This window comes from Ranitomeya variabilis, chromosome 5 (assembly GCF_051348905.1).
Source record: "Ranitomeya variabilis isolate aRanVar5 chromosome 5, aRanVar5.hap1, whole genome shotgun sequence".
Classification (NCBI taxonomy): domain Eukaryota; kingdom Metazoa; phylum Chordata; class Amphibia; order Anura; family Dendrobatidae; genus Ranitomeya; species Ranitomeya variabilis.
In genome coordinates, this window is record NC_135236.1 from 7,335,635 (window position 1) to 7,407,723 (window position 72,089).

Genomic DNA, 72,089 nt, shown 5'->3' on the forward strand with positions numbered 1-72,089 from the left:
TCAGGCAGAAAAGGCCTTGCTGGCTATGTCTCAGGGCCAGGACGAGGCTGAAGTGTATTGCCAAAAATTTCGGAAATGGTCCGTGCTGACCCAGTGGAACGAGTGTGCATTGGCTGCTAATTTTAGAAATGGCCTTTCTGAAACCATTAAGAATGTGATGGTGGGTTTTCCCATTCCCACAGGTCTGAATGATTCTATGGCCCTGGCTATTCAAATCGACCGGCGGTTGCGGGAGCGCAAAACCGCTAATTCCCTCATGGTGTTGTCTGAACAGACACCTGATTTAATGCAATGTGATAGAATCCTGACTAGAAATGAGCGGAAAATTCATAGACGCCAGAATGGCTTGTGTTACTACTGTGGTGATTCTACACATGTTATCTCAGCATGCTCTAAACGTCTTACTAAGGTTGTTAGTCCGGTCGCCATTGGTAATTTGCAACCCAAATTTATTCTATCTGTAACTTTGATTTGCTCACTGTCATCGTATCCTGTCATGGCGTTTGTGGACTCGGGTGCTGCCCTGAGCCTTATGGATCTGTCATTTGCCAAGCGCTGCGGATTTGTTCTTGAGCCATTGGAAAATCCTATCCCTCTTAGGGGTATTGATTCTACGCCATTGGCAAAAAATAAACCGCAGTTTTGGACACAGGTTACCATGTGCATGACTCCCGAACATCGGGAGGTAATACGTTTTCTTGTTCTGCATAAAATGCATGATTTGGTTGTTTTGGGTTTGCCATGGTTACAGACCCATAATCCAGTCTTGGACTGGAAGGCTATGTCAGTGTCAAGTTGGGGCTGCCATGGAATTCATGGAGATTCCCTGCCCTTGTCTATTGCTTCTTCTACGCCTTCGGAAGTTCCGGCGTATTTGTCTGATTATCAGGATGTCTTCAGCGAGTCTAAGTCCAGTGCACTGCCTCCTCATAGGGAATGTGACTGTGCAATAGATTTGATTCCTGGCAGTAAGTTTCCTAAGGGGAGACTGTTTAATCTGTCGGTACCTGAACATACCGCGATGCGTTCATATATCAAGGAGTCTCTTGAGAAGGGGCATATCCGTCCTTCTTCTTCCCCTCTTGGTGCGGGATTCTTTTTTGTGGCCAAAAAGGACGGATCTTTGAGGCCTTGTATTGACTATCGGCTTTTAAATAAGATCACTGTCAAATTTCAGTATCCTTTGCCGCTGTTGTCAGATTTGTTTGCCCGGATTAAAGGTGCCAAGTGGTTCACCAAGATAGACCTTCATGGTGCGTACAACCTTGTGCGCATTAGGCAGGGCGATGAATGGAAAACCGCATTCAATACGCCCGAAGGTCATTTTGAGTACTTGGTGATGCCATTTGGGCTCTCTAATGCACCTTCAGTTTTTCAGTCCTTCATGCATGACATTTTCCGGAAGTATCTGGATAAATTTTTGATTGTTTATCTGGATGATATTCTGTTTTTTTCTGATGATTGGGACTCGCATGTGGAGCAGGTCAGGATGGTTTTTGAGATTCTGCGTGAAAATTCTTTGTTTGTAAAAGGCTCAAAGTGTCTCTTTGGTGTACAGAAGGTTCCCTTTTTGGGGTTCATTTTTTCCCCTTCTGCTGTGGAGATGGATGCAGTCAAGGTCCGAGCTATTCATGATTGGACTCAACCCTCGTCAGTTAAGAGTCTTCAGAAGTTCTTGGGTTTTACTAACTTCTACCGTCGTTTTATCGCAAATTTCTCTAGCGTTGTTAAACCGCTGACGGATATGTCCAAGAAAGGCTCTGATGTGGCTAACTGGGCTCCTGCTGCCGTGGAGGCTTTCCAGGAGTTGAAGCGCCGGTTTACTTCGGCGCCTGTTTTGTGCCAGCCTGACGTCTCACTTCCCTTTCAGGTTGAGGTGGATGCTTCGGAGATTGGGGCAGGGGCCGTTTTGTCGCAGAGAGGCCCTGGTTGCTCTACTATGAGACCTTGTGCCTTTTTCTCTAGGCAGTTTTCGCCGGCAGAGCGAAATTATGATGTGGGCAATCGGGAGTTGTTGGCCATGAAGTGGGCATTTGAGGAGTGGCGTCATTGGCTCGAGGGTGCTAAGCATCGTGTGGTGGTCTTGACTGATCACAAAAATCTGATGTATCTCGAGTCTGCTAAACGCCTGAATCCTAGACAGGCCCGCTGGTCATTGTTTTTCTCCCGTTTTGACTTTGTGGTCTCGTATTTACCAGGTTCTAAGAATGTGAAGGCCGATGCTCTGTCTAGGAGCTTTGTGCCTGATGCTCCTGGAGTCGCTGAACCTGTGGGTATTCTTAAGGAAGGAGTTATCGTGTCTGCTATTTCTCCAGATCTGCGACGGGTGTTGCAGAGATTTCAGGCTGGTAGGCCTGACTCTTGTCCACCTGACAGATTGTTTGTGCCTGCTAGATGGACCAGCAGAGTCATTTCCGAGGTTCATTCCTCGGTGTTGGCAGGGCACCCGGGAATTTTTGGCACCAGAGATCAGGTGGCCAGGTCCTTTTGGTGGCCTTCCTTGTCAAGGGATGTGCGGTCATTTGTGCAGTCCTGTGGTACTTGTGCTCGAGCTAAGCCTTGCTGCTCTCGTGCCAGCGGGTTGCTCTTGCCCTTGCCTGTCCCGAAGAGACCTTGGACACACATCTCTATGGATTTCATTTCTGATCTTCCGGTGTCTCAGGGCATGTCTGTCATCTGGGTGATATGTGATCGTTTCTCCAAGATGGTCCATTTGGTTGCTTTGCCTAAGCTGCCCTCCTCTTCTGATCTGGTTCCTGTGTTCTTCCAGAACGTGGTTCGTTTGCACGGCATTCCTGAGAATATTGTGTCGGACAGAGGATCCCAGTTTGTTTCCAGGTTCTGGCGATCCTTTTGTGGTAGGATGGGCATTGAGTTGTCGTTTTCATCCGCTTTCCATCCCCAGACTAACGGACAAACGGAGCGAACTAATCAGACTCTGGAGGCTTATTTGAGGTGTTTTGTCTCTTCTGATCAGGATGATTGGGTGACCTTCTTGCCGTTGGCTGAATTTGCCCTTAATAATCGGGCTAGTTCCGCCACCTTGGTTTCGCCATTTTTCTGCAACTCTGGTTTCCATCCTTGTTTTTCCTCGGGACATGTGGAGCCTTCTGACTGTCCTGGGGTGGATTCCGTGGTGGATAGGTTGCAGCGGATCTGGGGTCATGTGGTGGACAACTTGAAGTTGTCACAGGAGAAGGCTCAGCGTTTTGCCAACCGCCGCCGCGGTGTGGGTCCCCGACTTCGCGTTGGGGATTTGGTATGGCTGTCTTCTCGATTTGTTCCTATGAAGGTCTCCTCTCCCAAATTTAAGCCTCGCTTCATTGGTCCTTACAAGATATTGGAAATCATTAATCCTGTATCCTTTCGCCTGGATCTTCCGGTGTCTTTTGCCATCCACAACGTATTTCATAGGTCCTTGTTGCGGCGGTACGTTGTGCCTGTGGTTCCTTCTGCTGAGCCTCCTGCTCCGGTGTTGGTTGAGGGCGAGTTGGAGTACGTGGTGGAGAAGATCTTAGATTCTCGTCTCTCCAGGCGGAGGCTTCAGTACCTGGTCAAGTGGAAGGGCTATGGTCAGGAGGATAATTCCTGGGTGGTCGCCTCTGATGTGCATGCGGCCGATTTAGTTCGTGCCTTTCACGCCGCTCATCCTGATCGCCCTGGTGGTCTTGGTGAGGGTTCGGTGACCCCTCACTAAGGGGGGGGGGTACTGTTGTGAATTTACCTTTTGGCTCCCTCTAGTGGCTACTAGTGATTTGACTCTGGGTATGTCATTCATCCCTTGTATGCTCACCTGGGTCGTTAGGTCAGGGGTGTTGCTATATAAGCTCCCTGGACCTTCAGTTCAATGCCTGGCAACGTTTATATCAGAGCTAATCTGTAGTGCTCTTGTCTACTGATCCTGGTTCCTGCTTGATTAAGCTAAGTCTGCTTTCTTGCTTTTTGCTATTTGTTTTGGTTTGCATTTTTGTCCAGCTTGTATATAATCTGTTTCCTGACCTTGCTGGAAGCTCTAGGGTGGCTGGTGTTCTCCCCCCGGGCTGTTAGACGGTTCGGGGGTTCTTGAATCTCCAGCGTGGATTTTGATAGGGTTTTTGTTGACCATATAAGTTATCTTACTACATTCTGCTATTAGTAAGTGGGCCTCTCTTTGCTAAAATCTAGTTAATCTCTGTGTTTGTCATTTCCTCTTACCTCACCGTTATTATTTGTGGGGGGCTACTATCCTACTTTTGGGGTCTATTCTCTGGAGGCAAGAGAGGTCTTTGTTTTCCTCTTCTAGGGGTAGTTAGTCCTCCGGCTGGCGCGAGACATCTAGCGACCAACGTAGGCATGTTCCCCGGCTACTTCTAGTGTTGGCGTTAGGAGTAGATATATGGTCAACCCAGTTACCACTGCCCTATGAGCTGGATTTTTTGTACGTCGCAGACTTACTTGTTTCTCTGAGACCCTCGCCATTGGGGTCATAACACTCCTCTATCTCGGGGCCTCGTGACAGCATTGAAGTCCCCTCCAAAGACAACCTGCCGACTTGTAAAAAGGTAGGGCTTGATCCTCATAAAGAGACACTTCCGGTCCCACCTAGATTGGGGACCATAGATGTTGATGAGCCGGAGCTCTTGTCCCTTCATGAGGACATCTAAGTTCAGGCACCTCCCCATTTCTAACTCAATAACCCGTCGGCATTCCACCGGTGCGGTAAAAAGGACCGCCACTCCGCTATACGGCTCGGCCGCAAGAGACCAATAGGAGGGCCCGAGTCTCCACTCCCTCTTAGCTTTAAACACATCTGCCATGTTTGGCAGCCTGGTCTCTTGCAAAAAGAAAATGTCAGCTTCAACCCGGCTGAGAAAATCAAAGGCCGCAAATCTAGCTGTATTTGACTTTATGCTGGCGACATTAATGGACGCCAGCGTCAACGGAGTGGGTTCCGCCATCATTGGTGATTGAGTTACATGGCTTTCTTTTCCCCACTACCCTTATCCTCTGCCTCAGAGGAGGAATCCTTCCCCCTCTTTAATGACAATGAGGTATCCATTCCCATGTGTTTTTTATTTTTATCGTCCTCGTCTCCGGACTCTGGGCCAGTCCCTCCCTCCAAGGATCTTACATTCCCCGAAGAAGGAGACTCGGCGTCCCCTGTGAGCCCCGCCGAAGCCAGAACCTCACCCTCAGCTTCCTCCTCAGAGGAAGAGATGTTTTCAAGGGCTTGGAACCGGTTAGAAAGACCAACCAGAGGGGAGTCGGTTTTTCCTTCCTTAGGTACCTTGGTCAGAGCGGGAGAAGATTTTTTATCTCCCTTCTTTCTCTTCTTTTTGGTGCCGAGCTTACGCTTGTTCTCTAGCCACTGCCTATTATCCTCATCCATACTTTCATAATGGGAGGACTCTGAGGCAGTGGCACTTTCCTCCCTGTGGATCCTCCTGACCTCTTCATCCAACTCATCATCCCTCGGGGCTTCAGCAGCAAGACTGGCGTCCAGGACAGGAGCCGCCCCAGTAGCCCGAGGCTCGCCCAGCTCCCTATCCTGTCTGCGCTTGTCTAGATGCCTTAGCTGGGCAGGCGTCTTTTTATTGCTTTTTTTCCTTGGCCCCTCAGCTCCCTCACCCCTGCTAGTCCCTTCCCCAGCAGAATCAGCCTCACGGCTTTCTCCCACCGGGGTCACGACTGCGTTAGCGAAGGAGCGAGGACAACGGCTGAATGGGTGACCTAACTCACCACACAGGTGGCACCTAATCTCCACACAAGATGCAGCAAGATGGCCAATATCCCCAATGCACACTTCTGCACAGTGCAGTTTGCGCTGAAGTGTGTGGGGTCGCCGCATCTGTGGCAGAGCTTCGGTTGCCCCTGGTAGAAGACCAGGATACGATCCCTACCCAGGAAGGCAGATGATGGTATGTGGGCAACCGTACCCCCTGAACGCTTAAGTTTTACCATAAACGTCCAGGCCCCTGACCAGATACCAAACTCGTCACGGTTTTTCTTTGGCATTTCTACCACCTCTCCATACCGGCCAAGCCACGTCATGATGTCATAACAAGAAAGCGACTCGTTACAAGTCATCACGGTCACTTTCTTGACTTGGTTTTGGCGAGACACCGCCTGATCGGTAAAGTCTCGCCAGCCAGGCTCATTTTTTGCCAACTCATAGTTCGACCAGAAGAGCTCAAGCCCCTCCGGCCGAACAAAGCTGACATCAAACTCAGGTGTGGAATAGGGATGTATCAAGGCATAGATGTCAATCGCCTTGAAGCCCATCCTCAGCAGGAGCTCCACAACTTTAGACCTTGGAGGACACGCATCACTGCCCCTCCACCGAAGACGGACCACATTCCTACGCACACTACCTGGCCCAGCTGTTGGGAGGGACCACACTGTATCCCCCCCTCTTTGCTCTCGGAAGGCCCCAAGGCCATGCCTCTCTATCCAGAAGGATAGATCAACCTCTCGACCCTCTATCATTAGTGATCTCTCTCCCTTCTTTAGAGCCTCCAGGAGACGCCGTTGCAACATGCCGTCCCCAGAGCCCAGAGACGAGGAGGATGCCCTATTTCCCCCGGAGGTGACAGCGGCAAAACTCCTGACAGGTGCTGCCACCACCGGGGGGGCAACCGGACCAGTGACCACATCCACACCAACAGCATCACCATTACCCACCTCCATAACCCCCTCACCCTCTACCAAACCAGCAACCACACCACTAGACAAAGAGTTTTCCTCATCCATACCCACCACCACATTCACTCCTGCTGGACCAGTGACAACAGGGGGTGACATTTTGACCTCCGCATCATCAGGCACAAGGGGCTGAGTCTCCTCCACAGAACTGGAGGCGATCTCACCCCTGGTCTTACGTGTGCCCTCCGCATCATCAGATGATATTTTTTGCTGCTTTACTGCTGACACCAGGCGCCGCTGATCTTTCGCCGCTGTGGTGCGCCGCTGATCCTTCATATCAGCATCTTGCTGACCAGCGACTCCAACACAGAACAGGACTTTAGTGGGAGGACCAGAACGCCCAGCCCCGGTAACCCCCTCACACTGCCGCCGCTTCTCAACTAAGTGATCAGCGGCAACAGCATTCAGGGGCACCGAGGCTACCGGAGCTGCCCCTGACATCGGGCTGCTCCCCCCTCCCACTGGGGAGCGCACCACAGTGTCGTGGCCTGATTTTTCGCCTGCCGCCGGGCCGCCCTCACTGTCCAGCCTCTCGGCTGATGCACCTGCTGCTACATCCCCGCTACTACAAGCAGAGACGGAGCTCTGCGCCTCACTACATTGCTTTGTAATCTCCCCGTGCCTTTGCACCGGATCCACAGCAGAACCCGGGCTGGGCTGGGCAACGGGGCTTATACAGCGAGCTGACCCTGCAGCCGACTCAGGGGGTACAGGGAGGGGGGCATACACATAGCTTACCGCTTCCTGCAGCTTTGGCTTGGTGGTTTTCTTTGCCTTTTTTTTTTCTGGCCCCCAGGTGCCTCCTCTGGTAAATCATCACCAAGATGGAAGTTCTGAAGGCACACTGGGGACTCCAGGAGCTTGATCTCTGCCATTAGTGCCCCTCCCTGGCTGATGTCACTGTCCTCCCCAGAGCCAGCAGAACTGCGACGAGATGTCATTGTCGCCTGTCCAGCAGGGAGCTCGCTGCACGTGGCCTGTGAGTGACTAAGCAGGCTGCCAGGTGGGGCTTTCTGCTGGTCATCCTCCTTCTCATCATCATCATCATCATCCACCTGGCTCTCAGGCTGCAGCCCCATCTGCCTTTGCTCTCTGTTATCAGCCATTTCTCTGAATCGGTCTTCATTTATACGTTTTTCTTTAAATGGTCCACTTTTTTCACGAATAAATGCTTTTCTTACCTCCAGGTCATTAATTTCAAGCTTCAGGATCTTTACCTCCGCCTGGAATTGCGTCTTCCTGGGTCTGGAGGCGCCTGCAGCTTTTGCGCTTGTGCAGCGCAGCTCCTCCCGCAGCCTTCTCAGGGTCTTACTCGCATCTTCGTACTCACGAAGGTGGCTCATGACCCGGGAGGCATAGGTGGACACAGACTCCCGGGGTTTCTGCAGCGCCCAACCCTCCTCAGTGAGGTCGGCCTCACCTCCGTGAGCACTCAGCTTTCCTCCGGAAGGACCGCTATCTTGCACACTAGCAGGCTTCTCCTCCATGGAAGCCTTGCGGCTTCTCTGGGTCTCTGCAGACCTGGGGGGAGTAGGAGCCACATTGCTGCGACTCCTGGTGGAGCGTCTCACCCCCGAATCTTCTGATGTGCAGGCTGGTTGCTGGTTCCTTCTGCCCCCCGCCAGCCTGGTCCGGGAAGCAGAAGCCTGGGACTTGGCTCCTTCACTCATCCCAGGAAACCCACTCACTCCCTGGGTAAGAGAGAGAGCAGGTCCCCGGGCGGAGAGGTGGTGGTTCCCAGGAGCTCAGGAGCACACTGCAGGTTCAGCAGCGACCGCACCCACAATCAACACAGTGAGTAGCAGCTGAGCAGAGCTGCACCCACTATTCTGCTGGTGCAGTCACTGTGTACATACAATGCATTACTGATATTGAGTTACCTCCTGTATTATACCCCAGAGCTGCACTCACTATTCTGCTGGTGCAGTCACTGTGTGCATACATTACATTACTGATCCTGAGTTACATCCTGTATTATACCCCAGAGCTGCACTCGCTATTCTGCTGGTGCAGTCACTGTGTACATACATTACATTACTGATCCTGAGTTACATCCTGTATTATACTCCAGAGCTGCACTCACTATTCTGCTGGTGCAGTCACTGTGTACATACATTATATTACTGATCCTGAGTTACCTCCTGTATTATACCCCAGAGCTGCACTCACTATTTTGCTGGTGCAGTCGCTGTGTACATACATTACATTACTGATCCTGAGTTACATCCTGTATTATACCCCAGAGCTGCACTCACTATTCTGCTGGTGCAGTCACTGTGTACATACATTACATTACTGATCCTGAGTTACCTCCTGTATTATACCCCAGAGCTGCACTCACTATTCTGCTGGTGCAGTCACTGTGTACACACATTACATTACTGATCCTGAGTTACATCCTGTATGATACTCCAGAGCTGCACTCACTATTCTGCTGGTGCAGTCACTGTGTACATACAATGCATTACTGATATTGAGTTACATCCTGTATTATACTCCAGAGCTGCACTCACTATTCTGCTGGTGCAGTCACTGTGTACATACATTACATTGCTGATCCTGAGTTACATCCTGTATTATACGCCGGAGCTGCACTCACTATTCTGCTGGTGCAGTCACTGTGTACAAGCGCAGCGCCCCACAGTCCTGGTCATTGCAGTATTGTCGCTCTTCCACCAGGGGGAGTGATGGTACGTCTGATGGCACTAAAGGAGTTCACCTGACCAGGTATCACAGTCACACACTACACTTCACACTCCGGCCACCAGGGGGAGCAAAAGGTTCTATGTATTAGGCCACTCCTCACACTCGGGTAAAACTGGGGGTTGGATAGGAAGTTAGAGGAGAAGCTACCTGGGTTCGACCCAGAGAAGACCTGTCAGGCAGACAGAGAGAGAAGGAGGAACATCTGAGCTGCAGACAGAGGTCCCTGTCAGGGGTGGGATCCTGGCAGAGACTGAACGAGAGATAGAACGTTACGGAGCTGCGCCTGCACCCATTGTGGCAGTATCCTGAGAAAGGACAAGAAGCGGAGTATATTGTGGAGAAGTGAGAAACGAGATCACAGCACAAGGAGATAACACCGGGAGGAGTTCTGCCTTAAGATCGGCAACATCCTTCTGAGGCGCGTAGCCGGTGGCTGGAACACCGAGGGAGTAATAGGCTCTACGCATTACTTCAAACTACGACAGGACAGGACAGTTAATTCCAAGTTGGCTGCCCGACCTTTAACCTAATGAAGACAATGGAGGCAAATTGTGGGAGAGGGGCGTCTCTAGGGTCCCTATAAAATAACTCCAGGCCTACCCCGTCATACGGGTCGTCCTATCCATACCATCTGGGGGACGGAGAGAAAGAACAGAAACATACACGACAGTTGTGAGGACTATCCCGTGGTGCTCAGCAGGGAGGTACTACAACACACAGGCGCAAGTAGGAAGGCTACTGATTTCCACCTGCAAAGGGAACTCTGGATGTGCCTTCGGACCAGCCGGATTCAGCCAGCCCTCTTAGCAGTGCTCTGGATTGTGGTCGCTGAAGTCTACAGTAAAAGGTAAAGAGACTGCAACCCTGTGTCCTCGTTATTTACTGCGACCTACACCATCATCATCTACCTTACCGGGAAGCCCTGGGGACATACTTCACCTGTGGGAAGGTATTCCATCTAACTGCCATTCCATCACCCCAGTGGACCCCTGGCAGCGTCGGTCATCCTGACCGAATACCACAGGTGGTGTCACGAACACCGTACAAACTAAATACACCTTTAATTGGGCGCCCCTTAGCAGGGCCACGGACCGGGTCAGGCCACCGTGACATCCCCAGAACCGAGACAGAAGGACCCGGTACCGAGTACCCCACTGCCCTGCGCCGGGGGGTGATCCACATACATTACATTACTGATCCTAAGTTACATCCTGTATTATATCCCAGAGCTGCACTCACTATTCTGCTGTATTGGATAATGCGCCCTAGTTTCATACAGTGTTGTACTGATGATGGGGTGAGGGGAGATCTCGAGGACTGGCAGTGATTAGTGGGGGTGCAGCTGTGTTATCGGACACTGTTCACATCTATTGCACGTTACTTCCTTTATTATCAGTTTTACAGAATAGATTTTATTATAAAAAATATTAAATATGTTTTAGTTTCTGGTGATGACTTGTCTGCCCCGCATCCGTTGCTGAGAGGTGATGACTTTTCTGCCCCGTGGCCGTTGCTGTGAGGTGTTGACTTGTTGCCCTGCGGCCGTTGCTGTGAGGTGTTGACTTGTTGCCCTGCAGCCGTTGCTTTGAGGTGATGACTTGTTGCCCTGTGGCCATTGCTGTGAGGTGATGACTTTTCGGACCCGCGGCCGTTGCTTTGAGGTGATGACTTGTTGGCCCCACGACTGTTTCTGTGAGATGTTGTCTTGTTGCCCCGCGGCTGTTGCTGTGAGGTGTTGACTTGTTGCCCCACAGCCACTGCTGCGAGGTGATGAGTTGTCAGACCCACGGCCGTTGCTGTGAGGTGATGACTTGTCGGACCCACGTCCATTGCTGACAGTCGGTCCATGTTCGCAGCCTCGGGGCCATCACTGTTTATAGCAGGAGTCTGTAACTTGTAGAGACACTACAACTCCCAGCATGGCGGTAGCCGGAGCCCCACGCAGTCCACACTGATAGCTGGGGTTACGACTGTGTCCTAGAAGTTCCTTGTATCTCGGGCAGGTTTTGTAGCTGGTTTTGTCCGGTCCTCCGTTTGCAGCTCACTGATAATAATATTCCCCCGTTATTGGTGCTGTCCAGAGTGGCAGCATTCATGAGTCAGTCTCCGCTGACAGTGTAATCAGCTTGAGGTTTTGGTGGACGGTTCCTCTAAATCTCGAGCTTGACAGTCGGGGTGGGGATTGATCAGCGGCTGGAGGGTGTAGCTCTCTTGGATGTTCTCCTCGGCTTTGGGGGCTATTCTGGATGTGAACGTGCCCTTCACGGTGCCGTGGACGGCATCCTTCAGCTGTGGAGATGTAGAGGCCAGGGTTACTGTATGTGGGTGGTCAGAGATCATCATGGTGAAGACCCAACACCAAGGCTTCTCGAAAACACATGGCACCAACCATAAATCCCCACCAGGGCAGATGGATGTCTACCAGTTATCACGGCAGAGAAGGAGCCGATTACTGGACAGAGGTTGTGAGAGGAGCCATGGTAGAATGAGTTTCACCACGTGACAATGCTGATGCTGGTCAACGTCCAGCTCCGGACTGGCGCACCTGACCAATATCAGACTCACGCATTGTAGCTGTCATGGCAATAATTACCTCACTCAGAGACACCACCCCGACCAGCTGGCCAGTCCTGGTAACGTATCCCAGGCGCAGGCCCAAAAGATTGAAGAGGTCGTAGCACTGAGGAGAAACGAGAAGGAAAGAGAATGATACAAGCGAGTAGAGCTGATGCTGTCAGGCCCGCGGGACAACAGCTTCTCCTGTGACCTCACCTGGTACAGCGTCTGTTTCTCCATCAGTCTGTATGGTGTGGGGTCAATTATAAGGTCGTCGATGGGCACAACCTCATTGAGCTGGCGGCACTCCCACTCCTCCACCTGTGAAATACAAGGTGCCGCTAAGAGCTGGAGACATTGCAGGAAACACTGACAACATGAAGACAACCATACATCTGTGGGTCATGAATATCAGGGTGTTGGCAAATATAGACAGTCAATGGTTCTCCACCTGCAATATCCCCCACCTGTGATGTCCTCCAACTGTAATGTTCTCCACATGTGATGTCATCCACCTGGGATGTCCTCCACCTGGAATGTCCTACACCTGTAATATCCTCCACCTAGGATTTCCCCACCTGTGATGCCCTTACCTGTAATATCCTCCACCAGTGATATCTTCCACCTAGGATGTCCCCACCTGTGATGCCCTTACCTGTAATATCCTCCACCTGTGATGTCCTCCACCTGTAATGTCCCCCCCACCGGTGATGTCCTTCTCCTGTAATATGCTCCACCTGTGATATCTCCCACCTTTAATGTCCTCCACCTGAATTATCCCTACTTGCTCTCATCTAACTCGCTATTTGACAATCTACAATCTGGTTTCCGTCATCATCATTCCACTGAAACTGTCCTGACCAAAATTACTAACGACTTACTTATAGCCAAAGCTAACAGACAATACTCTATACTCCTCCTTCTAGACCTGTCCTCTGCTTTCAACACAGTTGACCACTGTCTCCTACTACAGATCCTCTCTTACTTTGGCATCAAAGACCTCGCCCTATCCTGGATCTCCTCATACCTTTCCAACTGCACATTCAGCGTCTCCCACTCCCAAACTACCTGCTCATCCCGCCCTCTCTGTTGGAGTCCCTCAAGGCTCTGTTCTACGACCCCTACTCTTCTCAATACATAAACTTGGCTGGGACAACTCATAAAGTGCCATGGATTCCAGTACGAGCTTTATGCTGATGACACTCAGATCTACCTCTCTGGCCCAGACGTCACCTCCCCGCTGTCCAGAATGCCTATCAGCCATATCATCCTTCTTCTCTCACTTCCTCAAACTCAATGTGGACAACTCTGAACTCATCATCTTTCCTCAATCTCGCAGATCTTCACTACCTGATCTATCTCTCACGATAAATGACATCTCTCCTCGCTACTCCTCCGCTTCTCCCCTCTGCAAATCTCTTCACTGGTTCCCATTCCTTCAGCTTATCCAGTTCACATTACTAATACTGACGTACAAAGCCATCCATAACCTGTCTCCTCCATATATCTCTGAACTAATCTCCCAATATCTTCCCTCACGTAATCTCCGGTCCTCCCAAGACCTGCTTTTCTCCTCCACACTTATCCGCTCCTCAACCAATCGCCTCCAAGACTTCTCCCGAATATCTCCCATCCTCGGGAATTCTTTGCCCCAACAAATCCGACTATCAACCACATTCGGATCCTTCAGATGGAACCGGAAAACTGACCTCTTCAGGAAATTCTAGAGCCTGCACTGACCCCGCTACCTCCTCACTACTACCGGAGCTACCACCTCACCAACACTGGAGCTCCTGCAACCCCCAACCTACTGCCCTTCCCCACCATCCTGTAGAATGTAAGCCCACAAGGGCAAGGTCCTCGCCCCTCTGTATCAGTCTGTCATTTTTAGTTTGTTTACTGTAAGTGATATCTGTAATTTGTATGTAAACCGTTCTCATGTACAGCACCATGGAACCAATGGTGCTAGAGAAAAAATAATAATACTTGTAATTTCCTTCACCTGTATTATCCCTACGTGTAATATTCCCCACCTGTGATGTCCTCCACCTGTGATGCCCCCCACCAGTGATGCCCTTACCTGTAATATCCTCCACCTGGTATGCCCTCCACCTGGGATGGCCCCCCTACCTGGGATGACCCCCCTACCTGGGATGTCTCCCACCTGTGATGTCCTCCCACCTGTGATGTCCTCCCAATATAATATCTTCTACCTGTGATGTCTCCCACCTGTGATGTCCCCCCACCTGGGATGTCCCCACCACCTGGGATGTCCACCAACTGGGATGTCCTCCCCCTGTGATACGTCTCCATATTCTACAGTATATTCTGCATGTTTCCCACCCATCACATACACCATGATCCTGACTAACCTGTCAGGACTACTATACCCACCATTTTCAGGTACTGGTTTCGGAATTTGCTTGAGTGCCTCTTGCGGCCCACTGGCCTTTGTGTCTGTGAATGAGAGTTACTGAGTGTGAGCGCTCGTTTAACGCATCATCTCTCCAAACAGGGGATACATGTCCCGTATTCAATACACAATCACTCCTGACAACCTTGACACACGACTCTTCACTCCTTGTGTTTGAGGGAGTGTCTGACTCTACAAGGCTGAGCATGCATGTGTATGGGGGAGTGTCAGACTGTACCAGGCCGGTCGTGCATGTGTATGGGGGAGTGTCAGACTGTACCAGGCCGGTCGTGCATTTGTATGGGGGAGTGTCTGACTCTACAAGGCTGAATGTGCATGGAGGAGTGTCTGACTGTACCAGGCCGAGCGTACTTGTGTATGGGGGAGTATCTGACTAACAAGCCGAATGTGCTTGTCTATGGGGGAGTGTCCGACTACCAGGCCGAGCGTACATGTGTATGCGGGAGTGTTTGAATATACCAGGCCGAGCGTGCATGTGTATGGAGGAGCGTCTGACTGTACCAGGCCTAGTGTGCATGTGTATGGGGGAGTGTCTGACTAACCTAACAAGCCGAATGTGCTCGTCTATGGGGGAGTGTCCAACTACCAGGCCGAGTGTGTATGGGGGAGTCAGAAGGGACACATTAGGGCACCCGTTCACCACAGCCGGGGGCTGGTGGATGCATGCTCACCTCCTCGCTTTCATAGGTGATGGTTTCCTGGGTGCTGTAGGTGGCTGTGTCTCCGTTCTCCGGCTCCTCTGCTGAGATGAGAGAAAATAGATGTCTGCCAGACCTATTGCTTTATCTCAGCAGTGTGGGACATCTAGTGGCTTCCCACAGATGTAGTCCCCATGGCTGAGACCCTCATATATGATGGACACCCACCACATGCTGCTGGGAAAGAAGAAATGGCCGCACAATCTGACTAGGGCGTCTGCTTCACAATTTTTGTAAACCTCATAATGGAGAGAGCCATTGATGGTTGGCACCGCTCTCTTCCTGGAGGCATCCAGCAGGGCCGCCCTTCAGACAGATGGGACCAAGTCTATCAGACATGGATGGGGAATCATGCTGGGAAAAGGCTCTGAAGCATGACGAGATAACGGGACAAAGATCAGTGAACAGGACGTTCGGGCCGCACTCACCAGTTCTGGGCAGTTTCTGTATGGAGCAATCACCCAGGGACTGAAATACAGAAAAAGTGACAACACGACGGTCAGCTGCCACCTCCTTCTATTATTACATTGCCAAGTGCTTTGCTTTCTTTTCTTACAACTTCCTCTCCTCCCCAGTGGTCATTTTTCATTCCCGCTGTCTTCTATGGATTATGTCCTCCTATATCACCCCCACCCCACTCCCATGGTCCCAGGCTGTACTTTTACCGTCCCGTTATGGTTCATGTTACTCCCGGGCTGGTTTATCATATACTGCATCCTCCGCTCAGTGCTCAGCTGGTCAGACAGGAGTTTGCTGAGAGTTTTACGACTGACAGAGCCAAGAAGGATCCTAGAATCTGAAGAAAGCAAAAGACTTGTGTTACAAAGTGTCCTGATGGCACTGAGACAAGGTCAGAGGATGGGAACAAGTCATTGATTGGCAGAGATAAGAGATGGGTAGATATGAGATCGGGAGAGGCCGGGCAAAGGTGGCACCACTACATGTGAGGAGGCTTAGCTTTACAGCCTTCACATCATATAATGACCTACAGAAGCCTTTACCTAAGGAGATGGGAAGATGCCCCCTTATCCCGTGAAACCACTGCCTATCGCTAAAGGATCTTCCTGGACTCTACGACATCGCTGCAGAGATCCACCTGTAGCGTCCTGTGCCAGTGTCCGGCCTCAATACTACACGTCATGGGCTGCCTCATCACAGAGGTGATGAACAGAATGAACAGAAGAAGTCAGTCCTCCCCTCTTGTTCTACACAATCCAATTAATTGGTAGGTAATTCTGCTTCATGTCACCTGGCTTATCCATGTTTTTTTTTCCCCCTCTCCCTTTTTTTTTTTTTCTTTACTATGTTGTGCATAAATATGCGATTCTTCAGAATTTGTTTTAGTCTTTGCCTGATGAAGAGACGTATGTAGTCTCGAAAGCTTGCAATTTGTTACCATCTTTTTAGTTAGCCATTAAATGGTATCAACCACTGAGGACTCTCAATTCTAAATATTTTTCTACACAATCAAGGCACTCAAGCTTTATCACGGCCGATCCCAGCAACCATTACTGAAGAGCACGGAATAGCACACAGCCCCAGGATAAAAAGAAGACGAACCTTCAGCATTGACAATAGGAAACTGCCTAAAATCCGAAGACTTAAGGAGGTTCCTGACATCTTTGTATTTGAAGCCCTTTACGAGATACCGCAGATCGGTCACCATGAAATCCTCTGCACATATATCGTGGGCACTGGGAAGTAAAGAAAGCATTACTGTGAGACCCAACCTGGAGCCCTGTCCTCCCACCGCCCAGTCTAGAGTCTCATCTCCCTGCCATCTCACCAGTTCTTCCCAAATGCCAGCTTTGGGAGGTATGGAAGTTTCTTGACTATGACTATAATGTCAAAGAATGAATTCTGGAAGCTTTGACTGATGGCGTTCGCTATAAGGACAGCAATCAGGACAGGGAGAATATGCGACATCTGCCCTGTCAGCTCAAATACCAGGAGCGCTGTAGAGAGGGTGTGTGTGACGGCCCCAGAATAGGCTGCGGCCCCTGCAAGAATGAAAAGATGCAGACCACGATGTTATCAGCCATCACGTCGCCATCATAGGGGACACGTGAGTCTGAGTAATTCTGGCACCTGCGAGCGCGTATCCAGCCGGAGTGATCTTAATAGGGATGCCTCCGGAGATAATCCCATCAGGAAAGATTTTGGCAATTATTTCTCCATACAGACGACCAAGACCAGCACCTATAGGAATAAACGAGAAGCTGACAAATCCATACTTGGTGGTCGGCTCAGTGTACAATGTAGACAGACCCCTACTGATGGACCATGTGTATGGCAAAGGACACCAGGAAAACATAGAATGTGGTCAGGAATCGCTCCAGTAGATAATCTGCATAAACCTCAGGATTATTAGCTGTGAGCGATGGATTACACTTGTCATCCTTCCGCAGATAGACACCCCATCTCATCACCATGGGGCTCATAGACCACCCGTGATGCTGGGGTGTCTATCTGCGGAAGGATGTGAAGGGTACAATAAGTTATCCTTCCAATGGCGATGACTTCTCCGTGCACTATCAATAGGGACGGTCACTGCAGGGCAGGACCATGTGGACCTGAACATGAATGATGCTTTAAATGGGGATAAATGTAAGGTCATGCACTTGGGTAGAAGTAATAATAAGATGTATAACTATGTGCTTAATTCTAAAACTCTGGGCAAAACCGTCAATGAAAAAGACCTGGGTGTATGGGTGGATGACAAACTCACATTTAGTGGCCAGTGTCAGGCAGCTGCTACAAAGGCAAATAAAATAATGGGATGTATTAAAAGAGGCATAGATGCTCATGAGGAGAACATAATTTTACCTCTATACAAGTCACTAGTTCGACCACACTTAGAATACTGTGCACAGTTCTGGTCTCCGGTGTATAAGAAAGACATAACTGAACTGGAGCGGGTGCAGAGAAGAGCGACCAAGGTTATTAGAGGACTGGGGGGTCTGCAATACCAAGATAGGTTATTACACTTGGGGCTATTTAGTTTGGAAAAACGAAGACTAAGGGGTGATCTTATGTTAATGTATAAATATATGAGGGGACAGTACAAAGACCTTTCTGATGATCTTTTTAATCATAGACCGGTGACAGGGACAAGGGGGCATCCTCTACGTCTGGAGGAAAGAAGGTTTAACCCCTTAAGCCCCGAGGGTGGTTTGCACGTTAATGACCAGGCCAATTTTTACAATTCTGACCACTGTCCCTTTATGAGGTTATAACTCTGGAACGCTTTGACGGATCTTGGCGATTCTGACATTGTTTTCTCGTGACATATTGTACTTCATGTTAGTGGTAAAATTTCTTCGATATATCTTGCGTTTATTTGCAAAAAAAATGGAAATTTGGCGAAAATTTTGAAAATTTTGCAATTTTCCAACTTTGAATTTTTATGCCCTTAAATCACAGAGATATGTCACACAAAATACTTAATAAGTAACATTTCCCACATGTCTACTTTACATCAGCACAATTTTGGAACCAAAATTTTTTTTTGTTAGGGAGTTATAAGGGTTAAAAGTTGACCAGCAATTTCTCATTTTTACAACACCATTTTTTTTTAGGGACCACATCTCATTTGAAGTCATTTTGAGGGGTCTATATGATAGAAAATACCCAAGTGTGACACCATTCTAAAAACTGCACCCCTCAAGGTGCTCAAAACCATATTCAAGAAGTTTATTAACCCCTCAGGTGCTTCACAGGAATTTTTGGAATGTTTATATAAAAATGAACATTTAACTTTTTTTCACAAAAAATTTACTTCAGCTCCAATTTGTTTTATTTTACCAAGGGTAACAGGAGAAAATGGACCCCAAAAGTTGTTGTACAATTTGTTCTGAGTACGCCGATACCCCATATGTGGGGGTAAACCACTGTTTGGGCGCATGACAGAGCTCGGAAGCGAAGGAGCGCCATTTGACTTTTCAATGCAAAATTGACTGGAATTGAGATGCGACGCCATGTTGCGTTTGGGGAGCCCCTGATGTGCCTAAACATTGAAACCCCCCACAAGTGACACCATTTTGGAAAGTAGACCCCCTAAGGAACTTATCTAGAGGTGTGGTGAGCACTTTGACCCACCAAGTGCTTCACAGAAGTTTATAATGCAGAACTGTAAAAATAAAAAATCATATTTTTTCACAAAAATTATTTTTCGCCCCCAATTTTTTATTTTCCCAAGGGTAAGAGAAGAAATTGGACCCCAAAAGTTGTTGTACAATTTGTCCTGAGTACGCTGATACCCCATATGTGGGGGTAAACCACTGTTTGGGCGCATGGGAGAGCTCGGAAGGGAAGTATCACCGTTTGACTTTTCAATGTAAAATTGACAGGAATTGAGATGGGACGCCATGTTGCGTTTGGAGAGCCACTGATGTGCCTAAACATTGAAACCCCCCACAAGTGACACCATTTTGGAAAGTAGACCCCCTAAGGAACTTATCTAGATTTGTGGTGAGCGCTTTGACCCACCAAGGGCTTCACAGAAGTTTATAATGCAGAGCCATAAAAATAAAACAAAAATTTTTTCCCACAAAAATTATTTTTTAGCCCCCAGTTTTGTATTTTCCCGAGGGTAACAGGAGAAATTGGACCCCAAAAGTTGTTGTCCAATTTGTCCTGAGTGCGCTGATACCCCATATGTGGGGGGGAACCACCGTTTGGACGCATGGAAGGGCTCGGAAGTGAAGGAGCGCCATTTGGAATGCAGACTTAGATGGAATGGTCTGCAGGCGTCACATTGCGTTTGCAGAGCCCCTAATGTACCTAAACAGTAGAAGCCCCGCACAAGTGACCCCATTTTGGAAACTAGACCCCCCAAGGAACTTATCTAGATGTGTTGTAAGAACTTTGAACCCCCAAGTGTTTCACTACAGTTTATAATGCAGAGCCGTGAAAATAAAAAATCTTTTTTTTTCCCACAAAAATTATTTTTTAGCCCCCAGTTTTGTATTTTCCCAGGGGTAACAGGAGAAATTGGACCCCAAAGGTTGTTGTCCTATTTGTCCTGAGTACGCTGATACCCCATATGTTGGGGTAAACCGCTGTTTGGGCACACGGGAGAGCTCGGAAGGGAAGGAGCACTGTTTTACTTTTTCAACGCAGAATTGGCTGGAATTGAGATCGGACGCCATGTCGCGTTTGGAGAGCCCCTGATGTGCCGAAACAGTGGAAACGCCCCAATTATAACTGAAACCCTAATCCAAACACACCCCTAACCCTAATCCCAACAGTAACCCTAACCACACCTCTAACCCTGACACACCCCTAACCCTAATCCCAACCCTATTCCCAACCGTAAATGTAATCTAAACCCTAACCGTAACTTTAGCCCCAACCCTAACTGTAGCCTTAACCCTAGCCCCAACCCTAACCCTAGCCCTAACCCTAACCCTAGCCCTAATGGGAAAATGGAAATAAATACATTTTTTTTATTTTTCCCTAACTAAGGGGGTGATGAAGGGGGGTTTGATTTACTTTTATAGCGAGTTTTTTAGCGGATTTTTATGATTGGCAGCCGTCACACACTGAAAGACGCTTTTTATTGCAAAAAATATTTTTTGCGTTACCACATTTTGAGAACTATAAATTTTCCATATTTTGGTCCACAGAGTCATGTGAGGTCTTGTTTTTTGCGGGACGAGTTGACGTTTTTATTGGTAACATTTTTGGGCACGTCACATTTTTTGATCGCTTTTTATTCCGATTTTTGTGAGGCAGAATGACCAAAAACCAGCTATTTATGAATTTCTTTTGGGGGAGGCGTTTATACCGTTCCGCGTTTGGTAAAATTGATAAAGCAGTTTTATTCTTCGGGTCAGTACGATTACAGCGATACCTCATTTATATTATTTTTTTATGTTTTGGCGCTTTTATACGATAAAAACTATTTTATGGAAAAAATAATTATTTTTGCATCGCTTTATTCTCGGGACTATAACTTTTTTATTTTTTTGCTGATGATGCTGTATGGTGGCTCGTTATTTGCGGGACAAGATGACGCTTTCAGCAGTACTATGGTTATTTATATCTGTCTTTTTGATCGTGTGTTATTCCACTTTTTGTTCAGCGGTATGATAATAAAGCGTTGTTTTTTGCCTCGTTTTTTTTTTTTTTTCCTTACGGTGTTTACTGAAGGGGTTAACTAGTGGGCCAGTTTTATAGGTCGGGTCGTTACGGACGCGGCGATACTAAATATGTGTACTTTTATTGTTTTTTTTTTATTATTTAGATAAAGAAATGTATTTATGGGAATAATATATATATATTTTTTTCATTATTTTGGAATATTTTTTTTTATTTTTTTCTACACATTTGGAAATTTTTTTTTTAACTTTTTTACTTTGCCCCAGGGGGGGACAATACAGATCGGTGATCTGCCAGTTTGCATAGCACTCTGACAGATCACCGATCTGAGAGAAGTGCAGGCTACTTCACAGTGCCTGCTCTGAGCAGGCTTCTGTGAAGCCACCTCCCTCCCTGCAGGACCCGGATCCGCGGCCATCTTGGATCCGGGTCTGGAGCAGGCAGGGAGGGAGGTAAGACCCTCGCAGCAACGCGATCACATCGCGTTGCTGCGGGGGGCTCAGGGAAGCCCGCAGGGAGCCCCCTCCCTGCGCGATGCTTCCCTGCACCGCCGGCACATCGCGATCATGTTTGATCGCGGTGTGCCGGGGGTTAATGTGCCGGGAGCGGTCCGTGACCGCTCCTGGCTCATAGTGCCGGATGTCAGCTGCGATAGGCAGCTGACACCCGGCCGCGATCGGCCGCGCTCCCCCCGTGAGCGCGGCCGATCGCGTATGACGTACTATCCCGTCACCGGGAATTAAGTCCCGGGTCACCTTGACGGGATAGTACGTCATATGGGATTAAGGGGTTAAGCATAATAACAGACGCGGATTCTTTACTGTAAGAGCAGTGAGACTATGGAACTCTCTGCCGTATAATGTTGTAATGAGAGATTCATTACCGTATTTACATTTAAGAGGGGACTGGATGCCTTTCTAGAAAAGTATAATGTTACAGGGTATATACATTAGATTCCTTGATAGGGCGTTGATCCAGGGAACTAGTCTGATTGCCGTATGTGGAGTCGGGAAGGAATTTTTTCCCCATGATGGAGCTTACGCTTTGCCACATGTTTTTTTTTGCCTTCCTCTGGATCAGCATGTTAGGGCATGTTAGGTTAGGCGATGGGCTGAACTAGATGGACTAAGGGTACCGTCACACATTGAAATTTTCATCGCTGCGACGGCACGATCCGTGACGTCGCAGCGATCGTATGAATATCGCTCCAGCGTCGTAGACTGCGGTCACACATTGCAATCACGGCGCTGGAGCGATGCCGAAGTCCCCGGGTAACCAGGGTAAACATCGGGTAACTAAGCGCAGGGCCGCGCTTAGTAACCCGATGTTTACCCTGGTTACCAGCGTAAACGTAAAAAAACAAACAGTACATACTCACCCGTCGGTGTCCTTCAGGTCCCTTGCCGTCTGCTTCCTGCTCTGAGTGCAGCCGTACAGTGAGAGCAGATCGCAGCACCGCTGCGCTCTGCTCTCACTTTCCGGCCGGCACTCAGAGCAGGAAGCAGACGGCAAGGGACCTGAAGGACACCGACGGGTGAGTATGTACGGTTTGTTTTTTTACGTTTACGCTTGTAACCAGGGTAAACATCGGGTTACTAAGCGCGGCCCTGCGCTTAGTTACCCGATGTTTACCCTGGTTACAAGCGAAGACATCGCTGGATCGCTGTCACACACAACGATCCAGCGATGTCAGCGGGTGATCAAGCGACGAAAGAAAGTTCCATACGATCTGCTACGACGTACGATTCTCAGCAGGATCCCTGATCGCTGCTGCGTGTCAGACACTGCGATATCGTAACGATATCGCTAGAACGTCACGAATCGTAACGTCGTAGCGATGGAAATTTCAATGTGTGACGGTACCCTTAAAGTCTTCCTTCAACCTTAATAACTATAACCTTGGAGCCTCTTCAGAGGAAGTAGATAATGTTAGTATCCCATCTCATTTGTGGACCTCCATCCACGAGACTGATGCATGCTCTTAGATTACCACTTTACATACCGGGAGAGTCGATGATCACAGCCTGCCGTATAGTACGGCAGCTGAAATGGGGTAATCAATGATGATGGTTCCCCGTAGGCATGCCAATGATTAGCAGGGGTCCTGGACCCCCGCTGGTGAAATATTGATGGGCACATGTTAAAATTCAGTTGAACTCATTCAATATATACTCAGCGAGCCCACGACATTACTCACCATATACAAACACGGGAAGGAAGTATCCAGCTGGGATGATCATGGTGTTTGCAAACAGGAGCAAAAAAAACTAAGGAGACGCAATAAAAAAAGCTATAATCATAATATAACACAAATACTGTATAATACCCACAAATATGACACACATAATATATACAGAATAGCCAGATATATCACACACATAATATATACAGAATACACAGATATATCACACACATAATAAATACAGGATACCCAGATATATAACTCACATAATACATAGAGAATACCCACAAATATCAAACACATGATATATACAGAATACCCAGACATATCACACACATACTATATACAGAATACCCTATATATCACACACATAATATGTATAGAAAACCCTGATATATCACACATAATATATACAGGATACCCAGAGATAGAACAAACATAATATACACCGAATACCCAGATATATCACACACATGATATATACAGAAAACACAGATATATCACACACAATATATATACAGAATAGCCAGATATATCACACACATAATACATAGAGAATACCCAGATATATCACACACATAATATGTACAGAATACCCAGACATATCACACACATACTGTAATATATACAGAATACCCAATATATCACACACATAATATGTATAGAAAACCCTGATATATCACACATAATATACACCGAATACCCAGATATATCACTCACATGATATATACAGAAAACACAGATATATCACACACAATATATATACAGAATAGCCAGATATATCACACACATAATATGTACAGAATACACAGATATATCACACACATAATATATACAGAATAGCCAGATATATCACACACATAATATGTACAGAATACACAGATATATCACACACATAATATATACAGAATAGCCAGATATATCACACACATAATATGTACAGAATACACAGATATATCACACACATAATAAATACAGAATACCCAGATATATCACTCACATAATACATAGAGAATACCCAGATATATCACACACATAATACATAGAGAATACCCACAAATATCAAACACATGATATATACAGAATACCCAGACATATCACACACATAATATATACAGAATACCCAATATATCAGACACATAATATGTATAGAAAACCCTGATATATCACACATAATATATACAGAATACCCAGAGATATAACACACATAATATACACCGAATACCCAGATATATCACACACATGATATATACAGAAAACACATATATCACACACAATATATATAGAATACCCACAAATATCACACACATAATATATACATAATACCCAGACATATCACACACATACTATATACAGAATACCCAATATATCACACACATAATATATACAGAATACCCAATATATCACACACATGATATATACAGAAAACACATATATCACACACAATATACTGTATATAGAATACCCACAAATATCACACACATAATATATATAGAAAACCCTTATATATCACACACATAATATATACAGAACACCCCAATATATCACACACATAATCCATATAGAATAGGCACAAATATCACACGTAATTGATACAGAATACCTGATATATCACACACATGATATATACAGAATACCCCGATATATCACACACATAATATATACAGAATATCCAGATATATCACACACATAATATATACCGAATACCCAGATATATCACACACATAATATATACCGAATACCCAGTTTTATCACACACATAATATATACAGAATATCCACATATATCACACACATAATATATTCAGAATACCCAGATATATCACACACATAATATATACAGAATACCCAGATATACCACACACATAATATATTCAGAATACCCAGATATATCACACACATAATACATACCGAATACCCAGATTTATCACGCACATAATATATACAGAATATCCACATATATCACACACAAAATATATTCAGAATACTCAGATATATCACACATAATACATACCGAATACCCAGATTTATCACGCACATAATATATACAGAATATCCACATATATCACACATAATATATACAGAATACTCAGATATATCACACATAATATATACAGAATACCCACAAATATCACACACATAATATATACAGAATACCCTGATATATCACACACATAATATATGCAGAGTACCCAGATGTATTACACACATAATATATACGAATACCCAGATGTATCACACACATAATATATACCGAATACCCAGATATATCACACACATAATATATACCGAATACCCAGATTTATCACACACATAATATATACAGAATACCCAGATTTATCACACACATAATATATACAGAATACCCAGATATACCACACACATAATATATACAGAATACTCAGATATATCACACACATAATACATACCGAATACTCAGATATATCACACACCTAATACATACAGAATGTCCAGATATATCACACACATAATATATACAGAATGTCCAGTTATATCACACACATAATGTATACCGAATACACTGATATATCACACACATATGTACAGAATATGCAGATATATCACACACATAATATATACCAAATACCCTGATATATCACACACGATGTATACAGAATACCCTGATACAATACACACATGATATATATACAGAATACCCAGATATATCATACACATAATTTATACAAAATACCCAATATATCACACACATAATACATATAAAATACGCACAAATATCACACACGTAATATATATATCGAATATCCAGATGTATCACGCACATAATATATACCGAATACCCAGATTTATCACTCACATAATATATACAGAATACCCAGATTTATCACACATAATATATACAGAATACCCATATTTATCACACACATATTATATACAGAAAACCAAAATTTATCACACACATGATATATACAGAATACCCAGATATACCACACACATAATATATACAGAATTCCAAGATTTATCGCACACATAATATATGCAGAATAACCAGCTCTCAGGATCGTCCCAATGACCTCCCTTAATGCAGATGTAACCATACAATCAGCAATGACCAGAGCCCTGTAATCAGTGTTTCTTCCCGCAGAACTCAGAGCAGGACGGATATTTATCAGCCAAACTCTACTTACTTTAAGAACGACAAAGATGGCAAGTATCTCTGTCGAGGACATTTGTGGGTGTGTCCACTGTAGCCAGTTGTCATCATAGGTGGGGTTAGGAGGCTGGCGGGACGCATTCAGGAGCAGGGACTTTTCCTCCACGCCCCAGGTGATATTGTTGAAGAAGGTCTCCAGATGTTCTTTCATGGTCAGCTGTATAGAGGAAGCGAAATTTAGCAGGTGGCCGGGCATCGCTCACATGTTATGTGGAGTCACCCGCTTCACTCACCCGTGTCCCACCCAAGTACTGGCCAAATCCATGCGGGAAGGTGATGCTGGCCAACACCAGGGAAACAAACACGGCATAGATGATCTTACTGCAACACAAAGGGAGAATCGGTTATATTACTCTAGTCTGATAGTGGTGGAGGAAGATGAAAGCCAGGGAAAGTTTTATTCTTCTCGACCATGTGGAAGACCCAGCACATGTTACAGCTCATGGTCATGACTAAAGATATAGATTGAGGCCCACAATGTACAGACTGCGGAGAACCTTCTGCCACATCTGATGGACAAACTACTAAAATAAGTCCAAGACTTCCCCAATGACGTGAAATTGTCATCTTTCAAATCCTGGTCCGGCCTGATGTTTACGTGGCCATACACATAGGATGACCCCACTGAATGGTCAATTCCCTGGTGATGGATCGTTACTGATCGTTATAACAGTCATTCGTCCCGGTCATACACATTGAGTGAAAGTGGGTGATGAACTAAATGGTGTTTCAATGAAGGATCTGAAGGATTGTTCAGGGGCGAGAGATCTTATAAAGAGATGAGCGGACACCTGGATCTTCAGGTCTGGCGGGTTTGGCCAAACAGTCAAAAAAAGTTCAGGTTCGGGTACCAGAACAAGACCCGGACACGAACCCGGACCCCATTCACTTGAATGGGGGCACGAACATCGAGTGTTTGCTGTGCTGTAATGTGCAAGACAGCACGGCAAACAACGCTTCTGATCGGAAGTAAAATCATCTCCGTCGGTCAGAGAGCCGTGGTTCCCACGCTATCAGAAGATAGCACGAGCACTCAGCTGTAACTGGAGGTATAAAGTTTACCTCCAGTCACTGGCATCACCTGATGGGTCAACTGTTCTTATCATCCACCATACATCTTCTGCAACCCTCAGCTGTCAGCTTCAGGAATGTTGGTTATCAAGAATAGAGGGGTCCCTACGCCATATGTTTTAATTACTTAAATAAATAATTTAAAAAATGGCATGGGGTCCCCTAATTTTTGACAACCAGCCTTACTAAAGCAGACAGCTGGGGGCTGGTATTCTGAGGCTGGTAAGGGGCCATGGATATTGGCCCCCCCCCCAGCCTAAAAATAGCAACCTGCAGCTACCCAGAAAAGGCACATCTATTAGATGCACCAATTCTGGCGCTTTGCCCGGATCTTTCCACTTGCCCTGTAGCGGTGGCAAGTGGGGTGAATATTTGTGGGGTTGATGTCATCTCTGTATTGTCAGGTGACATCAAGCCCATGGCTTAGTAATGGATAGGCGTCTATAAGACACCCATCCATTACTAATCATATAGTTGTATAGTAAATAAAGACACAGCCAGAATAAAGTCTCTTAATTGAAATAAATACACAGACTCCTTTAATAGTCTTAATTAAACCATACTTACTGTTGTTAATTCCATTCTTGGGCTCCCTCCAGTGGTTGTAAATGGCACTTTTGTGAATTCTGCCCTTGGGCTCCCTCCGGTGGTTTTAAGTGGAACTGCTGCTCCTTGGATATAGCTTAGCAGCTGCTTCCACTGATCTTCTCTCCTGCTCTGCTATTTAGCCTGGCTCAGATTCTCAGCCAGTGCCAGCTGTCAATGTTTCTTGGTTGGATTCAGATCTCTCCTTGGATTTTCTTGATAGTCGGTCCAGTTCAGCAAAGATAAGTCCTTGCATTTTCATTTGTTGTCCACTTGCTGTGGACTTAATCGTTCAGCTCATTTTATGTTTGCTCTAGTCCAGCGTGTCAGTATTCTATATTCAGTTAAGCTGGAAGCTCTGGGGAAGCAGATTTGCCCTCCACACCGTTAGTCAGGTGTGGAGTTTTTTTTTGTAAACTCTGTGATGGACTTTTCTAGCTTTTAATACTGACCGCACAGTATCCTTTCCTCTTCTATTTAGTTAGAAGTGGCCTCCTTTGCTAAATCCTGGTTTCATTCTGTGTATGTCATTTCCCTCTCCACTCACAGTCAATATTTGTGGGGGGCTGTCTGTCCTTTGGGAATTTTCTCTGAGGCAAGATAGCTTTCCTGTTTCCATCTTTAGGGGTAGTTAGTTCTCCGGCTGTGACGAGATGTCTAGGGAGTGACAGGAACATTCCACGGCTACTTCTAGTGTTGTGTTAGGTTCAGGAACTGCGGTCAGTAAAGATACCATCTCCTCAGAGCTCGTCCCATGTTGCTCCTTAACCACCAGGTCATAACAGTACAGCTGGCCTGCAATGTATTGAACGCATCTCAAAAGAAGGAAAAAAAAAGTTCTGAACCATTTTTTTTTCTCTGCAGCCTGTTTTGTCTTTTTTTCCCCTTAATCTCTGGGTGGTTCAGGATTTCGGCGCTGACATGGATGTTCAGGGTTTGTTCTCTCGTGTGGATCAACTTGCTGCAAGGGTACAGAGTATCCAAGATTATGTTGTTCAGACTCCGGTTTTGGAGCCTAGAATTCCTACTCCTGATTTGTTTTTTGGGGATAGATCTAAGTTCTTGAACTTTAAAAATAACTGCAAATTGTTTTTTGCTTTGAGACCCCGTTCCTCTGGTGACCCCATTCAGCAGGTGAAAATTGTCATCTCTCTGCTGCGTGGAGACCCTCAGGATTGGGCATTCTCCCTTGACTCAGGGGATCCGGCATTACTTAATGTAGATGCATTTTTTCAAGCGCTCGGATTACTGTATGATGAACCTAACTCTGTGGATCAGGCAGAAAAAACCTTGATGGCCCTGTGTCAGGGTCAGGAAGCGGCAGAATTATACTGCCAGAAATTTAGAAAGTGGTCTGTGCTCACTAAATGGAATGAGGAGGCTCTGGCTGCAATTTTTAGAAAGGGTCTTTCTGAAACCCTTAAAGATGTTATGGTGGGATTCCCCATGCCTGTTGGTTTGAATGAATCTATGTCTCTAGCCATTCAAATTGATCGGCGCCTGCGCGAGCGCAAGGTTGTGCACCATATGGCAGTGTCTTCTGAGCAGAGTCCTGAGCCTATGCAATGTGATAGGATTTGGACTAGAGCAGAACGGCAGGAATTCAGACGTCAGAATGGGCTGTGTTTTTACTGTGGTGATTCTGCTCATGCTATTTCTGATTGCCCTAAGCGTACTAAGAGGGTCGCTAGGTCTGTTACCATTAGTACTGTGCAGCCTAAATTTCTCTTGTCTGTTACCCTGATTTGCTCATTATCGTCCTTTTCTGTCATGGCATTTGTGGATTCAGGCGCTGCCCTGAACTTAATGGACTTAGAGTTCGCCAGACGCTGTGGTTTTTCCTTACAGCCTTTGCAGAGCCCTATTCCCTCAAGGGGCATTGATGCTACACCATTGTCCAAGAATAAACCTCAGTACTGGACTCAGCTGACCATGTGCATGGCTCCAGCACATCAGGAAGATTGTCGTTTTCTTGTGTTGCATAATTTGCATTATGTGGTTGTACTGGGTTTTCCATGATTACAGGTACATAATCCAGTGCTGGATTGGAAATCTATGTCTGTGACTAGTTGGGGTTGTCAAGGGGTACATAGTGACGTTCCTTTGATGTCAATTTCCTCTTCCCCCTCTTCTGAAGTTCCTGAGTTTTTGTCGGATTTCCAGGATGTATTTGATGAGCCCAAGTCCAGTTCCCTTCCTCCTCATAGGGACTGTGATTGTGCTATTAACTTGATTCCTGGCTGTAAGTTCCCTAAGGGACGACTTTTCAATCTGTGCCAGAGCATGCCGCCATGCGGAGTTATGTTAAGGAGTCTTTGGAGAAGGGGCATATTCGGCCATCTTCGTCACCGTTGGGAGTGGGATTCTTCTTTGTTGCCAAGAAGGATGGCTCCTTGAGACCCTGTATTGATTATCGCCTTCTTAATAAGATCACGGTCAAATTCCAATACCCTTTACCTTTGCTTTCTGATTTGTTTGTTCGGATTAAGGGGGCTAGTTGGTTTACTAAGATTGACCTTCGAGGGGCGTATAATCTTGTTCGTATTAAACAGGGTGACGAATGGAAAACTGCATTTAATACGCCCGAAGGCCATTTTGAATACCTTGTGATGCCTTTCGGGCTCTCTAATGCCCCATCTGTGTTTCAGCCCTTCATGCATGATATCTTCCGGAATTATCTTAATAAATTCATGATTGTATATTTGGATGATATTTTGGTTTTTTCCGACGATTGGGAGTCTCATGTGAAACAGGTCAGGATGGTATTTCTGATCCTTCGTGCTAACACTTTATTTGTGAAGGGGTCTAAATGCCTATTTGGAGTTCAGAAGGTTTCTTTTTGGGGTTTTATTTTTTCTCCCTCGGCTATACAAATGGATCCTGTTAAGGTCCAAACCATTCATGATTGGCTTCAACCCACTTCTGTGAAGAGCCTTCAGAAATTTTTGGGCTTTGCTAATTTTTATTGCCGGTTCATTGCCAACTTTTCCAGTGTGGTTAAGTCCCTGACCGATTTGACGAAGAAAGGCGCTGATGTGATGAATTGGTCCTATGCGGCTGTTGAGGCCTTTCAGGAGCTTAAACGTTGATTTACTTCTGTCCCTGTGTTGCGTCAGCCGGATGTTTCTCTTCCTTTTCAGGTTGAGGTTGACGCTTCTGAGATTGGGGCAGGGGCCGTTTTCTCTCAGAGAAGTTCTGATGGTTCTTTGATGAAACCGTGTGCCTTCTTCTCCAGAAAGTTTTCGCCTGCGGAGCGTAATTATGATGTCGGCAATCGGGAGTTGTTGGCTATGAAGTGGGCATTTGAGGAGTGGCGACATTGGCTTGAGGGAGCCAAGCACCGCATTGTGGTCTTGACCGATCATAAGAATCTGATTTACCTCGAGTCTGCCAAGCGGTTGAATCCTAGACAGGCTCGATGGTCCCTGTTTTTCTCCCGTTTTGATTTTGTGGTCTCGTATCTTCCGGGATCTAAGAATGTTAAGGCTGATGCCCTCTCTAGGAGTTTTTTGCCTGATTCTCTGGGAGTCCTTGAGCCGGTTGGTATTCTCAAGGAGGGGGTGATTCTTTCTGCCATCTCCCCTGATTTACGGCGGGTGCTTCAGGAATTTCAGGCTGATAAACCTGACCGCTGTCCAGTGGGGAAACTGTTTGTTCCTGATAGATGGACTAGTAAGGTAATTTCTGAGGTTCATTGTTCGGTGTTGGCTGGTCATCCTGGGATTTTTGGTACCAGAGATTTGGTTGCTAGGTCCTTTTGGTGGCCTTCTTTGTCGCGGGATGTGCGTTCTTTTGTGCAGTCCTGTGGGACTTGTGCGTGGGCTAAGCCTTATTGTTCCCGTGCTAGTGGGTTGCTTTTGCCTTTGCCGGTCCCTGAGAGGCCTTGGACGCATATTTCCATGGATTTTATTTCGGATCTTCCGGTTTCCCAGAAGATGTCGGTTATCTGGGTGGTTTGTGACCAGTTTTCTAAGATGGTTCATTTGGTGCCTTTGCCTAAGTTGCCTTCCTCTTCTGATTTGGTTCCATTGTTTTTTCAGCATGTGGTTCGTTTGCATGGTATTCCGGAGAATATTGTGTCTGACAGAGGTTCCCAGTTTGTTTCTAGGTTTTGGCGAGCCTTTTGTGCTAGGCTGGGCATTGATTTGTCTTTTTCTTCTGCATTTCATCCTCAGACAAATGGCCAAACCGAGCGAACTAATCAGACTTTGGAAACTTATTTGAGATGCTTCGTGTCTGCTGATCAGGACGATTGGGTGGCTTTCTTGCCATTGGCCGAGTTTGCCCTTAATAATCGGGCTAGTTCGGCTACCTTGCTTTCGCCCTTCTTTTGTAATTTTGGTTTTCATCCTCGTTTTTCTTCAGGGCAGGTTGAGCCTTCTGATTGTCCTGGGGTGGATTCTGTGGTTTTTAGGTTGCAGCAAATTTGGGCTCATGTGGTGGACAATTTGGTGTTGTCTCAGGAGGAGGCGCAACGTTTTGCTAATCGTCGTCGGTGTGTTGGTTCCCGGCTTCGGGTTGGGGACTTGGTCAGGTTGTCTTCCCGTCATGTTCCTATGAAGGTTTCTTCCCCTAAGTTTAAGCCTTGGTTTATTGGTCCTTATAGGATTTCTGAGATTATCAATCCGGTGTCTTTTCGTTTGGCCCTTCCGGCATCTTTTGCCATCCATAATGTTTTCCATAGATCTTTATTGCGGAAATATGTGACGCCCGTTCTTCCATCTGTTGATCCTCCGGCTCCTGTGTTGGTTGATGGGGAGTTGGAGTATGTGGTTGAGAAGATTTTGGATTCTCGTTTTTCGAGACGGAAGCTTCAGTATCTTGTCAAATGGGAGGGTTACGGCCAGGAGGATAATTCTTGGGTTTTTGCCTCTGATGTCCATGCTGCTGATTTGGTTCGGGCCTTTCATCTGGCTCGTCCTGATCGGCCTGGGGGCTCTGGTGAGGGTTCGGTGACCCCTCTTCAAGGGGGGGGTACTGTTGTGAATTCTGCTCTTGGGCTCCCTCCGGTGGTTGTTAGTGGTAGTGCAGTGGTCTCTGGATTGTAAGTCAGGGCAGGTGTTTCTGCTTATTGCAGCTCTATTAGGTATTTAGGTGTGTAGGATCCATCAATCCCTGCCAGTTTTCCATTGTATCTTGGAGGGATTGCATCTCTGTCTGGCTCCACTTGCCCTGCTGTCATTTCAGCTAAGATAAGTGTCTGGTTTTTGTTCTCTGTAGCACGCATGCAGTGTGCTTTTATGTGCAGTGCAATCTATTGTGTTTTTGTCCAGTTTAGACTTTGTTGGGATTTTTCTGTCATGCTGGATTCTTTGGAGATGCAGATATACATCCTATGTCTTTAGTTAGATGTAGTAGATAGTATATTCTGCTGTGGATTTTTCTAGAGTTTTAATACTGACCGCTTAGTACTCTGTCCTATCCTTTTCTATTTTAGCTAGAAGTGCCTCTTTTGCTAAACTCTGTCTTTTCTGCCTGTGTACATATTTCCTCTTAAACTCACAGTCAATATTTGTGGGGGGCTGCCTATCTTTTGGGGCTCTGCTCTGAGGCAAGATAGGATTTCCCATTTCCATCTTTAGGGGTATTTAGTCCTCCGGCTGTGTCGAGGTGTCTAGGCCATGTTAGGTACATCCCACGGCTACTTCTAGTTGCGGTGTCAGTATTAGGATTGTGGTCAGTACAGGTACCACTTACTCCAGAGATAGTCACATGCGGCTCCAGGGTCACTGGATCATAACACTCACCCAGGCCAGGATAGTGGTAGAGAAAATGCTTTATCACTAGGTTGAGGACGTGAGCCATGCAAGGCACATGTGTGATCTTGCCTCGCTGTAGGGCCACCACCAGGTTTGCACTGTTATCAGAAATGGCCTTCCCTGGATGCAGGTTCAGCTGAGACAGCCATTGATCAAACTCAGCCTGGAGACCTGTCCACAACTTTGCAGTGCCAAAAAAGGCCCAGGCTAGGCAACCCTTGCCACCCCTGTGAGCTGCAGACCCGCAGACTCTGTTGGTCACAGCCATAGTTGTGGCTCAGGATGCATTGCTCATCCGGGCTGCATCACTATGTGTCTGCGACGTACGACGCAATGTAACCTCCTTGTCTTCCTCCTCAGATGACCTACTCAGCTGTGTGCCTCTAGGTTCACACCAACTGGGATCTAACACATCATCATCATCATCCTCTGTGTTATCACATTTCTCACCCTTGGAGTCACCCTTCTCCTCTTCTTGCCCTGACAGCACAGTACAGTCTGCGAGAGTCTCATCAGACTCACCCATGTGTGGTTCCATACAGCCAGTTGTACAGTTGGAGAGTTGGGATGTAGGGAGAAGCAAGGGGAATTTGGATGCCACCTCTGTGGATTGTACTGGGTATGATGTTGAGGTGGAGGAAGAGGAGGAGAGGTCACTTGAAGCAGCGCTTGCCATCCACTGGGGCACATGCTCTTTCTGGGCCTCATCAACAAGGTATACTGCTGTGCTTCTTCCAAAGAAAGGTAGTGGTGTAGCCTGTCCAATAACAGAAGTTGTCAGTTGTCTTTGCATAGGATGTGTCGCCACTTCACTAGTACTTTCACAAACATTACCACCTACCCCACGTACAGCTTGAACACCAAGCCTAATTCTCATTCCACCACGGCCTCGCTTTTTTCCAGTTATGTTGTTCAGATAGTGTGGTAGGAGCACAGTATTAGCAACAAAAAAATAGATTTTAAACTCTGCACGACCTCTGCAAACAGCTGAATATCAGCGGCAGTAAGTTCCAAGGTGAAATATGGCGTGCTGAATTGTGTTAGCCACAGAAGAAAGAATTGTTTTGAGTGTGGATGAGGCCTGTATGACAAAGAAGATATGCTACAAACAATTTGAAAGTCAGATGTCCCCTACTGTATGACAATAGGAATGGAATAATTTTTTGTGGCCTCCGGATCAGGCCTCTACAGCTTAATATAAACCCAATAAAATGACTAAGCGTGATATGGCGGGCTGTCTAACTTTTTGCAACTGAATAATTATAATTTCTTTTTAATGCGCGTTAGGTCTGCAGATAGTTTCATATCACCACAGCATTAAATGACAAGGTGGGATACAGCAGGCTGTTTCACATTTAGCTAGTGAAAAAGTATTATTTAGAGTGCGCTATGCTTGTGCATAGAGTGCAATAGAAGCAGTGCACAACACACTTGTAGGACATGTGCCCTGCCGGATTTGTCTGTGGACCCCAGTAATGGCCCCCAAAAAATGCTGGAAGGTAAATTTAACAGCCACACTCGATACTATTAGCTACACTATCTGACTGATATACAACCGCCTAACTAACTAGCAAAAATCTTGCTGCTAACAGTGGCAGCATCAGGAGCAGCCTCTCTGGATTGTTAGGGTATGTGCACACGTTCAGGTTTTTTTGCGATAAAAGCACTATAAAAACTCATTTAAAACGCATGCATTATGCATTCTATCATTTAGAATGCATTCTGCATGTTTTGTGCACATGGTGCGTTTTTTTCCACGAAAAAAAATGCATTGCGGTAAAAAAAGCAGCATGTTCATTAATTTTGCGGATTTTCCGCGTTTTTCCCGCAATTCTATGCATTTGGAAAAAACGCACAAAAAACACATCAAAAAACGCAAAAAAAACGCATGCGGATTTCTGGCAGAAATGTCCGTTTTTTGTCAGGAAAATTTCTGCTAGAAATCCTGACGTGTGCACGTAGCCTCACAGTGTCAAAATGGCACTAAATCAAGATGTCCGCTCTTTATATGGTGAGGGACGTGTGATTTCAGCAGCCAATGACACAACCCGTTGTGTCAGGATATTGTGGGTGTTTCCTGCGCCCTGGTTGGCTAGCTGCAATGTGCGCACATAAAGTTAGGGGGAAAAAAATAACTGTTTACAAGAACGCCGCACCTCTGAGCTCTGCAAACCCCCTCCCCACATCAAACATGTGCCAAACACTCATGATACACCACCATTACCATTGCTATAGTGCTAAAAATACTATTGTGGCAACGCAAATATTTTCCCGCACTTTTTTCTACCGAATTTTACCGATTTTTCCTGATTTTTTTAAAATTTTGCTTGGGTTTCAGAATGTGCCATATTCATGCCGAATTTATGTTTGGTGATCGTTTTCTGAACAAATTTGCTCATCACTACCCACCAGCAATCTAAAGCCCCCCATGGAGCTTAGATGGCTGTTGGATGGAATAAAGACTTGACTGCCCAAGTTCTTCATCTCCTGCAGTGGATTCGTTGTATGGAGCCAGGGTGTTGGATAGAGCGACACTTACTTGTTCCTCAGGAACTTTCCTATCCGTTCATTAGTATTGATGAAAACCAGTGTGACGCGGTGGATATACAGGTAGACGCAGCAGACACAACCGCAGACCACCCTGCAACAAAGGCAACACAAGATGAGGGTACTGCTCAGCGTAGAGCATAGGACGCTCACACTGCACAGTCAGATGATGATGTGGCTGAGATTTGTAGTACGTTTCAGGCTGCCAGGTCCCTGGTGACTCAGTAACCGAGGATTTCTGGTCTCTTTTGGTTATTTTCCGTTATTAGACATTATTTAGTGCTGTTAAACAGACAGCTGGATTCAGTGGCCATCAACGCTCCACTAAAACGTCACATTGCTGTAATGATGATCAGGAGGGTGGCATGTCCACCAAATCCACCATCCCGCTTCACAGAGGAGAACATGTCCCACCCAGCCCCCAACAGTGGATGTGCCCCTACATATACTCACCCAAGGATAGCATAAGACAAATACTCTGGGAGATCGAAGGGAAACTCAACCCGCCAATTGGTACTAAAGAGGATGGCGACCGTCTCTACAGAAGAGGTGGGAAAGAAGAATGTAATTATCACCAGTGTTAATCTAGTAGACCCCCAGTCTGCCGATCTTCAGAACTCACCGTTCTCGCTATTAGTCACTGCCAAGAGCCGGAACATCAGAGCCGCACAGGTTGCCGCAAAAAAGCCGCGCCAGTAATTGCGCACTGCAAAATGTGTCGCTGTTGTCTCTATGCTGAAGAGCACACCTGGAGAAGAGACGTTAACACGACCGTGTGCAGATCATCGGGTCTATACTCAACCTGCTCATATACACATGTGTGGAGCGGCATCTGGACCCCACCACCAAGACACAGACATGAAACATCAGACGTCATTGTTATTATAGCCACTGACCTCCTACTGGAGCCACGAAGCAGCACGCGACCCCCACCGCAGCCCCGGCAATCAGCAGCTCGTACTTACGACTTGGGTTCTGAAGCAAAAATGAATCAGATTATAAGAGTCCATGAACCCAAAAAGTACCAGGAGATGATGCGTGTCAGCCTTCATCATTGTGACCATGGAGACCTCCGCCGCTGAAGAGTTTGGGAACCGACTGCAGAAAGGAAGCAGCCATGTCTGCTCTGACTCCGTACCCCCGGCTGTAATACACCACCACACACAACAGGATGTCATCACGCAGGACTCCTCACCTCTTTGGCTCCAACAAGTTTGACCATCAGTCTTCCTAGAAGGGTGGCGAGTATAGTGGCCATGTGCACGAAGGGGCCCTGCAGAGAGATGAACACAAAGTGCTGTCATGTCTGCACGTCTCCACCATCCCTGCCCAGACCCCGCATTTATTGCTGCACATACCACTTTGCCTAGAAATATAGTGCTGCCGGCAGCCAGTGTGCACGTGACTCCAATCAACTTGGCAATAAATGTTCGAAAAGTAAAGAATTCTGCAAGGACAACTCCACGCAAGGTGACCTTAATTTCCGGGATTCCAGATCCTGCACAAAAAGAAGGCCAAGATTTATTGTATGGCTGCCACTGTGTGACCCAACATGGGGAGGCGTTTCATCATGCCTCCCCACCCTGAAAGTTAGAGAGTGGCACAAGTACTGGAGCACCAGAAGTGCTTAAGTGAACGACATGATACAATACTGCCATCATGGCCCCACCGTGCCCAACACAGACAGTATGATGCCTATTGAGGTCCCTCACAGTCTCCATAACACCTGCTGCACATGGTACTATGCCCCCACATACTGGAAAGCCTCACAGCTCTATAAACACAGAATAATTCCCAAAACACAGTATAATACCTCCCACAAAGCATAATGCCCCCACACAGTATGATGCCCCCACAGTCCCCCCCATGGTGGCCCTCACACAATAATCCCATTTGCCTGTTCCTCAGTAACGGAGCTTCTCTTTGCTACCTAGTCACGTTATGTGAGAATGTCACATGATCTGGAGGTCCCAGCAGGTCCTGCAGTATCTAATTGGTGGAGCAGAAAATTGTCAGCTTCCTGCTCCATCATCCTGCCTGGTACAGATACAGTTAAAGCCAAGACATACCCCCGACCTCCCGGGACAGCGGGATACCTCTCCAAATTCAGGACTGACTAACTGCATCTGGGAGTTATGGCTTCATGTTTACTTAGATGTGACCACTTACCTGCAGCTTGTGGAGCAATATATTTGGCAACTCCGGCAGATACAGCCATGAGGAGAATGTGGTATAGCACCCAGGAGAAGTACTGTAAGTATCTGTACTGGTCGAGGGCATCATATACCCACAGGTTGACTGCGGAGATATAAGGGTCCATGTTAGATCCAGGGGGCTGTAATATCTCTCACTTTACATTATGTGATCTATATATAAATATCTGGTAGAAGGTCTGAATATCTAGTGGCCACTTCAGAATGCCAGCCATAAACCGGCCTCTCCATAAACACTTTCATCGAGGCGATAAGCAGCCCCCGGACACTTTTCATGCTATGTCTCCAAGCTGAGAGAGTGGGATCCTCATTTCCTGTGACATTGGTGGGGGACACTGTAGACCCCCAACTGATCAGTACACATTAATCTAATGGATGGACAGAGAACACAGCCTCTTCAGGACCAGTATGGAGACTTGCTTCAGCATGCATATCATTATCATGGGGGTCTGTATGGCTTGGTGGGCACAGCATTTATCGGGCACAGAGCGTACAACGAGGGACAGGAGATACAAGACTGCAGAGTGTCGTGCACTGCATGACTATTGGTGGGGGGTCCTGACTGACAACCAGTCCAGATGAGTCAGTATTGCTCTTGTCCGGTAGTCAGGTCATGTTATGGTCATGGTTGTGGCTGTGAACACCAGGTGCAGTGTTACCCACCTCGTTGTAATTTGCCAATAGTCACATCCAGTCCAAAGCTGATTGTTGCCATACTGATCCCCAGTAAAAACAGGAAAATCCAATCTTCTCCAAATCGCTGCAGTGCCCTCCGTAGGACGTTACCCACAGCTAAAATGCAAAAGTCATTGGATAATTGACGACAGAATAATGGTCACTAATCTATTATAACAATAGAAAGAGCAGAATAATGGTAGAAGAGCTAAATGTGATCCTGATGATGTACAAACCACAAAGTGACATACACCAGAGACCCAAAGAGAAGAAAGGAAAGAGCTAGGTAGAAGGAAGGCAGGCGACAAGCAGGCAGGAAGAAGGTGTAGGGAGCCAGCCCCTGCCAAGAACTGAATTACACTGTGACTTTGAGAGACAAAGCTCCCCTTTTATTTGTGTGCACTTGGACTAGTCCTTTCTCTCCTGCAGCTTGCTGAGTGTTGGTTTGAACAAGAAGCAGGAAGTGTCTATTCAGGAGGTGGTGAGGGAGCCTCATGCCTGTGAAAGACAGGACAATAAGTGTGCACTAACAACGAGAGACTGGAAAATGAACTAACAGCTTCAAGGGAGAAGATATTGTAGGATCAATCAACAGGACCGTGTCAGAATGAAGAGTTGAATCGCACAGCTGAGGTTGTTCTCCACCTGCAACCTGAGAGATTAAACAATGCTGTGGTACGAGTAATCCCTCAACATTGAAAGTGGGAACCAGACTTGCCCGGAGCCAGAAGAAGACAGATCAGTTAACCTGGGAAGAGCTCAACACATCAAACTTGACTCCATTACATCAGGATCAAGCACCAGCAACTAGACTTTGTCCTAAGCTCTACTGAACTGTGAGCATGACACCGATGTCCAACTGTGTTAGGCTACTTTCACACTGGCGTTAACTGCAATACGTCGCAATGCGTCGTTTTGCCAAAAAATCGCATCCTGCAAAAGTGCTTGCAGGATGCGTTTTTTCTGCATTGACTAACATTAGCGACGCATTTGCAACGCATTGACACACGTCGCAACCGTCGTGCGACGGTTGCGCCGTGTTGTGGCGGACCGTCGGGAGCAAAAAACGTTACATGTAACATTTTTTGCTCCCGACGGTACGCTTTTTCCGACCGCGCATGCGCGGCCGGAACTCCGCCCCCACCTCCGTGCACTTCCCCGCACCTCACAATGGGGCAGCAGATGTGCTGGAAAAATGCATCCGCTGCCCCCGTTGTGCTGCGGAGACAACGCTAGCGTCGGTGACCTCGGCCCGACGCACTGCGACGGGCCTAGCCCGACGCTAGTGTGAAAGTGGCCTTAGGGTGTAGAGCTGGCTTCTTTAGTTAGGGCACTTTAGCACTGCAGCCTAATTATCGGAAGCTAGGTAGGAAGTTAGAAGACAGTAGTTGTGTAGAAATGTAGGAGAACATCGGGAGAAAGGAAGGGTGGCACAAGGAAGGCAGAAAGAAGACAGCAGAAAAGCAGAAGAATAGCAGGAGAAAGGTAGGCGAAAGTCAGGAGGACAGCAGAAGGGCAGAAGGGAGGCAAGTGAAAAGCAGGAGAACAGCAGGAGGGAGTAAGGAGAAAAGCAGAGCAGCAGGAGAAAGGTAGAAGGGAGGCAGGGGCAGAATGGCAGCAGAGCAGCAGGAAAAATTAAGGCAGAAGGACAGCAGTAGGAAGGCAGAAGGGAGGCAGGAGAAAGGCAGAAGGAAAGCAGGTGAAATGCAGAACAGTAGACGGAAGGCAGGCGAAAGGCAGGAGGAAGGCAGAAGTGAGGCGGAAAAAACCCAGAACAGGAGTAAAGCAGTATAATGGCAGAAGGGCGTCAGGACAGCATCAGGAGGAGGGCAGAAGAGAGGCAGGAGAAAAGTAGAAGGGAAGCAGGAGAAAGGCAGAAGGACAAAGGTAGAAGGGAGGCAGAAGGAAGGCAGACAAAAGGCAGGAGGATGGCAAGAGGAAGGCAGGAGAACACGAGAAAGGTAGACAAACAGAAGGAGAGAGGCAGAAGGATGACAAGAAAAAAGGAATCCACCACATTCTCAATGGTGAAAGCTGCAATGTTTTTATTCTTATTGTGCAAGAATACAAATGGAGTGTGTCATAACATTGCTAAATAATGAGAAAAGTAAAACGGAATGGCTGTGTTGTACAATATATTGCAACTTTCACCATTGAGAGGGCGGTGTTGCTTTTTCTTTGTTGGTACACCATCTCACAAATCAGCACCTCCAACTATCCTCGAGTGCAGAACAATACTCTCTACCTGAGGACAGAAGAACGGCAGGAGGATAGAAGGACGGCAGGAGGAAGGAAGAACGGCCAGAGGATGGAAGAACGACTGGAGGATAGAAAGAAGACAGGAGGATGGCAGGAAGGCAGGAGGATGGAAGAACGACAGGAGGCTAGAAAGAAGACAGGAAGATAGAAGGAAGATAGGAGGATGGCAGGAAGGCAGGAGGATGGAAGAACGACAGGAGGCTAGAAAGAAGACAGGAGGTTAGAAGGAAGACAGGAGGATAAAAGAATGTCTGGAGGACAGAAGGAAGACAGGAGGATGGCAGGAAGACAGGAGGGTAGAAGGATGGAAGAACGACTAGAGGATAGAAAGAAGACAGGAGGATGGTAGGAAGACAGGAGGGTAGAAGGATGGCAGGAGGAAGAATGGACGGAGGATGGAAGAACGACAGGAAGTTAGAAGGAAGACAGGAGGATAGAAGGATGGCAAGAGGATGGAAGAACGACGAGGATAGAAGGAAGATAGGAGGATGGAAGAACGTCTGGAGGATAGAAGGAAGACAGGATGGCAGGAAGACAGGAGGATAAAAGGATGGCAGGAGGATAGAAGAACGACTGGAGGATAGAAAGAAGACAGGAGGATAGAAGGAAGAGAGGAGGGTAGCAGGAAGGCAGGGGATGAAAGAAATGCAGGAGGTTAGAAAGAAGACAGGAGGATGGCAGCAAAACAGGAGGATAAGAGAACTGCAGGAGGATAGAAGGAAGACAGGAGGATAGAATAACAGCAGGAGGATGAAAAAACGTCAGGATAGAAAGAAGACAGGAGGATGTCAGGAAGACACAAGCATAGAAGAACGGCAGGAGGATGGAAAGAAGACAGGAGGATAGAAGGAAGACAGGAGGATGGCAAGAAAACAGGAGGATTTAAGAATGGCAGTAGGATAGAATAATGAGAGGAGGATGGAAGAATGGCTGGAGGATGGAAGAATGGCTGGAGGATGGCATCAAGACAGGAGTATAGAAGAACGACAGTAGGATAGAAGAATGGCAGGAGGATGGAAGAACAGAAGGAGGGTGGAAGAACAATAGGAGGGTGGAAGAACAGCAGGTGGATGGAAGAACAGCATGAGGATGGAGGAACAGTAGGAGGATGGAAGAACAGCAGGAGGATGGAAGAACAGCAGAAGGATGGAAGAACAGCAGGAGGGTGGAAGAACAGTTGAGGATGGAAAAACAGTAGGATGGAAGAACAGTAGGAGGGTGGAAGACCAGCAGGAGGATGGAAGAACAGTAGAAGGATGGAAGAACAACAGGAGGATAGAAGGAAGAAAGGAGGATAGAAGAATGGCAGTAGGATAGAAGAACGGCAGAAGAATAGAATAATGAGAGGAGGAATGAAGAATGGCAGGAGGATGGCAGCAAGACAGGAGGATAGAAGAATGGCAGGAGAATGGAAGAGCGGCTGGAGGATTGAAGAACGGCAGGAGGATAGAAGTAAGACAGGATGACAGAAGAACGGCAGTAGGATAGAAGAATGGCTGGAGGATGGAAGAACGGCAGGGGGATAGAAGGAAGGCAGGAGGATGGCAGTAAGACAGGATGATAGAAGAACGGCAGTAGGATAGAAGAATGGCAGAATGGCAGGGGGATAGAAGAACAGTAGGAGGATGTAAGAACAGTAGGAGGATGGAAGAACAGAAGGAGGATGGAAGAACAGCAGGATAATGGAAGAACAACAGGAGAATGGAAGAACGGCAGGAGGATGGCAGGAAGACAGGAGAATGGCAGGAGGATGGAAGAACAGCAGAATGATGGGAGGAAGACAGGAGGATGGCAGTATGAGGAAGGCAGGACAATGGAAAGAAAACAGAAGGAAGATGGCAAGAGGGCAGTAAGTGTATGTGAGGAGGACAGAGAGGGAATGGCAGGCAGTATCTGGAGTGTCAGTTCTTCTTGGGAAGGACTTCATGTGTTACAGAATCTTAGAGAACTTCCCATCTTCTTCTCCAGACTTTGGATTCCTGCTTTCTCTTCTGCTTCCAAGTCCATGTGCAGGTGAGGTTGGATCATGGCAGAGAACCATGTGGACCTTCTCGAGTTTCCTTTCTCCTTCAGAAGGTCATGTTCCTTCATGTAGGACTCTTCTGACTTTTCTGGCCTGTAGATGAGGCACTTTGTTTCCAGTGGTTTCTTGAGGTCCAGAGTGGACAGGTGTCCTGGATTTCTTCAAATCTCCAGTTTTAGCTCACCGTGTTCTTGGCCTAACATTTACGTTTCTGGTCTTTGGCCCTGACTGTGACTTCACAGGAGCTTTACCAGGATCTGGGGCTGGAAATAGTCATAATAAAGCCATCTCCTACCCCATAAATTCACCGCAGACTGCACAGCAAAATCAGCTCCAGAGGAGGCTACTCTACAGCTCTTAAAAAAAAGAACCAGCTCCTCAGGTGACTTCTGCACTAATTTACAGCTTTAACAGTAAAGAACCAACTCCCAAGGTGACTACTCAACATAATCACAGCTCTTATATTAAAAAGCAGCTTGTGGGAAATAGTCCAATGATTCACGGCTATTAGAAAAAAACAATCAATTCCTAGATTAACAGATTCAAAGCTCGGACAGTAAAGAACAAGCCCATGAGGTGACTTCTCCCCAGCTTTACTGCTCCTACAGCTCCTAGAGATCATCACTTACCAGATTCTCTGCTCTTACAGTAAAGATGCCTGGCCACAACTGGAACCCATTCTAACTCCAGCAGGAGGGTTTGTTCTCATCTTTTGAGATGTTCTTTGGAGCAATCACTGCAGGAACTGTAAGAGCAGTGGATCTGTGGAGTCATCACCTGTGGAGCTGGTTCTTTACTGTAAGAGCAGTGGATCTGTGGAGTCATCACCTGTGGAGCTGGTTCTTTACTGTAAGAGCAGTGGATCTGTCGAGTCGTCACCTGTGGAGCTGGTTCTTTACTGTAAGAGCAGTGGATCTGTGGAGTCGTCACCTGTGGAGCTGGTTCTTTACTGTAAGAGCAGTGGATCTGTGGAGTCGTCACCTGTGGAGCTGGTTCTTTACTGTAAGAGCAGTGGATCTGTGGAGTCATCACCTGTGGAGCTGGTTCTTTACTGTAAGAGCAGTGGATCTGTCGAGTCGTCACCTGTGGAGCTGGTTCTTTACTGTAAGAGCAGTGGATCTGTGGAGTCGTCACCTGTGGAGCTGGTTCTTTACTGTAAGAGCAGTGGATCTGTGGAGTCGTCGTCACCTCGGCTGTGATTGGTGATATGATACATTGCTGTGTGATCGCAGATACACATAATTGTGCGTTCTGTGTATTGTACTGATATTACAATAACGGACCGCCATGTGGACATTACTATGACGGACCCCCATGTGGATATTATAATGACGGACCTCATGTGGATATTACAATGACGGACCCCCATGTGGATATTACAATGACAGACCCCCATGTGGATATTACAATGACAGACCCCATGTGGATATTACAATGACGGACCCCCATGTGGATATTACAATTATGGACCCCCATGTAGACATTATAATGACAGACCCCCATGTGCATATTACAATGACGGACCCCCATGTGGATATTACAATGATGGACCCCATGTGGATATTAGAATGACGGACCCCCATGTGGATATTAGAATGACGGACCCCCATGTGGATATTACAATGCCAGACCCCGATGTGGACATTACAATGACGGACCCCCATGTGGATATTACAATGCCAGACCCCGATGTGGATATTACAATGCCAGACCCCGATGTGGATATTACAATGGCGGACCCCCATGTGGACATTACAATGAGGGACCCCCATGTGGATATTACAATGACGGGCCCCCATGTGGACATTACAATGACGGACCCCCATGTGGACATTACAATGACGGACCCCCATGTGGATATTACAATGACAGACCCCGATGTGGACATTACAATGACGGACCCCCATGTGGACATTACAATGATGGACCCCCATGTGGATATTACAATGATGGACCCCCATGTGGACATTACAATGACGGACCCCCATGTGATAATTACAATGACGGACCCCGATGTGGACATTACAAGGATGGACCCCCCATGCGGACATTACAGTGGCGGACCCCCATGTGGATAGTACAATAATGGACCCCCATGTGGATATTACAATGATGGACCCCTATGTGGACATTACTATGACGGACCCCCCATGTGGATATTATAATGACGGACCCCCATGTGGATATTTCAATGGCGGACCCCCATGTGGATATTACAATGAAGGACCCCCATGTGGATATTACAATGATGAACCCCCATGTGGACATTACAATGACGGACCCCCATGTGGACATTACTGTGACGGACCCCCATGTGGACATTACAATGATGGACCACCATGTGGACATTACAATGATGGATCCCATGCGGACATTACAATGACGGACCCCCATGTGGACATTACAGTGACGGACCCCCATGCGGACATTACAGTGACGGACCCCCATGCGGACATTACAGTGACGGACCCCCATGTGGACATTATAGTGACGGACCCCCATGCAGACATTACAGTGACGGACCCCCATTGATAGTTGTGACTCACGTCTCATACACGTGCGGACCCTCCTGCCGATGATGATGAGGGCGCTCTGGTTCCCCTTCTCCTTCGGCATGTAGGAGTAGGCCTCGCTCTCCGTCATCTCGCTCTCCGCTTTACTGTCCGCTCTCCGTCCCTTGGTCTCGGGAAGCTCCAGTGTCACCAGCTTCTCCTCCCGGTCACTGTGCTCCTGGTCCTTCACCTGAGCCATGGTGTCTGGTCTGAGCCTCATCCTCACACACCTGTGTATATACCTGAGGGAGGCCAAACCTGCTGCCCTGCCCTCCGAGCCTGGAACCAGACACCTTGTATCAACACACAACAGGGCATGTTTGTGATGTCCTCTGCATCTAGAGGAGCTGTGGAGATAAGGGGCCCAGGTACAGCTCCTGAGACCACCACCACCAAACCCCTCACGTACACTGGGTACAGAAAGTATTCATAGCCCTTTAAATTTGTCATTCTTTGTTTCATTGCAGCCATTTGGTAAATTCAGTAAAGTTCATTTTTTCTCATTAATGTTCACTCTGCACCCCATCTTGACTGAAAAAAACAGAAATGTAGAATTTTTTGCAAATTTATAAAAAAAAGAAAAGCTGAAATATCACATGGTCATAAGTATTCAGACCCTTTGCTCAGACACTCATATGCAAGTCACATGCTGTCGGTTTAAATTATATTGACAACCCAAAACATCCAAATGAACCTGATCAAAATTCACATACCCCATTTCTTAATACCGTGTATTGCCCTTTCTAACATCAATGACAGCTTGAAGTCTTTTGTGGTAGTTGCGGATGAGGTTCTTTATTTTCTCAGATGGTAAAGCTGCCAACTCTTCTTGGCATAAAGCCTCCAGTTCCTGTAAATTCCTGGGCTGTCTAGCATGAACTGCGCGCTTGAGATCTCCCCAGAGCGGCTCAATGATGTTGAGGTCAGGAGACTGAGATGGCCACTCCAGAACCTTCACTTGCGGATGGCCACTCCAGAGTCCATCATTGTAACATCCACATGGTGGTCCGTCATTCTAATGTCCACATGGGGGTCCTTCATTGTAATGTCCACATGGGGGTCCGTCAATGTAATGTCCACATCGGGGTCCGTCATTGTAATATCCACATGGGGGTCCGTCATTGTAATATCCACATGGGGGTCCGTCATTGTAATATCCACATGGGAGTCCGTCATTGTAATGTCCACATGGTGGTCCATCATTGTAATGTCCACATGGTGGTCCATCATTGTAATGTCTGTTGTGAATTCTGCTCTTGGGCTCCCTCCGGTGGTTGTTGGTGGTAGTGCAGTTGTCTCTGGATTGTAATCCAGGGCAGGTGTTTCTGCTGATTGCAGCTTTACTAGGTATTTAGGTGTGCAGGATCCATTAGTCCTTGCCAGTTGTCCATTGTTTTTGGAGGGATTGCATCTCTGTCTGGCTCCTCATGCCCTGCTGTCAATTCAGCTAAGGGCCCCTTCACACTGGTCGATTCTGCTACGATTACGACGCATTTGCGTCATATTCGACATCGCAGTACGAGCTCGTAGCCAGCGGTCACACTCTACGATGTTAACGCTTTTTCTGACGTAGTTGCGATGTGAACGTCACGCGTCGCAATCGTACGCTACCCTTCACACCGCCATAGTCCTACGACTCCGAGCGTGACGTATTACCAGCATGGGCGTGCTAAAACGTCACGCCCAATCAGGAGACAGGTATGCGGAAGCCCAACCCACGTAGTCGCATTACGAGCTCGTATGACCGCCGTCACATACTACGATTTCGACCGCCACAGCGAGACATTTACGACGAAAGAAAGTTCTGCTCTTTCTTTCACATCGTACGATGCTGGGCTGCGTCGCAAATCGTAACGCCATGTCACACTTTGCAACCTCGGAACGAGGACGGATAAACGTCACAAATCGAACGCTCGTTCAGACTTTGATTGCACAGTGTGAAGGGGCCCTTAGTGTCTGGTTATTTTGTCTCTGTAGCACACATGCAGTGTGCTTTACAATTCAGTGCAATTCATTGTGTTTTTGTCCAGCTTAGGGCCCCTTCACACTGTGCAATCAAAGTCTGAACGAGCGTTCGATTTGTGACGTTTATCCGTCCTCGTTCCGAGGTTGCAAAGTGTGACATGGCGTTACGATTTGCGACGCAGCCCAGCATCGTACGATGTGAAAGAAAGAGCAGAACTTTCTTTCGTCGTAAATGTCTCGCTGTGGCGGTCGAAATCGTAGTATGTGACGGCGGTCATACGAGCTCGTAATGCGACTACGTGGGTTGGGCTTCCGCATACCTGTCTCCTGATTGGGCGTGACGTTTTAGCACGCCCATGCTGGTAATACGTCACGCTCGGAGTCGTAGGACTATGGCGGTGTGAAGGGTAGCGTACGATTGCGACGCGTGACGTTCACATCGCAACTACGTCAGAAAAAGCGTTAACATCGTAGAGTGTGACCGCTGGCTACGAGCTCGTACTGCGATGTCGAATATGACGCAAATGCGTCGTAATCGTAGCAGAATCGACCAGTGTGAAGGGGCCCTTAGACTTTGTTTGGATTTTTCAGTCATGCTGGATTCTCTGGAGATGCAGATATACATTCTATGTCTTTAGTTAGATGTAGAATTTTTGTATTATCTGCTGTGGATATTTTTAGGGTTTTAATACTGACCGCTTAGAATTCTGTCCTATCCTTTCTATTTAGCTAGAAGTGCCTCTTTTGCTAAATTCTGTTTTCTGCCTGTGTGTGTCTCTCCTCTTATACTCACAGTCAATATTTGTGGGGGGCTGCCTATCCTTTGGGGTTCTGCTCTGAGGCAAGATAGAATTCCCATTTCCATCTATGGGGGTATTTAGTCCTCCGGCTGTGTCGAGGTGTCTAGGACATGTTAGGTACACCCCACGGCTACTTCTAGTTGCGGTGTCAGTTTAGGGTTTGCGGTCAGTACAGGTACCACCTACTCCAGAGAAAGTCTCATGCGGCTCCAAGGTCACCGGATCATAACAAATGTCCACATGGGGGTCCATTATTGTAATATCCACATGGTGGTCCGTCATTGTAACATCCACATGGGGGTCCGTCATTGTAACATCCACATGGGGGTCCGTCATCGTAATGTCCACATGGGGGTCCATCATTGTAATGTCCACATGGGGTCCATCATTGTATGTCAGTGTATATCTGTGTATGTATGTGAGGGTATGTCAGTGTGTATCTGTGTATGTATGTGAGTGTATGTCAGTGTGTATCTGTGTATGTATGTGCAGCGCCCCAGAGATCTGGTCGTTGCAGTAACATCGCTCCGCCGCTAAGGGGAGTGATGGCACGTCTGATGGCACTGAAGGAGTTCACCTGACCAGGTATCACAGACACCAATAAACTTCACTGTCTGGCCTCCAGGGGGAGCTAAGGGCGCTATGTATTAGGCCACTCCTCACAATCTTGTAAAACTGGGGGTTAGAGAGAAAGCTGACTGGGTTGGAACCAGGCAACATCCTGTGGCAGAGGGTGTTGCAGGGGAAGATTCAGGGGGGTCCCTGTCGGGTGGGATCCTGACAGAGGCCTAGCGAACAGGAAAGAACGTTAAGGAACCGTGCCTGCACTACATCGCGGCGGTATCTCAAGAAAGGACAATAAGCGAGGTTTATTGTGGAGAGTGAGAAACGAGATCAAAGCAAAAAGGAGATAACACCAGTAGGAGTCGTGCTGTAAGATCGAGGCAACATCCTATTGAGGCGCGTAGCCGGTGGCCAGAACGCAGAGGAAGTATTAGGCTCCAAGCAATACTTCAAACAGAGGCAGGACAGTTGATTTTAGGTTGGTTGTCTCACCAAAATCACCTAAGAAGACATAGGGGGCAACTGTGGGAGAGGGGCGACGCTAGGATCCCGGAAGAACTCCAGGCCTTCCCGCATACGGGTGCGTCCTATCCATATCATCTGGGGGATGGAGAAGAACATCAGAATCAGTTGTGAGGGAACATCAGAAACAGACACAACAGTTGTGAGGACTATCCCGTGGTGCTCAGCAGGGAAGGACTACAACACACAAGCGCTAGTTGGTAGGCAGCGATTTCCACCTGCAAAGGGAACTCTGGATGTGCCTTCGGACCAGCCGGACTCAGCCAGCCCGGTTAACAGTGCTCTGGATTGAGGATCCTGAAGCCTTCAGTAAAGAGGTAAAGAGACTGCAACCCTGTGTCCTCGTTATTCATCGTGACCTGCATCGCGCACCACCACTTACAACTTTCATTGGACGCCCCTTAGCAGGGTCACGGACCGGGTCTAGCCACCGTGACAACCCCAGAACTGAGACAGAGACGCCCGGTGCCGAGTACCCCGCGGCCCTGCATCTGGGGGCGCTCCATATGTGAGTGTATATCAGTGTGTATCTGTGTATGTATGTGAGTGTATGTCAGTGTGTATGTCTGTGAGTATATGTCAGTGTGTATCTGTGTATGTCTGTGAGTGTATTTCAGCATGTATCTGTGTACGTATGTTAGTATATGTATCTGTATGTATGTGAGTGTAAGTCAGCATGTATCTGTTGTGATGCAGCGGTATGACCATACACAGTGAAACGGCAGTGACCCAAACAGGTTCAGACAAAACGTTCTTTTATTGTGTTACTTCACACACTCAATACAGTATACGGCTTCTTCATGCAGTCCATTAATAGTGCATGGCTATATGACGCAGTCAATACGCAGGCCGAACTTCCCTCTGTCCAGTTTCCCTGGGTGACCGCACGCCGGTAACAAGCCTCTGTACTCACTCAGCGCACTGCACTCTTTATCCTCTGGAGTGCAGCCGGGTACACATAAGACAGCCCAAGACGCAGGGTGTCAGTCTCTCTGGTTCCTTTAGCCTCTGTGCTGCTCCACACAGAGAGAGCTCTGCAGACAACTGCCCTGTCTGCTTCCAAGAACACACTGACACACCTCCCCCACTACTACAGGGCTTTTTAATCAGTCACTACTTCACTATTCTAATTACAGCCACACCTGTGTCTGTAGTACGCCCTCATGGCCTCACTACGCTTCCATGTACATTCTGCAGAGCACATACAGCGCCCCCTAGCTGTACCAAGGGTCACTGCCTCACAATGTGTATGTCTGTGAGTGTAAGTCAGCATGTATCTGTGTATATGTGAGTGTATGTAAGTGTGTATCTGTGTATGTATGTGAGTGTATGTAACTGTGTATCTGTGTATGTATGTGAGTGTATGTCAGCGTGTATCTGTGTATGTATGTGAGTGTATGTCAGCGTGTATCTGTATGTATGTGAGTGTGTATCTGTATATGTATGTGAGTGTATGTCAGCGTGTATCTGTGTATGTATGTGAGTGTATGTCAGTGTGTATCTGGTATCTTAAGCAAGGCAGGATTCTCAGATTCCAGAGAAAATGCCCAATCCTGAGGATCGCCACGTAGCAGGGAGATGACAATTTTAACCTGCTGAATGGGATCACCAGAAGAAGGAGGTTTCAGAGCAAAAAACAGTTTACAGTTATTTTTAAAACTCAAAAATTTAGACCTGTCCCCAAAAAACAAACCAGGAGTAGGAATCCTAGGCTCTAAAACCGGAGTCTGAACAATATAATCGGAAATACCCTGTACCCTAGCAGCAAGTTGGTCTACACGAGGAGCTAATCCCTGAACATCCATGCTAGCACACAGCTCTTCAGTCACCCAGAGGAAAAGAGGGAAGGAAAGACAAAACAGACTGCAGAAAAAAAAATGGCTCAGCACTTTTCTTCCCTTCTTCTGAGATGCATTTAAAGGGAACCTGTCACCACGTTTTTGGAAGATGGGATAAAAATAGCGTTAAATAGGGGCAGAGGTGGGCGTTACATTAGTGTGTGTGTTATGCGTTTATTACCCACCTAAGTTGCCGAAATAACTTTGCAAAGTCTCCGTTTTCGCCTGTCAATCAGGCTGGTCAGGTCGCATGGGCGTTGTCTTCCCCCAGATTTGGCGTAGTTTTCCGTTGGTGGCGTAGTGGTGTGCGCATGCCCAAAGTCCGGAATCCTCTTCCAGGGGATTTAAAATAGCGCGGTGTTCGTTATTGCATTGGTGATCGGTGGGCGCGGCCATCTTCCTTTGGCCGCGCGTGCGCAGAAGCGGCGCTCTGCTGGCCGCGGCTTCAGGAAAATGGCCGCCGCGATATCCATCTGCGCACGCGCGGCATCCCGCGGCCATTTTCCTGAAGCCGCGGCCAGCAGAGCGCCGCTTCTGCGCACGCGCGGCCAAAGGAAGATGGCCGCGCCCACCGATCACCAATGCAATAACGAACACCGCGCTATTTTAAATCCCCTGGAAGAGGATTCCGGACTTTGGGCATGCGCACACCACTACGCCACCAACGGAAAACTACGCCAAATCTGGGTGAAGACACCACGCCCATGTGACCTGACCAGCCTGATTGACAGGCGAAAACGGAGACTTTGCAAAGTTATTTCGGCAACTTAGGTGGGTAATAAACGCATAACACACACACTAATGTAACGCCCACCTCTGCCCCTATTTAACGCTATTTTTATCCCATCTTCCAAAAACGTGGTGACAGGTTCCCTTTAACTCATTGTTGGCCAGTTGTACTGTTATGATCCGGTGACCCTGGAGCCGCATGAGACTATCTCTGGAGTAGGTGGTACCTGTACTGACCGCAATCCTAATACTGACACCGCAACTAGAAGTAGCCGTGGGATGTACCTAACATGGCCTAGACACCTCGACACAGCCGGAGGACTAAATACCCCTAAAGATGCAAATGGGAAATCCTATCTTGCCTCAGAGCAGAGCCCCAAAGGATAGGCAGCCCCCCACAAATATTGACTGTGAGTTTAAGAGGAAATACGTACACAGGCAGAAAAGACAGAGTTTAGCAAAAGAGGCACTTCTAGCTAAATAGAAAAGGATAGGACAGAGTTCTAAGCGGTCAGTATTAAAACACTAGAAAAATCCACAGCAGAATATACTATATACTGTTGTGAATTAGACTTCTTGGCTCCCTCTGGTGGTTATTAGTGATATGACTCTGGGATTTTCTTTCCTCAGTTTGCACCCACCTGGGTCGTTAGTCCAGGGGTGTTGCTATATAAACCTCCTGGATCCTTAGTCCAGTGCCTGGCATCGTTGTAATCAGATCCTTTTTGTTTTGCTCCTATCTGCTGGTCCTGGTTCGTGCAAAATTAAGCTAAGTCCTGCTTCTTTGTTTTTTGGGTTATTTGCTTGCTCTCATTTTTGTCCAGCTTGTACTAAATGTGATTCCTGACCTTGCTGGAAGCTCTAGGGGGCTGGTGTTCTCCCCCCGGGCCGTTAGACGGTTCGGGGGTTCTTGAATATCCAGCGTGGATATTTTTGATAGGGTTTTTGCTGACCATATAAGTTATCTTACTATATTCTGCTATTAGCTAGTGGGCCTCTCTTTGCTAAATACCTAGCTCATCCTTACGTTTGTCTTTTCCTCTTACCTCACCGTTATTATTTGTTGGGGGCTTGTATCCAACTTTTGGGGTCTTTTCTCTGGAGGCAAGAAAGGTCTTTCTTTTCCCTTCTAGGGTTAGTTAGTTCTCCGGCTGGTGCGAGACGTCTAGAATCAACGTAGGCACGTTCCCCGGCTGCTGTTATTTGTGGTGCTAGGATTAGATATATGGTCAGATCAGTTACCACTGCCCTATGAGCTGGTTTTTGTGTTTGCAGACTTAGAAACTATTTCTGAGACCCTCTGCCATTGGGGTCATAACAATATACTACATCTAACTAAAGACATAGGATGTATATCTGCATCTCCAGAGAAACCAGCATGACAGAAAAAATCCAAACAAAGTCTAAGCTGGACAAAAACACCATAGATTGCACTGCACATAAAAGCACACTGCATGCGTGCTACAGAGAACAAAAACCGGACACTTATCTTAGCTGGAATGACAGCAGGCTAAGTGGAGCCAGACAGAGATGCAATCCCTCCAAGATACAATGGACAACTGGCAGGGATCGATGGATCCTACACACCTAAATACCTAATAGAGCTGCAATAAGCAGAAACACCTGCCCTGGCTTACAATCCAGAGACCACTGCACTACCACTAACAACCACCGGAGGGAGCCCAAGAGCAGAATTCACAACACTTATCGCCTGGCTCCCAGTTTCCAGAGGCTGATTGTTTCTCAAAACTCTACCACTTCCCCAGAGCCTATGCAAGTTGACCGAGTAAGCTTGGCAAAGCAGCACCAGGAGGTGCCGCTCTGAGGGGAGGTGTTTCTTCTGTGGCAGTTCCGAGCAATTGATCTACTCCTGTTCTGAGAGGTCCAGGAAACTCCAGAGCCTAGGGCCTGTAGGAGAGACTTCCCTAGTTGAGGACCATTCCACTCTTTCTTTGCTGACGACTGTTTCATTGTCGTTTGGCACTGTCAATTTTTCCGAGTCAGGCTACTTGGACTCTGGCTCCGCTGGGAACTTTATTCAGCAAGTTGTGGTGGACTGTTACAGGATTCCTGTCCATCGCCTCCCGAACCCTGTGCTGGTGACCTCTGTGGATGGCAGAAACCTGACCGAGCCTGTTCACTTCCAGACTGTGCCGATGGAACTTCGGGTAGGTCTGACACACTCTGAGAGTATCTGTTTTCATGTGTTGCCTGGTTTGTCTCACTCCTTGCTCTGAGGTCTACCCTGGATTGAAATTAAACAGCTGTGAGGCTCACATCACAGCGGTGGACACCGTGGAAGCACTCGGGACACAGGCTTATGTCCCTAAAACCCTCCACACAGCTTTTGTCTTTATTATGGGCCTGCACAGCTGTCTTTTACTACAGCATATTCCTGTACACGTTATTGATGAAGGTCTGAAACTGGGACTGGATAAATAAATTCCTTTCAATATTTCACCGCTAAGTTGAGTGCCGGGTTTTGTTTAATTTTGATACTACGGTTTGGGAACCTACCCGAGCACCTCCAAGTTGTTGTGCACACGTCTTTATATCACTTGTACCCTGGATTGAAGGGCACGAGCCTGTGCTAAATTGAAAGACTGGCGATGTCCTGCGCTGGGGTAACCCCTGTTTCAACAGATGTCTCGCTTCCATTCATCCTGTTCGCCTTCCAGTGGAGCCTCCTATCCTGCCGGGTTGACCGTTTTCTTACTGGTCATTTTCCGACATCTTTGACAAGAAGGAGGCAGAGATGCTACCTCCCCACAGATCGTATGACTGTCCCATTGATCTTCTCCCAGGGACCACCCTTCCTTGGGGTCGAATCTATCCTCTATCCCAGGCACAAACCCAAGCTCTATGTCTGAGTACTTTAAGGAGAACACACCAAAAACAGGCAGAGATGCTTACCTGTCTAAATGGGCCTCAATACAATTGCACAGACAGGGTGCAGCGGACCCAAATAAAATGGCAAATGCACAGGTGCAATACCTAATGAAACAGCCAGCCTTCAATCAGGGTTTGGCCGTGTGGTACACCAATGCACTAAGATATATACTCTGTATGTGGCGTGTTCACACAAGGAATGCAGAGCATCTGGTTCTCAGACTATTAATAATGCCCTATGGCGGGCTGCCCAGTGCTACAATGCATCCTGTGTGAACAGAGACAACAGTGTACAGAACCATTTGGGCCCAACTGCACCCTGCAAAAAATACAACGTGCAAAAAAAACCCATATAAATATATGTTAAGTTCTAACATGAAAAACACCAAAAAAGGAAAAATTCAAGAAAACACACCAAAAACAGGCAGAGATGCTTACCTGTCTAAATGGGCCTCAATACAATTGCACAGACAGGATGCAGCGTAGAGTAGGACTGGCAAACGTAAGGACCCTTGACGCGGCTTGCCGGCTTACATATTATGGCCAGAATATCAACCAATACCTTACATATATTTATATGTTTTGTTTTGCACGTTTTTTGCAGGGTGTAGTTGGGCCCAAATGGTTCTGTACACTGTGGCCTCTGTTCACACAGGATGCATCATAGTTAGCACTGGGCAGCCCGCCATAGGGCATCATTAATAGTCTGAGAACCAGATGCTCTGCATTCCTTGTGTGAACATTGCCACATACAGAGTATATATCTTAGTGCATTGTGTGCCACACGGCCAATCCTTGATTGAAGGCTGGCTGTTTCATTAGGTATTGCACCTGTGCATTTGCCATTTTATTTGGGTCTGCTGCTCCCTGTCTGTGCAATTGTATTGAGGCCCATTTAGACAGGTAAGCATCTCTGCCTGTTTTTGGTGTGTTTTCTTGAATTTTTCCTTTTTTGGTGTTTTTTACATTAAGGAGAACCTAACTAGAGGATTCATCCAGAAGTCATCTTCCCCGGTGGGTTTCTTTTTTGTCAAGAAGAAGGATGGATCCCTACGGCCCTGTATTGGTTATAGAGGTCTAAACCTGATCAATATAAAAAACAAATATCTGTTGCCACTTATTTCGGAGCTGTTTGACTGTCTCAGGGTAGCTAAGATCTTTTCCAAGCTGGATCTCAGAGGGACCTACAACCTGATCCGCATATGCCAAGGAGACAAATGGAAGACAGCCTTCAACACCCAAGATGGCCACTATGAATACCGGGTTATGCCGTTTGGGCTCAGTAATGCTCCTGCAGTCTTTCAAGAGTCTGACATTTTTAGGGATCTCCTTTTTTCTTGTGTTGTCTATCTGGAATACATCTTGGTCTATTCTCCAGATTTAGCCACACATCGGAGGAGTGTTCGTCAAGTCCTGCAGAGACTTAGGGAGAACAGACTGTACGCCAAGTTTGAGAAGTGTGTCTACGAGCAACCCTCTCTGCCCTTCCTTGGCTATATTATCTCATGCAGTGGACTGACGATGGATCCTGAAAAGCTTGCCTATATCCTCAAATGGCCTCGTCTGACCAGGGTTAAGGTGATACCATGGTTCCTGGGGTTCGCTAACTATTACCGTCAATTTATTCCACACTTCTCATCTCGGGTGGCTCCCATCTCGGCTTTGACCCAAAAAGGCGCCAACTCCAAGGATTGGTCTCCAGAGGCATAGGATGCTTTTACCTCTCTGAAAAAAGCCTTCTTTTCTGCACCGGTGCTCTATCGATCTGTCACGGATCAGCAATTTTTCCTCAAGGTGGATGCATCCTCCATTGGCGCAGGGGTGGTTCTCACCCAAAAGTCTTCTTCAGGGCGAATGGTCCCTTGTGGCTTTTTCTCGAAGATTTTTTCAGCTTCTGAGAGAAATTATTCCATTGGAGATCGGGAATTGCTGGCAATCAAATTGGCTCTGCAAGAGTGGCGTCATCTTCTCGAAGGAGCAGTCCACCAGGTAGTTATATTCACCAACCGTAAGAATCTAGCCTACCTCCAGTCTGCACAGAGGCTGAATCCACGCCAGGCCAGATGGTTCTTGTTCTTTGCATGATTCAACTCTGTTCTTCATTTTCGCCCTCCCTGCAAGAATATCAAAGCCAATGCACTCTTTAGGGCCTTTCTGCCTCCCGACTTGGAGGAGGAGCCTCAACACATCATTGACCCATCCAGAATGGTCGCGATAGCCTCTGTGAATCTGCCTCACGGTCCCCCCAGGAAGAACGTTAGTATCTAATTCTGACAGGAGGCGAGTTCTTTGGTGGGGTCATTCTTCCAAGTTGGCCGGTCACACTGGGCAGAAGAAGACTTCACAACTCATTTCCTATTACTATTGGTGGCCTACCATAGGAAAAGACATCTTGGAGTACGTTTCAGCTTGCCCCTCCTATGCCCGAAACGAAACCGCAAAGCTTCTTCTGCCGCTCCCAAATTCCTTCAGGTCCTTGGCAGCACATTGCTATGGACTTCATTACAGACCTCCCCATCTGCTCTGGCTGTTCCGTTATCTTTGTAGTGGTGGATCGTTTTTCGAAGATGGCTCACTTCATTCCTCTGTCAGTTCTCCCTTCTGCTCTGAACTTGCCGACTACTTCATTCAACATATTTTCCGCCTCCATGGGTTTCCTCTCCAAATTGCATCCAACAGGGATCCAGTTCACTTTCAAGTTTTGGATGGTGACTTGCAAACTAATGAACGTGGAGCTGGATTTCTCTTCTGCTTATCATCGTCAATCCAATGGTCAGGTGGAGAGGATCAATCAAATAGTGTCCGGGTTCCTGCGCCATTTCATCAACATGAATCACAATGACTGGGTCAAGTTACTACTGTGGGCAGAGTTCTCCTGCAATAATAATGTAAGTGAGTCCTCTGCCAAGTCTCCTTTACAGTTTGTGTTTGACGCCAACCCAGAATTCCTCTTCCCATTTCTGGGTTTTTGGGCATTCCAGCTGCTGACACCCTTACTGAGGAATTCTCCAAGGTGTGGAGAGACACCAAGACTGCTCTAGAGAGGGCGTCCCAGCGTATGAAGAGACGGGCTGATGAGACGCCTGGATGCTCCGACCTTTCGGCCTGAGGGTAAATTGTGGCTTTCCTCCAAGTACATCCAGCTGAAGATGCCATCTTACAAATTGGGACCTAGCTTCATTGGTCCCTTCGAGGTCATAAAACAGATTAATGCTGTTGAAATTATTATTATTTATTTATATAGCAACATTAATTCCATGGTGCTGTACTTGTGAAAAGGGGTTACATAAAGGGTTATAGATATCGTTAACAGTAAACAAATTTACAATGACAGACTGGTACAGAGCGGAGAGGACCCTGTCCTTGCAGACTTACTTTCTTCAGGATAATAGGGAAGAGACAGGAGGTCGGTGTGCTGCAGCACTGGTGGTGGTGAGGCGGAAGCTCGGGTGGTTGGTGAGGCAGCAGCTCAGGTGGTTGGTGAGGCGGCAGCTCTGGCAGTGGCGAAGCGGCAGCTCAGGTGGTTGGTGATGTGGCAGCAGCTCAGGTGGTTGGTGGGGCGGCAGCTCGGGTGGTTCGTGAGTCGGCAGCTCCGGTGGTTGGTGAGGTGGCAGAATGGTTATTGCAGGCTGTAGGCTTTCCTGAGGAGATGAGTTTTCAGGTTCCGTCTAAAGGATCCGAGGGTGGTGGATAATCGGATGTGTTGAGGCGTGGAATTCCAGAGGATGGGGGATATTCGGGAGAAATCTTGGAGGCAGTTGTGTGGAGGAGAGTAGGAGGTCTTGAGAGGATCGAAGATTACGTGAGGGAAGATAGTGGGAGATAGGTTCAGAGATATAGGGAGGTGACAGGTTGTGGATGGCTTTGTAGATCAATGTTAGTAGTTTGAACTGGATTCCTTGGGGAATTGGAAGCCAGTGAAGGGATTTGCAGAGGGCAAAAGTAGGGGAGTAGCGAAGAGAGAGGTGGATTAGACGAGCAGCAGAGTGGGGGACAGACTGGAGAGGTGCAAGGGAGTTAGCGGGGGAGGCCACAGAGGAGTAGTAATCGAGGCGGGAGATGATGAGGGCATGCACAAGAGTTTTAGCAGATTGAGGGCTGAGGAAGGGATGGATTCTGGCAAATTGCCTGCCTCTTTGCGTGTGCCTAACTCCTTTCACGTTTCCCTCCTCAACCCAGTAATCTTGAGCTCTTTCTTTAAGGACCCGCATGCTACTCCTGATCCTGTCAGTGAGGAGTATGTCTTTGAGGTAGAGAATATTTTGGCCACAAAAAGGGTAAGGGGAAAGACCTTTTTCTTGGTTGATTGGAAGGGCTTCGGTCCTGAGGAGAGGTAGTGGGAGCCCAAAGAGAATATTCAGGCCCCTCTCCTACTGGAGAGATTCTTTGCAGGCTTAAAGAAGAAGGGTCTTAAAGGGGGGTACTGTAGCACTGGCACTGGTGTCCATCCGGTCCTTCTCCTCCACGGATGCCCCAGGCCAGGCCCGCTCTTTGCTCTGATACCTCGGGTCCGTCACTCCTGCGCTGTTCCCTGCGGGATCGCCGACACCCCGGGGCTTCTGTCCCTGGACCCATGCTTCCCTCTTCTGCTGGTGGTTCCTGGGCATGCCCCGCATGTCTCCAGGTACGGCTCTAATGGCGCGCGCGCACTCCCGGTCTCTTAAAGAGACAGTGCACCATTTCCTGGTATGGGTCTCAACCAATGGCCCAGTGACCCGTAATATTTCAGGTACCTCTGCACTAATGTGGCACCCTAGGAGTTTGGGTACCACAGTAGTGCTGCATTCCTCTCAGGGAGGGTAGTGCTATGCCTGGAAACAAGAGGGATCTCTTTGGCAGGTAAATCACACACACAACACCTTCTGAATCCAGGCCAGAAGGGGAGCTCAAAACCCTGTTTTAGGGCAGCTTCCCTGGATAAAGATCCTGGTTTGGAGGAGGAGCTAGTTTAGTCTGGATCAGACAGTCTGGAGAGCTGTCAGGAAAGGAGCAGAGGAGAGATTTCAGGGTTCAAGGAGGCTACAAGTGGGTGTCGGAGGAGCCAAAGCGCAGAGATCGGGTACCGGGAGCCCGAGGCTAGAGTGGAACTGTAGGACACCTAGCAGAACCGGAAGTCACAGAACTACATGTATACTGCCCAAATTAAGCCTGTGATACAGCAGGACTCTGGAGCCTGGTGTCACTGTGCAGAGGCCCCAGAAGGAAAGGCTCAAGCTGCCTACCATACAGGTACATGTCCCAGGACAGGGGAAGGAACCAGGATCTTGTTAGGACATTACAGACAGCAAGGGACTATAGCAAGTGCACAGTGGAAGGCCCCCAACCTGACTTGCCAAGGGGATTCCACTTGTTTCCTTGTCTCCTAATGTACCTGTTGCCAGTACCCTGGACTGTGGCCTGCCAACTGCAGTAAACCAGGTAAAGACTTTACAACTTGTGTCCTTTACTCATTGACCAGCAAACACCATCATCACCATACACTCTAGGACCCCTGGGGACCCCGCTTCACCTGTGGGAAGGGTCACCATCATTTCTGCAACAACATCCCCCAGAGGACCCCTTTAAAGCAGCGTCAGTTCCCCTTATTGACCGAACACCACAGGTGGCGTCACGACAGACTTAATCACAATTCCCTTTAAAGACCGTTCCCTTTCACAGTGAGTCCCAGGGCCACGGACCGGGTCACAGTCACCGTGACATCCCCTTTAATAGCCGACCAGACCCTGCACCGAGTACCCTGCCCTGGTGGGTGACTCACTAAGGGAGGTGCCTGAGCAACAAGTGTTTACTGTTAGTTCTTAGGACCCTCGTACCTGCATGCCTGTTTTTTGTCTGCCTTCTGCTAATTCTGGTTTCTCGCCCCAGAGTATTAGCTGTGCCTTTCCACGTCCTCCAGGACTAAGCCTGTACCTCCCGCTCTTGTCCATGCCAGCTGCTGCCAGCTGTATGCTTTGCCTAACTATCCTCGGTCAAGTTCCACACTACCTGTGGTTCCAGCCTGCCTGCTTGTTCCTCAGAGTCAGCTTCCACATGTCCGGGTCTAACTGAAGGTAGCACCTTGTGTCTCCCGGGCTTCCCAATCTGGCCCTGTTTGAGGGGTCTTACTAAGGGAGTTTGGGCTCGCTTAGTTATGCCCCCATTGAAGCCCCCTGGGCAGTGGTCCTGTGGTTCCACGAAAATTTCATTAAACGAATGTTCACTACAACATCTGTGCTTCCGTTTCCATTTGTTACATCAGCGTGTATCTGTGTATGTATGTGAGTGTATGTCAGTGTGTATCTGTGTATGTACAGTACAGGCCAAAAGTTTGGACACACCTTCTCATGTAAAGATTTTTCTGTATTTTCATGACTATGAAAATTGTACATTCACACCGAAGGCATCAAAACTATGAATTAACACATGTGGAATTATATACTTAACAAAAAAGTGTGAAACAACTGAAATTATGTCTTATATATCGCGGGGTTCTTCAAAGTAGCCACCTTTTGCTTTGATGACTGCTTTGCACACTCTTGGCATTCTCTTGATGAGCTTCAAGAGGTAGTCACCGGGAATGGTTTTCACTTCACAGGTGTGCCCTGTCAGGTGTAATAAGTGGGATTTCTTGCCTTATAAATGGGGTTGGGCCCATCAGTTGTGTTGTGCAGAAGTCTGGTGGATACACAGCTGATAGTCCTACTGAATAGACTGTTATTTTGTATTATGGCAAGAAAAAAGCAGCTAAGTAAAGAAAAACGAGTGGCCGTCATTACTTTAAGGAATGAAGGTCAGTCAGTCTGAAAAATTGAGAAAACTTTGAAAGTGTCCCCAAGTGCAGTGGCAAAAACCATCAAGCGCTACAAAGAAACTGGCTTACATGAGGACCGCCCCAGGAAAGGAAGACCAAGAGTCACCTCTGCTTCTGAGGATAAGTTTATCCGAGTCACCAGCCTCAGAAATCGCAGGTTAACAGCAGCTCAGATTAGAGACCAGGTCAATGCCACACAGAGTTCTAGCAGCAGACACATCTCTACAACAACTGCTAAGAGGAGACTTTGTGCAGCGGGCCTTCATGGTAAAATAGCTGCTAGGAAACCACTGCTAAGGACAGGCAACAAGCAGAAGAGACTTGTTTGGGCTAAAGAACACAAGGAATAGACATTAGACCTGTGGAAATCTGTGCTTTGGTCTGATGAGTCCAAATTTGAGATCTTTGGTTCCAACCACCGTGTCTTTGTGCGACGCAGAAAAGGTGAATGGATGGGCTCTACATGCCTGGTTCCCACGGTGAAGCATGGAGGAGGAGGTGTGATGGTGTGGGGGTGCTTTGCTGGTGACACTGTTGGGGATTTATTCAAAATTGAAGGCATACTGAACCAGCATGGCTACCACAGCATCTTGCAGCGGCATGCTATTCCATCCGGTTTGTGTTTAGTTGGACCATCATTTATTTTTCAACAGGACAATGACCCCAAACACACCTCCAGGCTGTGTAAGGGCTATTTGACCAAGAAGGAGAGTGATGGGGTGCTACGCCAGATGACCTGGCGTCCACAGTCACCAGACCTGAACACAATCGAGATGGTTTGGGATGAGCTGGACCGCAGAGTGAAGGCAAAAGGGCCAACAAGTGCTAAGCATCTCTGGGAACTCCTTCAAGATGTTGGAAGACCATTCCCGGTGACTACCTCTTGAAGCTCACCAAGAGAATGCCAAGAGTGTGCAAAGCAGTCATCAAAGTAAAAGGTGGCTACTGTGAAGAACCTAGAATATAAGACATAATTTCAGTTGTTTCACACTTTTTTGTTAAGTATATAATTCCACATGTGATAATTCATAGTTTTGATGCCTTCAGTGTGAATGTACAATTTTCATAGTCATGAAAATACAGAAAAATCTTTACATGAGAAGGTGTGTCCAAACTTTTGGTCTGTACTATATGTGGGTGTATGTCAGTGTGTATCTGTATGTATGTGAGTGTATGTCAGTGTGTATCTTTGTATGTATGTGAGTGTATGTCTGTGTATCTGTTTATGTCTGTGAGTGTATGTCAGTGTGTATCTGTGTATGTATGTGAGTGTATGTCAGTGTGTATCTGTATATGTATATTAGTGTATGTCAGTGTGTATCTGTGTATGTATGTGAGTGTATGTCAGTGTGTATCTGTGTATGTATGTGAGTGTATGTCAGTGTGTATCTGTGTATGTATGTGAGTGTATGTCAGTGTGTATCTGTGTATGTATGTGAGTGTATGTCAGTGTGTATCTGTGTATGTATGTGAGTGTATGTCAGTGTGTATCTGTGTATGTATGTGAGTGTATGTCAGTGTGTATCTGTGTATGTATGTGAGTGTATGTCAGTGTGTATCTGTGTATGTATGTGAGTGTATGTCAGTGTGTATCTGTGTATGTATGTGAGTGTATGTCAGTGTGTATCTGTGTATGTATGTGAGTGTATGTCAGTGTGTATCTGTGTATGTATGTGAGTGTATGTCAGTGTGTATCTGTGTATGTATGTGAGTGTATGTCAGTGTGTATCTGTGTATGTATGTGAGTGTATGTCAGTGTGTATCTGTATGTATGTGAGTGTATGTCAGTGTGTATCTGTGTATGTATGTGAGTGTATGTCAGTGTGTATCTGTGTATGTATGTGAGTGTATGTCAGTGTGTATCTGTATGTCTGTGAGTGTATGTCAGTGTGTATCTGTGTATGTATGTGAGTGTATGTCAGTGTGTATCTGTATGTATGTGAGTGTATGTCAGTGTGTATCTGTGTATGTCTGTGAGTGTATGTCAGCGTATATCTGTGTATGTATGTGAGTGTATGTCAGTGTGTATCTGTGTATGTATGTGAGTGTATGTCAGTGTGTATCTGTGTATGTATGTGAGTGTATGTCAGTGTGTATCTGTGTATGTATGTGAGTGTATGTCAGCGTGTATCTGTGTATGTATGTGAGTGTATGTCAGCGTGTATCTGTGTATGTATGTGAGTGTATGTCAGTGTGTATCTGTGTATGTATGTGAGTGTATGTCAGTGTGTATCTGTGTATGTATGTGAGTGTATGTCAGCGTGTATCTGTGTATGTATGTGAGTGTATGTCAGTGTGTATCTGTGTATGTATGTGAGTGTATGTCAGTGTGTATCTGTGTATGTATGTGAGTGTATGTCAGTGTGTGTATGTATGTGAGTGTATGTCAGTGTGTATCTTTGTATGTATGTGAGTGTATGTCAGTGTGTATCTGTGTATGTCTGTGAATGTATGTCAGTGTGTGTATGTATGTGAGTGTATGTCAGTGTGTATCTGTGTATGTCTGAATGTATGTCAGTGTGTGTATGTATGTGAGTGTATGTCAGTGTGTATCTGTGTATGTCTGTGAATGTATGTCAGTGTGTGTATGTATGTGAGTGTATGTCAGTGTGTATCTGTGTATGTATGTGAGTGTATGTCAGTGTGTATCTTTGTATGTATGTGAGTGTATGTCAGTGTGTATCTGTGTATGTCTGTGAGTGTATGTCAGTGTGTATCTGTGTATGTATGTTAGTGTATGTCAGTGTGTACCGCAGCATTCGACACTGTGGATCATCAGCTCCTCACTATGCTCTGCTCCATCGGCATCAAGGACACCGTTCTCTCCTGGTTCTCCTCCTATCTCTCTGACCGATCCTTCACTGTATGTTTTGCTGGTTCCTCCTCCTCTCACCTTCCCCTTACTGTTGGGGTTCCTCAAGGATCAGTCCTAGGCCCCCTCCTCTTCTCTTTGTATACTGCCCCTATTGGACAAACAATCAGTAGATTTGGTTTCCAGTACCATCTCTATGCTGACGACACCCAATTATACACCTCTTCTCCTGTTATCACACCGACCTTCTTAGAAAACACCAGTGATTGTCTTACCGCTGTCTCTAACATCATGTCCTCCCTCTATCTGAAACTGAACCTGTCAAAAACTGAACTCCTCGTGTTCTCTCCCTCTACTAACCTACCTTTGCCTGACATTGCCATCTCCGTGTGCGGTTCAATCATTACTCCAAAGCAACATGCCCGCTGCCTTGGGGTCATCCTTGATTCCGAGCTTTCCTTCACCCCCCACATCCGATCACTGGCTCGCTCTTCTTATCTGCATCTCAAAAACATTTCTAGAATTCGCCCTTTTCTTACTTTCGACTCTGCAAAAACTCTTACTGTTTCTCTTATTCATTCCCATCTGGACTATTGTAACTCTCTACTAATCGGCCTCCCTCTTATCAAACTCTCCCCGCTCTAATCTGTCCTGAATGCTGCTGCCAGGATCATATTCCTCACCAACCGTTACACCGATGCCTCTACCTTGTGCCAGTCATTACACTGGCTACCCATCCACTCCAGAATCCAGTACAAAACTACTACCCTCATCCACAAAGCACTCCATGGCTCAGCACCACCCTACATCTCCTCTCTGGTCTCAGTCTACCACGCTACCCGTGCCCTCCGCTCCGCTAATGACCTCAGGTTAGCATCCTCAATAATCAGAACCTCCCACTCCCGTCTCCAAGACTTTCCACGTGCTGCGCCGATTTTTTGGAATGCACTACCTAGGTTAATACGATTAATCCCCAATCCCCACAGTTTTAAGCGTGCCCTAAAAACGCATTTGTTCAGACTGGCCTACCGCCTCAACGCATTAACCTAACTATCCCTGTGTGGCCTATTAAAAAAAACAAAAAAAAAACACATAATCAGGTTCCTTGCATCGTGTTCTCATACACTTTATGCAGTTAATAGCAATCTGTGTCTGTACTGCTACACACTTAGGCTGTTAACTGGTTCAAGTAACTCCCGGATAAGGCACGAAGGGTCCGTAAGGAGGGGGCCATGACCGGGCAGGTTGCAAGTGACGGGGGGAGTTGGGGGTTGGGAGAAGGCAGGGGGACGGCAAGGCAAGGGTAAGCCAGGAGGGGAGGAAGTATTAGGGGCTTAATTAAAGGGGAAATGACATAGGGGAAGGAAGTGACCTAGGACGGGGGGGGGAGAGGGGGGGGGCACGGGGGGATAAAAAGGATGCAGGGAGGAGCCGTGGCCCTCTTTCCCTCTCAGGACGGCCGGACATCAAGCTGCTCTCCCACCCTGCCACCGAGCTCTCCCATCCCGCGGACACATCTTACCGCATGGACGTCATCGCCAGGCTCCAGGCGGCTGCCAGCGCTCACCCCCCAGGATGGTTGGAAAGCATTGCGGAAGGTATCCTGGGGGTGAGCGGTGGTGGTGGGGAGTCCGTGGCGCCAGCTGGTGGGACAGGTCCGGGGCGCGGTAGGGAGGGCAGCGCCGGATCCCGCAGGAGGAGCGCAGGGGCAGGAGGAGTGCGCCGGCTAGCAGGCGTCAGGCGTCGGATGCTGCATGCTCCGATGGGCAGGAAAAGCAGGGAGAATGCGGTACGGAGCCGGCGGGGGGGGGGGGGGCGGAGGAGCGAGTCCACAAGACCCACTGCAGCGCAGCAGCAGGGACAGGGATCTCCAGGGAGGCCTCCGGTAGTAGCCCCTGCAGCCAGTTAAGAGAGTCAGGACACATGGGCAGTGCCATCTTGCTTCCGGGGTACTTCGCAAAGGCCCCAGGGAAGCGGGCTGCCCAGCGAGGTGCCTGTTGAAAGTATACAGAGTCCGGGGCCGTCCAGCTTGATGCCCGTGGGGGAAGAGGGGGGGAGGAGAACAACTCGCAGGACCAGGCCCCCCGAAAGGCTGGCCATGGAGATGCCGATAAGGGGTCAGCAGCGCAGGACAAGGAGCCCTTCGAGGGAGCGGGGGGCAAGCGTTAACAGACGGCGACGGCCCAGGATGGTGAGCACCCCCAGGCAGCCAGGGCCATGTATCGGGTTGCAGAGCCAACAGCAGAGCACACAGGGCAGAGCCAGGCAGGTGAACAGAAGTAGCGACAGGGTGGCCACCACACAGTATAGTCACGGGAGCCAAGAAAGAACGGGAGACAAACGAGCTGAGGACGGACGCTGGTCGCAAGGAGCAAGATGGCTCTCATCCCTGGATGCGGACAGCGACGGCAATGGCGAGGGGGATTCCAGGAGCACAGCGGCCGGGGGGAGGATGACTCCCGTGCGGCCTGGTAACTATGAATCTATGTTTCTATCATACCCAGATGCAGGCCCATTGCTAGCGGAAGGGGGAGGCGGGGGATCACATAGGGATAATGTAGCCACTATTTTAGGGTCTTTAGAGGCCACCGCTAGGGAAACGAGGGCAATGATATCGAGTCTGGCAGACAGAATGGACCGTGTTGAGGGGCGCGGGCCTGGGCACCTATCAGCTTGGACGAGCCCATACTTGTGGCCTGGTGCCGCTGGGGGTGGGGACGTTATAAACTGGGCACCCTAGTCGGCAGCAGCCGGGGAAGAGTATGCGCAGTTAGATGACACCGCGCGGGGGGATATATATTTTTGTTTTACGGGTAACCTGAGTATGCACCTTAAGAAAGAGATGAAGGAAAAAATATGGAGGGAGGAGTATGTGGACATTTTCGCGCTTTTGCCTGTGGAGAGGTTGAGCACAAAAATAGAAAAGGATGGAGGGAGGAAAGAAGAGGAGAGATCAATTACGGTGGCGCATACGTTTTCAAATTGGTGGCATGCTTTCGTGATATGTGGTAGCATTATTGGGCAAAAGGCGCCAGAAAATTGCTCGCAATTGTTTTGCTACATGGACACCATTGGGGAGGCTTACAAGTCATATGGGGGTCAAGCTTGGCTGAGGTATGATGAACAGTTTCGTCAGCGCAAGGCCATGCGACCATCTATGAGATGGGATCAAAAAGATATTGGCCTGTGGCTTCAGATTATGTCTCAGAATCACAGACATTGGATGCCCTTTCAGGGAGGGGCCGGGGGGGGGGGGCCGGCCATAAAGGGTACAGCGCAGGAAGCATGGCAGGGGGGAACTTCCAAGGGCGGGGTGGTAATCAAAAACGTGGGCTCTGCTGGCAATTCAACGAGGGACAGTGCAAATTCGGAACAGGTTGTAAATTTAGGCACACGTGTTCCAATTGTGGTGGATCGGCACATGGGGCCAATAGGTGTCCTAGGAAGTACGGTGGTAAGGTGGGAGGAGCCGGTTGTGGTTAAGGGCAAAACAGTCAAGCTGCACGCGATGCTCCCTTATCTAAGTAGATACCCGGATAAGAAAACCGCGGACCTATTAATCAAAGGTTTCAAGGAAGGGTTTTCCATCCCTTCCCCGGCGCGCCAAACGCCACGAAAGCTGAGGAATCTCAGTTCGGCCTATCAGCACCCCGCAGTTGTAAAGCAGAAACTTGAGAAAGAGGTGCGGATGGGCCGGATGGCGGGTCCGTTTTGTTCCCCACCCGTGTCGGACTTGGTCGTTTCTCCATTGGGCATTGTACCAAAGAAGGAACCGAACAAGTTCCGAATGATCCATCACCTGTCATACCCTCGTGGTAAGTCCGTCAATGACGGCATCGATCCTGAGTTATGTACGGTGCTATACGCATCATTTGATCGGGCGTTAGAGTGGGTGAGAAAATGCGGAAAGGGGGCGCTGATGGCAAAAACGGATGTGGAGGCTGCCTTTCGGCTACTGCCGGTACACCCGGAGAGTCAGCGATTGCTCGGGTGCTATTGGGAGGGAGAGTATTTCATAGACAGGTGTTTGCCAATGGGATGCTCTTTGTCATGTTCGTTGTTCGAAGCCTTTAGCACATTCCTGGAGTGGGTAGTGAAGGATATCACGGGATTGGGATCGCTGATCCACTACCTCGATGACTTTTGGTGCGTAGGTCCGGCACAATCAAAGGTGTGCGGTACCATCTTAAAGGGTTTGCAGGGGGTTGCTAAGGAGTTCAGGGTGCCATTGGCTCCCGAGAAAACTGTCGGCCCAACGTCATGTATCTCATTTCTGGGAATCATGATCGACACGATAAGGTGAGAGTGTCGTCTCCCAGGGGAAAAGGTGGAAGCACTAAAATTGGAAATAGGCAGGGCTAGGAGAGCTAAAAAACTGAAGCTTCGGGAGGTGCAGTCTTTGCTGGGGAGTTTAAATTTCGCATGTCGAGTCGTGCCGATGGGCAGAATATTTACGAGGAGATTAGCAGCGGCAACGGCCGGCATTAAATCGCCGCATCATTATGTGCGATTGACGGCAGATAACAAAGCTGATCTGGCGGTTTGGGACACATTCTTGGAAAATTACAACGGGCTTTCCCTCTTGATGGAAGGGCGATGTTGTAATACGGATATTGAATTATACACGGATGCAGCGGGCAGTCATGGCTTTGGAGCTTACTGTCAGGGGCAGTGGTGCGCGGCAGCATGGCCAGAGGAGTGGGTGCGCTCAGGGCTGACAAAAAACATTGCATTATTGGAAATTTTCCCAATCCTGGTAGCGGTAACACTATGGGGACCGAAAAGTTAGGTTTAAGTGCGATAACATGGGGGTGGTCATGGCCATAAATAACATCACCGCGTCTTCGCCGCCAGTAATTAGAGTGTTGAGGCAGTTGGTGTTGGAATGCCTAGTTATCAATGCTCAGGTGACAGCATCTCATGTTCCAGGAGAATTTAACTCGGTCGCTGATGCGCTTTCTCGTTTTCAGTGGCAGCGGTTTCGGGCGTTGGCCCCCGAAGCGGAAGAAGAGGGCCTACCCTGCCCTCCCGGATTATGGAACGGGAGGGCAGGGTAGGCTGAACCGCTGATCAAGGCATCCGTAACAAGTAGCACGTGGGCGGCGTACGGACGGTCGTGGGGGCTGTGGGAACAATGGGTAGGCCGGGGGGACGAGGACATGTCAGAAGAGGAGCAGATTGGGGTGTTAGTGATGGGAATTAGGCAGGCCGCAGACGATAGTTGGTCGGCGGCAAAAATGAGTCAACTAATTGCAGGATTAGCATTTGGGTTTAAACTTAGGAACAGAACCGATTTGACAAAGAGTTTCTTAGTCAAGCAGGCCTTAAAAGGCTACCGTAAGGGAAAGGTTAGAAAAGACAACAGGCGGCCCGTGTCTTTTGACATGTTAGAGGTATTAGGAGAGCAGTTAGAGGGGGTGTGCAGGACACAATTTGAGGTTGGCTTGTTTAGGTTGGCCTTTTCACTCGCATTCTTTGGAGCGATGAGGATAGGAGAGCTTGTAGCGCCAGGCAAGGCCATAGCGGGGGGGCATTCTAGCCGAAGACGTTATGAAGACAAAAAGGGGATTGGAATTTTGGATTAGGAGGTCAAAGACGGACCAAAGGGGGAAAGAAAAAAAGGTGTTACTGGGAAAAGTAAGCGGTTCTATGATGTGTCCATGTAAGTGTTTCGGGATATTCTCGGCAGCTAGGCCTAAGCAGGGGGGACCGCTGCTATGTCACGAGGATGAGTCATATTTGTCCAGGTATCAATTTATTAAAGTATTCCGGACGTGTATGGTAAGGGCAGGTGGGAACCCTGGGAGATACACAGGTCATTCCTTCCAGATTGGGGCGGCAACGGAGGCCGCAGTGGGTGGGCTGAGCCCGGAAACAGTAAAGCGGATTGGCCGGTGGGAGTCGCGGCGGTACAGGTCTTACGTACGACCTCAAGGATATGAGGCGGCGATCCACCCCCAGAATTAATACATCACACTGATTTCTTTTTGTTTGTTACAGGACAAGTCCCGATCGTGATTTGGATTCTAGGACATTCATACGTTTACTGGGGAGCACAGCGGGCTGACAGACGGACGGGAGACAGTTAGGTATGGCAAGGAATGGGGCGGTGATTAGGTGGTTGGGTTATCGGGGTTTAACATGGGGCCGGTTACTGCATGAGTTTTTCCGGGCAGTGAACCTCTATGGGGTCCCAGATATATTAGTGTTACACGCAGGGGGGAACGACTTGGGGGCTAGCTCGGGAAAAGGGCTGAGTGCCAAAATCAGAAGGGATATAGGGCAGGTGGGATTAGCATATCCAAACTTGAGGCTAGTGTGGTCAGACATGGTGCCTAGAAAAAAGTGGCGAGGGGCACGGTCAGTGGGAAAGATTAACAAAGCACGGATAAAGGTGAACAAGGAGGTATCTAAGTTCGTGTCACGGAACGGGGGGTGACAATACGTCACGCAGGTCTGGACTCTACTCGTGGGGTCTCGAGCACTTGAAGGTCAAGCGCTCTCGGTGTGGCGTTGGTGGGTCCTCGAAGTTGGCAGAAAAGTACGGTAGAGGGGGGATTCTTGCACTGCGGGACCCCCCCCCCCCCACTGCCATGAATAGTTACTTAGTTCGTGGTCTGGTGATACTTGCGTGATACCCGACGAGGTGGGTCGGGGTCACATTATCGGGGGACCCGGAGGGCCACCCTGATGTTGGAGGTCGGGTGCGCGGTACCGACGGGTGGGTACCCGACGATGGAAGTCGGGTACAGGTTAACGGATGGAGGCAACCTCTTCCCTCAACTCATGATGTTTCTGAGCCTGGGGGAAAAACGCGGCGGGAAGTAAGGCTGAGAGGGAAGAGGCAGTGCCGACGGAATAATCACCAGACCAGGAGCGGGTTAGCTTCGAGGGCCGCACCAAGGGTCCATTCTTTATTAATATTAATAATAAATTGGCTGCTGT

The 72,089-nt window shown here is 47.7% G+C and overlaps 1 protein-coding gene across 1 annotated transcript; it reads right to left on the bottom strand.

Moving 5' to 3' along the window:
- Window positions 1-10,571: 10,571 nt before the first annotated feature.
- LOC143773579 (chloride channel protein ClC-Kb-like) lies at window positions 10,572-46,434 on the bottom strand. Its single transcript, XM_077260985.1, has 22 exons — window positions 46,230-46,434; window positions 39,390-39,518; window positions 38,683-38,811; window positions 37,872-38,011; window positions 37,709-37,786; window positions 37,410-37,488; window positions 37,136-37,261; window positions 36,967-37,051; window positions 36,506-36,607; window positions 26,785-26,872; window positions 26,526-26,708; window positions 23,375-23,444; window positions 17,164-17,274; window positions 16,862-17,075; window positions 16,636-16,769; window positions 15,741-15,871; window positions 15,504-15,543; window positions 15,049-15,119; window positions 14,338-14,400; window positions 12,160-12,264; window positions 11,981-12,067; window positions 10,572-11,676 (listed from the first exon to the last, which is right to left on the bottom strand). Exons 1-22 carry the CDS (start codon window positions 46,432-46,434, stop codon window positions 11,509-11,511), a joined length of 2,538 nt encoding a protein of 845 aa, XP_077117100.1. The 3' UTR covers window positions 10,572-11,508.
- Between the last annotated feature and the right edge of the window lie 25,655 nt (window positions 46,435-72,089).

Bases quoted from the DNA above. Each gene is read 5' to 3' on its own strand.
- LOC143773579 (XM_077260985.1), bottom strand. From the start codon at position 46,434: ATGGCTCAGGTGAAGGACCAGGAGCACAGTGACCGGGAGGAGAAGCTG. The intron at 37,489-37,708 runs GTGAGGAGTCCT...TTTTTGCTTCAG, and splicing joins AACTTGTTGGAGCCAAAGAG to AACCCAAGTCGTAAGTACGA. The intron at 15,120-15,503 runs GTGAGTGCGGCC...CTCTCATCTCAG, and splicing joins ACAGAAACTGCCCAGAACTG to CAGAGGAGCCGGAGAACGGA.